The sequence below is a fragment of the Lycium barbarum genome, chromosome 10, assembly GCF_019175385.1.
Source record: "Lycium barbarum isolate Lr01 chromosome 10, ASM1917538v2, whole genome shotgun sequence".
Classification (NCBI taxonomy): Eukaryota; Viridiplantae; Streptophyta; class Magnoliopsida; order Solanales; family Solanaceae; genus Lycium; species Lycium barbarum.
Window position 1 is genome coordinate 113,189,728 of NC_083346.1, and position 72,089 is coordinate 113,261,816.

The 72,089-nt window shown below is 36.2% G+C and overlaps 3 protein-coding genes, 1 long non-coding RNA gene and 1 pseudogene across 4 annotated transcripts in view; 1 reads left to right on the top strand and 4 right to left on the bottom strand.

Annotated features, from left to right (window-relative positions):
• The window catches only part of LOC132616148 (uncharacterized), a 4,084-nt gene extending 940 nt beyond the window's left edge, over positions 1-3,144 (bottom strand). The window contains exons 1-3 of the long non-coding RNA XR_009573024.1: positions 2,952-3,144; positions 1,939-2,028; positions 810-905 (exon numbers count right to left, since the gene is read on the bottom strand). This is a non-coding gene — a long non-coding RNA (uncharacterized LOC132616148). The remainder of the gene's footprint in view (positions 1-809; positions 906-1,938; positions 2,029-2,951) is intronic.
• Positions 3,145-19,294: 16,150 nt separating this feature from the next.
• LOC132614745 (monothiol glutaredoxin-S1-like) lies at positions 19,295-19,779 on the bottom strand. Its single transcript, XM_060329270.1, has one exon. The coding sequence runs from the start codon at positions 19,670-19,672 to the stop codon at positions 19,364-19,366; it is 309 nt and encodes a 102-aa protein (XP_060185253.1). The 5' UTR covers positions 19,673-19,779; the 3' UTR covers positions 19,295-19,363.
• A 14,611-nt stretch (positions 19,780-34,390) lies between these two features.
• LOC132613332 (uncharacterized) lies at positions 34,391-41,778 on the bottom strand. The gene is made up of 5 exons (XM_060327349.1): positions 41,648-41,778; positions 41,366-41,560; positions 40,732-40,975; positions 35,537-35,592; positions 34,391-34,460 (listed from the first exon to the last, which is right to left on the bottom strand). Exons 1-5 carry the CDS (start codon positions 41,776-41,778, stop codon positions 34,391-34,393), a joined length of 696 nt encoding a protein of 231 aa, XP_060183332.1.
• A 2,503-nt stretch (positions 41,779-44,281) lies between these two features.
• LOC132614489 (uncharacterized) lies at positions 44,282-52,872 on the bottom strand (annotated as a pseudogene).
• Positions 52,873-66,975: 14,103 nt separating this feature from the next.
• Positions 66,976-68,592, top strand: LOC132613333 (monothiol glutaredoxin-S1-like). The gene is made up of 2 exons (XM_060327350.1): positions 66,976-67,278; positions 68,506-68,592. Exons 1-2 carry the CDS (start codon positions 66,976-66,978, stop codon positions 68,590-68,592), a joined length of 390 nt encoding a protein of 129 aa, XP_060183333.1.
• Positions 68,593-72,089: the final 3,497 nt, after the last annotated feature.

The window sequence follows — 72,089 nt, forward strand, 5'->3', positions numbered from 1 at the left end:
TTCAGCATTTTAGTACAGTATTTTTAGCATTTTTGCACTGCATTTCAGCATTTCTGCACAATTTTTCCAGCATTTCTGCAGTGTTTTTTTTTGCACAGCATTTCAGCAAAGTTTTTTTTTTTAAAACTTTATCACCATGTTCTCCTCCAGATGGACTTGAACATGATGATAATGCTTCCTTTTCAGTTCATCACCAACAAACTTCCTCTGTGAACTCAGGTATAGCACCCGTTCCAACCGTTTATATGCAGTAACAGAAATACAAATTCCAGCAAAAGCACACCAGTAACAACATAGAACATCAACAGCAATGCAGGTTTATATCCCATTTGTAACAAAAGCATACATATATCTGAGCAGTAACAAAAGCATACATATATCCCATTTGTAAAAATATAAAGCAGATTAAAGGAAACATATGAAAATATAGTTGCTAAAGAAAATCACCTCCAATGCATAAATATGACTGTAGTGCAGACCAGTAGTTGCCTAAATCAGGCTAGAAAAAGCATATCAAAATGTGAAATAAGGACTTTATTGGGTTGCATTCATTTCAATTCTAGGTGGTCATCAGCATATAAAATTAAGATTTCATTTGAAAATTTCAGTTATGTAATTATGTTGATAAATCGACCAATTCAAACATATCTAAAAGCTCACTGTTAACAAAATAGGAGCAGACATCTTAACAAAACTTATCCGGACAAGACATGTAAACAAAATACTAAACTCATCAGGGAAATAACCAAATTGCCAAAACTATTATCTAACAAGCAATGTCCACGGAATTTCAAGTAATGAAAGCTTACTCTTTGACGCGCGAACTAGATAGAGAAAGCCAAGTATCCAAGCTCAAGACAGATTCTCAAATCACGAAACAACTTGATTTCTCCAGACAACAACCTCTTGAGTAGCATCTCGCAAAAGAAAAAAAAGCTGTGAGTAAAAAGGTACGCCACCTAGAGGTGTGCCGTTACCACACTTGTTAATCACATAAAGTTCATTTTTCAGTAAGTAAAATATAAGCACGTGGCAAGTAAAACAGATAGAGAAAATAAATCAAATGAGGGGTAGTGAATAGCACAAACAAGCACGCTAACAACATATTAAAAATTTGTGTACGAGACAGGCGTATTTTTTGCTTTTTCACCTAATATATCTTAAACTAGATATTTCTTAATCTCGCTTAGCACGGGCCCAACAACTAAAATGGAGATAAATTTTTTGCTCATTCTTTTTTTAGCTAGGACCTTTTCTGTTCCAGTCATTTGTGCTATTTGTGTCTTATCAGTAAATAAAAAGGACAGTCTGTAATATATATGAAATAATTTATTTAATTTAGGATGTGAAAGCTTGGACTTCTATTCTTGTTGTAGGTCTTTCTTTGGTACATTGATATAGGTTTCTTTGTCGTCTCTCAGAAGAGTCTTAAATTTTTTAAAACTCTTATCCATTGCAAAGAAGAGAATTCTTTCTGAAGATTAACATTAAAACACTAATTACATCTGATAGGAACAAATAATTGATAAGAATTTGAGGAAATTACCTGCACAGTTGGTGGATTGTATCTTGATATTTTGATCCATTCTAACATTACAGACACTTGTCTACTTCAAAGAAAAATTGACCTTTCGATACCTCAGAACCTAAAATAGATACTAAAACACTTATATAGAATAGATTATAAAAAAGTAACATAGCCAATTGCATAGAGAATATTAATATCATGTATCCAACAATTGACTTATCGTTAATTTTCTTTATAGAAAGTATCAAGTTTAAGGAGGAATTGGTGTTGGCAGCTTTAAGCTCGTATTGATAATCAAGAGCTATAAAAGCAAATTCTTCCTTTCTCTTTATGTCACGGATAATTTTCATGTCTGCAGCAGAACTGACCAGGTGAAAAAAAAAGGATAAATGAGAAGGAAGCAAGTGCACCTGAAGCCAATGTGAAATCCAGATCCTTCTTTCTCCCTGCATTCTGGTATTTCTCTGATGTATAAAGGTCAATTTAGAGATATACTCCACCTATGCAGAAGAGAAGTACCAACAAATCTCAATTAAAAATGCACATATTAGAGAATATAAGTTGAAGGGCACCAACCAAGAAGCAACCTAATCACCTATAACATAGCCAAATAGTTGTCATTTTCATTCTATATGGCTATAACATACCCAAATAGTTGTCATTTTCATTTGCTAACACCATAATTAATTCTTTAGAACACTACTGATTGCATGACAAAAGCATTAGCAATATGTGTTTAATACAGTAAAACACCTCTATATTGTAATTTACTTATTGACAAGTACGTGCAAAGCTATTTTACTGTAAAACAAGTAGTCCTAGAGACATTTTCACAAATAGGTTAGTCGCAAATCAAACTTAAAAAACTATCTTTTAAGCTCTTGGTTGCTAAAGAAACAACGGGAATTAAAAGTTTCTGATACCAAGGCTTGAGGCTAACAAATTTTCAAAGATATGTACTCGAGGTCACAAGCTTTATATGTTCTTTTCTGTTCTCTCAAATTAATCAAAAAAATTGGACAACAATCATCTAATAAGAGTTTCTAGTTAACAAGATGAAAATTATACATTGTATTTAAGTCTAGACATATGAATGTAAACAATAAACACAAATTAAGAAAGAAATATCATTAAACCAATTGAGCAGACACATTTTAAGAGTGAATATGAGCAAATCCAAGTGAAACAAAACGTCAAACACCTACAAGGTAGTTAGTAACCAAATGGTACTACTTGGAATACTCCAAACTGATCTATACTTACTGGCTTCATCTAGCAATTATAGCATACCATGACTTAAAAGAAACATGAATTTAACATACAAGTGGAAGGTTCCTCCACCAATATGACACCCCAAAAAGCAAAACAAAGAAAAAAAAAACAGTAAACAGTATATATTGCGCATTTGGGATTCAAAACTTACAAAAAGTGCTAAAACGGAAAACACCTCATCAAAATTCTGAAAAAACTCATAGGTGCGCCTGTATCTCTCTTCAACAATACATATCCAGATAGCTCTCCCATTCAAAATCATCAAGATATATATGAGAGAAGGAGAGATATGAGTTATTTTCCCTGGGATGATGGTGAGACAGAGAAGAGATAGAGCAGCCAAGGTAACAGCGGCGTTGAGATCTGAAATGAAATAAATGTTTACCCTAGCATATATCTTCTTTTTTAACGCTTAGCGACGGATTAGCGACGGATTTTTTATTCCGTCGCTAAATAATACATTTAAAGATTAATATTGCGACAAATTTTTCCGTTGCGGCAAATATATATTTTTTTCGAGAAATATTAAAAGGCCTAGCGACGGAGTTTTCGTTGCTGAATCCGTCGCTACATCAAAATAAAATTTGTCGCGCCTCTTCTGTTGCTAAATCTGTAGTGAAATTTAAGGTGCCAAAATTTCGCGCTAATCATTAGTGACGGAACTTAGTTTTCGTTGCTAATCCGTCGCTATATAATGAAAAAAAAAATTAGTTGCTTTTCTCGCAACAAAATGAGCAATCCGTAGCTAATCCGTCGTTAATTAGCGACAGAATATGGGCCGTCGCTAATATTCCGTCACTAAACGCTGGTTTTTTAGTAGTGACTCTTCTTGGATGTTGCCTTTGGGCTGCTATTTTGTTCCAACTACTACATTCTTGTATTGCATTTTGGTTGTTGCTTGTTGTTGGCTGCTGTAACAGGTTATTACTATGATTGCAATATTGCTACATTTTGGGGTTGCTACTTTGATACTGACCTGCTGGTCATCTGCATCTGATTAGGAAGCAACTCATTGCTATTGTTTAGTCACACTTGCTTGGCTATGCTTGTTGCCATTGCCAATATCATTTGTTGCTACAGTTGCTGATCTGTGGCCTTAAGCTGTTTATGGCACCTTGATCTCTGTCACACTGGGAACAGTTTCAATGCTTTTAATATGTTGTATTTGCCTGTTTCACTGATGCCATTACTGCTCAGATTCTGAGTATGTTTGTTACCAAACTTGAATGCATATGCCCTCTGGTTTTGGCTTCTTTTCCTAGGATGAACCATTGCATCCTCAGCCATGCCACACCTCTCTTAGAGAATGTTTTACTGTTGTGAACACTGGCCACATTTTCTGCATCTTGGCTAAATTTTTGCTGATATTATCTCTTGAGTTGCCACTGCTGCAGATTATGCCTTCTTGAAATGAGCAGAGTACTACATTTTGGGATACGCTACTTTGAAAGTATTGCATTCTGAAAGTTATATTGCATCCCTTGGGATGACATTTTTGAACAGATCACTACACTTAAGTGTAAAATATATGAATATATATATATATATATATATATATATATATATATATATATATATATATATATATATATATATATATATATATCATTTTACTAATTATTCTCATTTCTAATCTTGCAAGGTACAAATAAACAAGTTTGGGAAGTACTACAAGGACGAATATTGCACAATTGGAGCATACGCATGGAATCTAACAAATGGAAGGACAAAAGGAGAAGTATCAAAAGATGAGGAGAAGACTTGGGCATTTGGAGGTTTCAGGCGTAGAATAAAGGAAGAACGGAATTACAACTAACGTTCCAAGAAGGCGAGGAGATAGGCTTATCCGATTAACCTTTCTCCACCTTCACGCTCTACCTTCCGTCCTCCTTAAACTAGGCTTTCTTGCATAGTAGCCTACCTTTGGTCTCAGGTTCGCTACTTGCTAGCCTAGAGTTGACCCTGGCTGTGATCAAGAAGTCTGCAGCAAACCTTTGACTTTGACTGTGAAAAGCTCCAAATAGGCACACAGTAGTTTAGAGTAGAAGGAGTGAAAGCCACTTGACTGGTTGGATTCTCTCCCTCCCTTTAGTTATTTTGAAAATATTCTGTTTACTTGTTTTATTTAAGTATCGTTGGAACCCTTATAGATTAGAACTTAAGATTAATTCTAAATTTAGAGTTGCCAAAACAGATTTTTTAAAGCCTTATGTAAAACAGATATGAAATAGGAATTATTCTTAATGAAAGTTTGTTTATTCATAATTTGACTCTAAAATAAGGTTGATGCATTAACTTTAGGAGTTTTGAACATAAATGACTTAGATTTAAGAATTAAATTGAATTTAAGGAAGAATAAGGGATTAAAATAGAATAAGGTAAATTGACGGGATTTATAGCAATATGCCTTAATAAAAGGAGACCTTTACTTAAAAAAATAAGAGATTGTCCAAAATACTTTTAAAGGGTGGGCTTATGTGGTGTTCTACTTAAGTTAAGTGCCTTCGGGTCTTAACTTAGGTGTCCAAGTCCGAAACCCGACATGTGATATTTTTACATGAATGATGACTAACCTTATTGCGGAAATCTAGACGTAAGCAATTTTTATCTAAAAAAAACTTATAATCATAAGGCACACTATTAGAACCCGTAGGTAAACTGCAATTGAGCGGATCCTTAATATCGGGGTGCCTAACACCTTCCCCGGGGGATCATCAAAACCCTTACCTAGACTTTGGTAGATTAGGTTTCATTTAAATAATAGTTTTAAATGAACCTTTTGCGAATCGGTTTCCTAATTTCCTAAAAATTGGGTGGCGACTCTAAAATGTATCCTTTAGAGCACCATTAAGTAGTTGGTGGGTTTTTGTCACGACCCAGCCCCGTGGGCCGCGACTGGTGCCCTATTTGGACACCCAAACAGATTTACATACCAGATCGACATATCAAAAGTTCATTCAAACTGAGCACACGTTACTTTAAGCAAATACTGAAAATAAATATCATCTTAAGCGGTCGCCCGTACCGAAACCATCATATCAAAACCAGTAGGCTGGCGGAATAGACATCGCCCAGACATACACACATATATAACAAAGGGGCCGTTTTGGCCATAATAGTAAACGGGGCCGCATTAAGACGCAGATCATTATCACAACCGAACAAACATGACCCACGACCCACATATATGACTACAGGCCTATACAAAACATAACAGAAGCATATGACGGGACAGGGCCCCGCCGTACCCCATATAGTCAAATATACAGAAATATGTACAACAAAAGATATGTACCAAAAATATGAGCTCCGGATCAAAAGAAGTAATCCAAGTGGCAGAATATGTATCCTATACTGGAGGATCACCAAAACGAACGTTCGTACCTGCGGGCATGAAACGCAGCCCCCGAAGAAAGGGGGTTAGTACGAAATATGTACTGAGTATGTAAAGCATGAAATACAGAAATCCGAATCATAACTGAAGTGAGGAGTACAGAAGATGGATACAGAATGGGTATATCAAAATCTGTACAGAAAGTATATGTATATATCATGCAAATAAAAATCATGCATAAGGCTCAGGAACGTGGCCGCCACTCCGACGCTGGTGCCACAACACATCATACTCCAGAAGGTTTCATATCTCCGTACAATCCCCGAACATATCGTATCATCGTAACATATCACAACACCAGAATATATCATATGCCATATCACATCATAACGCCGTATATAAGCGGTACCCGGCCCTATGGCGAGGTCTCGGGAACCGTCACACATCATACTGCCGAATATCACATACTGCGCACGATCACAAAACCGGCTCGGGATCCGGCGAACGATAACATAGCAGTAGGCACGAGCGGAGTAGTGCGGAAACCATATGCACATATATATATATATTTAAATGAATTCCAAGACTCGACGAATAAATACATATGCATACTGATATTAGAAGGCTCAAGGTAAACATCGAGTCCATCGGAAGTAGTATACAAAAGTTGGGAACTTTCAAATTACAAAACTTTCGAAAAACACATCATAGGTCATTTTCTGAAAATTTAGTATCATTCATATTGAGGAACTTTCAAATAGCATCATAGGGTACTTCAAACGGAGCCTTAGAATCATATGCACATATTCGAAATATACATATCCAAACTTAGGCCATATCAAATGTTTTTCAAACCATATCCGGAAACGTATCGACTAATACTTCAAACATCATAGGCATGTGACGAGTTATATGGAATAGTTCATGGAAATCAAAGACATAGGTCATCCTAGTGGCTCTAGGAGTAGAATTTTCTTTAGAGCATACATATATGTCATTCATTTATTTCATAAAGGTCATGCCAAGAAGGAAGAAAGGTAAGCTTTACATACCTCGATCGCTCACTACCAAATCTCGATCACTCGCCAAACAAATCCCGACTCAAGTCTCGGGCTCTCCAATATCTACAATAATATTATCAATTACCCAAAAATTAGCTACAAGTACTTAGGAGTTTAATTCTAATTAGTACTTGTCTACAGAAATTTCGGCAGCACCTCCCCTGTAAATTCAACATCCCCGAGAATTAAACTCGGCCAAATTCATCCACAACCATACCAACAATACCAACAACCAAACCAATAACATCAAAAACCAATTTAAAATGCATTCCAACACTAGTAACCTTCCTTTCAACATAATTCATCGACATTCAATTCAACTACGATTTTTTCAAGCCAATATCGACACTTACACATTCATTACCAATTCAAGACCATTCATGTGCAATTCAAAGCATTTCATACCATTCTACAAAATATGCAAAAATCCCTCCAAAACTATAATTTACCCGAAACCTCCAACCTTCGACACAACATTCACAACCCAATTTTTCATCTTCCAATTTTTTCAACAACAACCACAATTTGCACCTTAACAAATCCATTTCCATAATTACACGAATCTACAATAAAATCACAAAATTTCCTACAACAACTTAACAACAATTTTCATGCCAACTTGAACTAGAATTCTTCCATTTACATAAAAAGGCCATTACAACACCATTAACATAATAAATAAAATTTTGATTATACCTCTCCATCAACACCCATTTTCGGCCACACACACACATACCCATGACACAAATTTTTCATACTCTACATTCATTCCCACATACTACAACATATATATAAAATTCTTCCAAGACAAAAAGAGTAGAATTCTTACCTTTTCCAAATTCTCCACTTGGTAAAAAAGAAGTACTTTCTTGCCTCAAAGTTTATACCACGTTGAATAGGGTTCCGGGCTTAGTAAGAATTCAAAGGAAATAAGTTTTGAACCAAAGATTTGAGCTTCAAGATTTTTTTTTTCTCCAATTCGGCCGAAGGCCCCTTTTGTGGTGCTCTCAATCTTCTTTCTTGAAACTTCCTAATGAAAGTGATGAATGGCCCTTTATTTATTTCATGGTCTCTATTTACATGGGCTTGGGCCCTTTTATTTTCCTCCATGGCCGCCCCCTACTACTTATGGGCCTCTTTATTTTCTCTTTTTTTTTAGCCCAATTGGTTATGGTCCATTTTTTGTAATCCGCGAAACTAATTTCCGAAATTCCAATTTTTGCCCTTAGCCTTCCTCGATATTACTACATCAACATTTCATGGACAACACACATATATTAAATAAAGATCAAACTATGGCCTTATTTCTTACAAGTCAAATTTATTTCGAATTTTCCGAACATGCGAAAATGCGGGATATAACAGTTTTTTTTTACTTTCCCGATACGATTGACAACCGTACTTTCCCGGGACACCTCCCTCCTTTTATGAGGCATGTGCGAGTTGTTAAAACTTTAAAATCCCAACGCCCGCTACAGGTTTCTCAAACCTAGACCTCAAATTGATCTTCTTCGATCGAAATTTAAAGAATTAATCACAGTGAAAGGAAATGTTACAATTGGGGTTTATGACAACTTTAACGTTTTCCTAGCATGTACAAATGAAGAAGATTTCAATAATGTTTGGTATAGAAGGGTAATTGAAATTGAGGGCCAACAGATGTGGCTCCAAAATTGGTCCCCTGCTTTTAAACCAAAAGAAGACTTACCTATTACCCCAGTTTAGGTCTTACTACCAAAACTCCCTTTTCACCTACATACTTGGCACTATCTCAAACAAATTGTGAGCGCAGTGGGTACTCCCTTAGAACTTGATGCTGCCACTAGGGGAAGAACTAGACCCAGTATGGCCAAGATTAGAGTTGAGATTGATCTTCTAAAGACTCAACCTGATTCGATCTATATTGGAATGACTCATGAGAAATCTTCCCAAACTGGCTTTATACAGAAATTGGAATATGAAGGCATCCCAAAGTACTGTAAACATTGCAGGAAACTTGGGCAGATGATGGATACCCGTAGAACCTTAGAAAGGAAAAGATCTGCAAAGGGAGATGCCAAAAAGAAAAAGGATACTAAAAAACCAGAAAACAACAACAATCATAGAGTGCAAGGAAAATCTTTAGAAACTGGGACTGAGGAAAAAGATAGCCCTGGCACTACTATGCACAAAGAAGAAGGTACCTATGCTACTATGGGAGAAAGTCTTAGTAAGAAGAAAAACAAGAAAAAGAAGAAGCCTCCAAAACAAAAGCCTAAAGTTGCCTTTAAACCTACCTTTGCTCAGACCAAGAAGAGCAAAAACAAGAATCAGTACAAACAGAACACTGAGAATAATGAAGTCAAGAAACCTCCAGATAAGGAGGAAACTGACCAGGAACTCACCCTAAAAAGATCTTCTACCAATGATGAGAATGATTAGCAGTCAAAAACCATCCAAATCCAGGAGACCGAGTCTTGTGAACAACCTAAGGCCTTGGAATATGAGGTAAAGGAACCCCACATGATGTTGTTGAAAAAAGCCTTGCTATGGATGTTGAAAAAAATCTCACTTGCGAGGTAGTACAAGAATCAAGCAATATGCAGGATCATGATCTGGACAAAAGACAGCACAACTCTGAGGATTCCTTACCCTCAGTAATAAAAAACCATCCTGGTACAGACTTGGTGATTGACTTGAATATTAGTAGTCATTCTGCTGATGATGCAAAAGATAATCACTGTAATGATGAAGTTATATCTCCTGTAACCAAGATGGCACACCAAGGTAAGAACATGGGTATCAACAGCACAGATCAACAGGTAGAAGCTACTGAAGACCCCATTCAGATTACCAAGGTAAAACCTCATGAAAAGAAAAAGAAAAACAAGGGTAACAAGAACCAGAACCAAACCATAGAGATTTCCTCTCCAGATGGTAAGGTTGTCACAGCCTGGTCTCCTAATCAAGCTCAGGAAGATTCTCTAGGTGACAAGGACAATGATCAAGGATTCTCCACTGTAAAAAAAAAGAAAAACAAAACCAGGAAATCTGCTAACAAAAACAAAGCCAATCCCTCAAAGTCTGGAGGGCAAATAAAACATTCTTAGTATGATTTCATGATCAAAGCAATTGTTTTGGAACATCAAAGGTGTTAAGTCCAAAAAAGCCATTCACAGGCTCAAGAAACTCATCCACATTCACAAAATTGAGTTAGTGGCTATCCTAGAACCTTTTGTGAGCATTAGCAAAATTGATACTTACTTAAGGTACCTTGGATTTCAAAACTGCATATCTAACATCAATGGTAAGATCTGGTTCTTTTGGAGTGGTAACTTCCAGACCTCCACTATTGCTAACACTGATCAACAAATCATTATCAAAATGCTCAATGGAGCCACTGGTAAGGACTTATTTCTTACTTCTATCTATGCTAAATGTACCTCTTAAAAAAGAAAGGACTTATGGCATATCCTTGAGAATGTCCACCCACAAATTCCTAGCCCTTGGTGCATAGGGGTAGACTTCAATGTCATACTAGACCCTGTGGAAAAACTAGGGGTAAACCTCACAAAATGTATAAGAGTCTAGACTTCAGCAGTTGTATTGATAATTGTGAAGTTGCTGATATTGGATTTGTGGGTCCAAATTTCACATGGTGCAACAATAGAAGACATGTGAAGAGGATCTGGAAAAGACTTGATAGAGTCTTTGTCAATAATGCTTGGACTCAACCTTTTCATTCTAACATGGTTAGACACTTGCCTAGGACTGGATCTGACTACAAACCCCTTCTTATTAGTTGTCACAATGCTCACAAGGGTGGTATAAAGTATTTTAAATTATTGGATTTCTGTACTGACCATCCCTCTTTCTATAATTTGGTTGAGGACATTTGGAAAGTCCACATCAATGGCAACCCCATATGGATCCTCCAACAAAAGCTCAAAAATCTCAGTAAGAAGCTTAGCTAGTGGTCCAGAGAAACCATTGGAAATGTCTATGATGAGGTCAACAAGTGGGAAACCAAAATGAAATATTTGGAGGACCTTGACAACATGCACAATTCTGAGCAATCCAGAGAAGAGCTTAATAAAGGGAATGTTGAGTACATCATGTGGCTGGATATGCAGGAGAAACTTTTGAAACAAAAAGCCCACAATAAGTGGAATGATGAAGGAGACAGAAACAACAAATATTTCCACTACTTGATCAGAGATAGAAGAAGGAAACTCCAATTTCACAGAATCAAGAACAGTAATGGAACTTGGGTTCAAGGAGATGATAACATAGCCAAGGCTGCTATTCACCACTTTGACAGTTTGTTCAATCTCAAACATGCCTTTAATGATCATGACATCTTAAATGTGATTTCTCAATGTATCAACCAAGATGACAATCACTCCCTTATTGCCATCCTTGAAATGGAGCAAATCAAAAAGGTTGTCTTCAATATGAGTCCTGATAGTGCTGCAGGACCAGATGGATTTAATGGTACCTTCTTTCACAAGGGTTGGACTATTATCCAGGAAGACATTAAAAACATGGTCCAAGATTTTTTCCATGGAAAAAACCTCACCAAATTTTATTCCCATACTTGCCTAGTCATGATCCCTAAAGTAGAATCACCTTCCAACTTTGGGGAACTTAGACCTATCAGCCTGGGAAATTTCACTGCCAAAATCATTTCTAAGATTCTTTCCATCAGACTCAACCCTCTTTTGGACAAGCTCATATCTGAGAATCAGTCTGGCTTTGTCAAAGGCAGACTTATTACTGAAAATATTCTCTTAGCCCAAGAACTGTGTCAAGGTGTTTCTCAGCCTAATCATGGAGGCAATATGATCATTAAGCTTGACATAGCAAAAGCCTATGACAGGATGTCATATGGTTTTCTGTTAGCTATTATGAGCAAATTTGGTTTCTCTGATCAATGGAATAACATCATTTGGAGAGTTATTTCTGAGATGTGGTACTCTATTATCATTAATGGAGAGAGGTGGGGTTTCTTCACTTCTTCTCAAGGGTTGAAGCAAGGAGACCCCCTTTCTCCTTCCTTGTTCATTACTGTAGCTAAGGTCTACTAAATACTTTTAAATAACCTTCATCAGAATGAGAGGTTCGCCCCATTCAGCATGAACACTAATGGCCTGATTATTAACCGCCTAGCATATAAGCTGATGACATAGTCATCTTCACTGGAGGCAATAACATATCCATTAAGCTCATTTTGAAACAAGTCAAGAAATATGAAAGGGCCTCAGGCTGAAGGATCAACTCTGACAAAAAAAAAAATCTGTACTGCCCCAAACTCCTGTACCAACAGGATCAACAGAATGAGAAGATCTACAGGTTTCATGAACAAGGATTTCCCTTTCAAATATTTGGGATGTCCCATATACTTTGGGAAGAAAAAAAACTCATATTTTGACAATATGCTGGCCAAAATCACTAAAAAGCTCAATGGTTGGCAAGGAAAAATGCTCTCTTTTGGTAGAAGAATTAATCAAAAGTGTTCTACAAGAATTACCTACCTATATTCTCTCAGCTCTGAAACCACCCAAAGGAATTATTAAGCTCATGGAACAACACTTTTGTAATTCTTATGGGGTTCTAAAGAGGGGAAGAATAAATACCATTGGAGCTCTTGGGCTAACCTCTGCCACCCTAAAGATGAAGGAGGAATTGGTATAAAAAAATTGCAAGATATATCTGACACTTTCACTCTCAAAAGGTGGTGGAGGCTAAGGACTCAAACTGTTACACCCCGTACCTTCGAAGAAGCACTTATCAATTTGAAACATAAGTATGTTGAGTTATGGTTAAGTAAAACCACTTCGAAATATAAGGATCAAGCATTATTAAGTATATTTAATGAGTGAAAAGTGTATATAAGGCATACCGGAAGGTTCTATAAGGAATTGAGTGAAAGAAATGGAGTAGTACAACTTTGGAGAAAGGATTGGTAATGTTTTGTGTGAAACTTTTGGTCCAAATTGTGGGACAAATATCTCTTAGCATATGAAGTGTATTGAAGTGAAGCGAAAGCTTAAAATAAAGTTCGTCGAGTCTAGTTTTCAACGCAATAAACCGCTCGTCGATAGGACATCGGAGTAGAGAATTATGGATGTTACAAGTTAGGATGGCGGGCTAGGAAAATATCCTGCGCAAACGCGCCAGGGAGTGGCGCGAACGCGTAGGAGGCTAAGGGCTAACTCAGCGCGAACGCGCCACCACGGGGCGCGAATGCGTTGAGCAAATTTCAGGACCGAGCCAGGGATGAATATTATATGATCTGAGCATGAGAATATATATATATATATATATATATATATATATATATATATATATATATATATATATATATATATATATATATATATATATATATATGACATTTGGGGACCATATGGTGTAAATTAGTTCATACGTTACTTGATGAAAAGCCCTCGTAATCGTAAGCTATGCTGGGGCCCACATGTCGGGGTTTTATAAAGGACATATGAAAACTTATAATAGTAGTACATGGGGAGTTGAGCAAGTCTTAAGAAGGACCCTTAAGCCAAATGTGGGCATAAGCCCTCCAAAAGGATGATTTAAGGTTACGTTTTCGGATGATCTAACTTGGAGAGGCCAAAACGCCATGATAAATTTGTAATTTGGAGTCACACAGAAAATGAAAGTTGTAGATAATTGAATTATCTTTCCAACCGTAGGTCGTGAGCCCTCACAAGATATTGGAAGCAAAGTTTATGGCCCTTTTACTGAACAAACGCGCAGGCAGTGGAATAAGCCTGCGCAAACGCGCCAGGAAGCAGCGCGATCGCGCTGAACACTTTTTTAGTCAGTGTAGGCAGAATCTAAAATGCTATATAAGGGGTATTATCCCCTTATTTTCATACCAAACACCCCTAAATGTTCCCAAAAACTCTGGAGAGTTCTCCCAACCTCCAACTATCAAATTTTAGCCCGGGTCAAGTATAATTTCCGAATTCCAGTCCAGCAATGTATAGTTGTGATTGAAAAATCGTATAACGGCATGTTGTGGCTTAAGATAAAGGTGGAGAAGTGAAGATGTAGCGATATTATCGAGAGAAAGGTATGAGTCTCTTGTTATTAACGTTAATTTTGGTTTATTTACGGAGATGAAGCTGTTAAATAGTTATAAAATAATTCTATGGTGGAAATATGGGAAAAACACCATATGTGATATTTATGAAGTATTTTGATATTGAAAATATTATGGTTAATATTGGTATTGTTGTTGTAGTTGTTGGTTGCTGAGTTGGGATTCTAGGCTAGGCATATAAACAGAGGAGATGCTGCCGAAATTTTAGCAGATTTTTTGGAAGATTTATTTGAAGGCTTAGGATAAGTATATAACAATAGGCCTAATAATAGTACGAATGGCCTTATATGTAGATTTGCGGGCTCAGATGGATAAGCGTAGGTAGTTGGTGGCTGAACAGGTATGTTAAGGCTCGTCTCTTTCTTTCAAAGGCATGATTCCTATGGTATGATTTCATAAATGTTTCTGTAACCTTCTTGTCTTCAAAAGCTAAAATTCCATGGTTCTTAAATCTTCTCATGATGTATATAATAAGAATGATTTTATGATGGTGACAATGATAATGATGATTTTTTTTTTAGTTTATGATTTCAAAGCGAATATGAGAATGTGGAGCTACTTCTAGATTTTCTCAATTTTACTCATTGATGATGACTCTACTTCTAAAGGCTCCAAAGTGTATGTAAGGCTATCCCCTATTTCTTTTTGGCATGAACTACATAAAGTGAGCGAACGACGAACATACATGACTCCAATGAACTCTAATTCTCGGCGGTACTTGACATGATAGTTGTCTTTGATTCTCAAGTGTTGGCTCATTCTGATTATTCTGTTGAGTCTCAGATGATGATTTAGTTTTCATATTGTTGCTCATGATATTTTACTCGTGCATAACGTTAATATATCATTCACCGAGTCCCAGGTCGCGTACGTATTCGTGCACAGTTTCATTGCATTGTTCACCGAGTCCCTCACTAGAGGGCCGGGTACGGTATGTATATGATGATTTCACCGAGTCCCTCACTAGAGGGCCGAGTACGGTATGTGTATGATGATTTCACCGAGTCCCTCACTAGAGGGCCGGGTACGGTATGTATATGATGATTTCACTGAGTCCCTCACTAGAGGGCCGGGTACGGTATGTATATGATGATTTCACCGAGTCCCTCACTAGAGGGTCGGGTACGGTATGTATATAATGATTTCACTGAGTCCCAACATGGGCCGGGTACGGTATATTATATATATGCATGACTCTCATCTCATAAGGCACAGATGCATTGGTATCCTTGATTATCATACTTGTCTCCTGTCATCTTCTACTCAGACATGATCTTCATTATTGTACTTCATGCTTTACATACTCAGTACATTTTATGTACTGACCCCCTTTCTTCGGGGGCTGCGTTTCATGCCCACAGGTACAGACACTCAGTTTGGTGATGCTCCGGCTTAGGACTTTTGCTCAGCTGCTTGGAGAGCTCCATTGTTCCGAAGCTTGAGATATTTTGGGTACAGATCCTTTTGACATAGATTCTGCTATATTCTTAGAGGTATGTAGACATATGTGGGTTGTGTATATATGGTTTGGTCAGCTATATCGATGTAGATCGTCTTGGACGTCCCCGTGTATAGTGACAGCCTTGTCGGCTTGCATATTTGTCATGTTTTGGCTAACTGTGACTTCTCAAGAGACAGGTTCTTGCTGATGTATGATATGATGAGTTCACAGCATGCTTTTACAGAGTGCCATATTGTTTCAGTTTTAGTCTGATTATATCTAGCGGGTCGTATATGGGTGCCCAGCTCGGGCACTAGTCATTGCACATCGGTTTGGGTCGTGACACAAACCATCCTCTGGGGAAACTTTCTTAAAGCCAAATATTGCAAAAGGCCACATCTAGTAGGAAAAGTTGTTGCTTCTGTGGACTCACATGGGTAGAAAAGCATGATGAAGATTAAAGCTCAAGCTGAACCTCAGATGATTAGGAAGATCCAAGCAGGTGAGTCTAGTTTCTGGTGGGATAACTGGACAGGTATGGGTCCTTTAGCCAATCTCTTACCAGGACCAAGTAAATCCTCTAAACTCTGTGTTAAATCCTTTATTATGGATGGAGCTTGGAATATTGATAAACTCCATACAAGCCTTCTCCCCATCTTTTAAAGCATATCATTAATAATATTACTATTGGTAACTGTAACATGCTAGATTTTCCTATTTGGAATCTTACTGATGATGGGCATTTCACTAATTATTCTGCCTGGAATCTGCTAAGAGCTCATAGCATTAAAAATCCTTTTCTAAACAAAGTCTAGCATAATAGTTTGCCCTTTAAGACCTCTTTCATTTCATGGAGGCTCTTAAAGAACAAACTACCTTTCAGTGACACTGTTAGAAATTTGGTTATGATTTAAGATTTGATTGCTCTTGCTGCAGGATTTCAGTGAATGACACTAGTCACCATGCTTTTGTGACTAGTGAAGCAGCCAAGAAAATATGGAATAGCCTAGGCAGACCCCTGGGAATCCAACATTCTAATGGATCTGCCTCTTCTGTGTTCAGGAAATGGTGGGAAACAGCTCCAAAAAACAAAATGCACAAATTGGTTTTGCAGCTCACTTCAACTATCATCTGCTGGGAAATATGGAGACAGAGCTGTACTTGCAGATATGGATCACAAAGGAAGTTTCAGTACACTAGGATGGAGCAACAATGTCTGTGGAAGATCAAACATGCCATACACAAAATGGCCCCAAGTATTGACATCAATAAACAGTGGCCTTTATTGTGTTTATTGTGTCAAATGATTGAAATCCTCAGACCTACTACTATTGTTAAGCAAGTACTTTGGCAAAAACCTTTGCAAGGGACTGTCAAAGTAAACACTGATAAAAGCTACAACCCCACAATTGGTAATGCTGGTATTGGAGGAATAGTAAGGGACTCGAATGGGAACCTCATTATGGCCTTCTCTATTGCTGTACAGTGTAATAGTAACAACATGGCCGAAGCTTTGGCGGCTGAGTTTGGTGGGAAGTGGTGTGCTCTCCAAGGATACACTGACTTCTCAATGGAACTTGACTCTCAAATCATTGCTAACATGATCAGTTCTAGAACTACTAACAATCTCAAGCTGAAGATGATTATTGATAGAATTATCAGAAATCTTGTACATTGCAATTTCACAGTGCTTCACAACTACAGAGAGGGAAATCAAGTTGCTGATTCTCTGGCAAAACTTGCTGCAAGCCAGAACCACAACAAGATTTATTATACTTTTGATCAGTTGCCTCAAATCTCGAAGGGACCTTTCCAGCTTGATAAATGGCAGATGCCAAATCTTAGGACTAGATTCCACAAATCTAATTACAAAGTTAGTTAAATGTATAGAGTTTGTGTTGCTAGCTTGAAGGACTTTGTCTTAGGGAAACCTTCTCCTTTTTGTGGTGATGGAATCACCTGTTGTATCCATATAAAGAGGTAAGGTCCATGCCCCCCTCTTCTTATATCAATACAACTTAGCCCAGCGTGCTGGGTAAGAATTATTAAAAAAAAAAAAATAGAGGACGAGAGAAAAAAAGGATTATTGATGAATGATTACAAGTACTGAAGCAGTGTATTTATACCAGTGTTTTAAAAGGCGGGGGCGTAAGGCGAGGCGTTTTATGTCTGCCTCAGCGAGGCGTAAGCCCCGAGGCACGAGGCGTAAGCCTCATGGGACTTTAATTTTTAGTATTTTATAAAATGATATAATTATAATAAATACTTTTAAATTGGTTAAATAACGTAAAAATTTGAAGAAAACAATAAATAAGTGATATATATATATATATATATATATATATATATATATATATATATATATATATATACATATATATACTCCACCCCCACAAAAAAACTAATTAGAACAATCTATTATACGTACTTACAAGTATAAGTGACTGCTCGTTACTTTTTTGAGATAGTAGAAGACAAGATAAATAATTGGAAAAGAACATATATTAGGCATTCTAGCAATAAAAAAAGGTCTTGACTTTTAAATTTAATGTTTCAGTTCCTTTTTAAAATATTTGAGTAATTACATGTTGACTTTTAAAAATTTGGGCATTATACTAAGGACTTATTTAACAAATTTCGTTTTATTTTGAAGAAGTTTTCTGGACTTACGCCCCAACAAAAAAAAACTCGCCCCAAACGCCTAGGCTTACGCCCCAACAAAAAAAAAACTCGCCCCAAACGCCTGGGCGTACGCCCCAAATTGCTGGGCGTACACCTTTGGGGACTTGCGCCCCGACCCATCGCCCCGAGGCATTTTTGGTACGCCCCGCCCCGGGGCTCGCCCCGAGGCTCGCCTCAAAAACGCCTTTTAAAACACTGATTTATACACACATGAGTCGTGTATATGATCATGTATATCAGATGTATACGACTAGACTCCTAATACAATAAAAGAACTTATAACTTATCACGTTAGCACTAATCATTATTATCATTAACTAATCACTAACTGATCCTATCATGATCGTTATCATGATGATAAGGATCACTAGATTGATCGTTATCTTCAACAGAAAGAAGTGTTGATCTTGAAACCCTTAGTAAACGGAGAATTCTTACATAATTTGGAGATCATTATGTCTAGAATGATTTACTTCAAATAAAGGTGTTAGAGATCATTATTAAGAGCTTGATATTGTTTATTTCATATGATGGACTTAGCTCAATTTCAAAATGTAAAAATAATAAAAACATAACGCAAATAAACACACTTTAGTATTAAAGTATAAGATAATATTGATATAAGATTAAAATGCAATATATATATAAAGATAGTCATTATTATTAACTTCTTTCATGCCATCAGCTGTGAACAAAGCAAAATCGCCACTAGCTATGACCAAAGTATAGCTTGTTTAGGACAACAAGAAGCAAATTAAAATGGGAGAAAAAACAACCCTCCGAAGAAGCTAAAAAAACAACCCTCCGAAGAAGCTAAAAAAAAAAAAAAAAAAAAAAACTCTACAAATGGTTGATTTTTTTTTAAAAAAAGTTAACGCCACTAATGGTTGATCTATTGTCAAAATTCCTAGACTTGCTACCAAGTCATTATTAATTTCTATACCCAAATGGCATTAGCCCTAATGAGCAATTGTTTAAGCTTGCCCCTCACATTAAGGCTCATGATCTCATTAGCACCACCAACTAACTCATTCCCTATAAAAATTGCTGGCACACTTGGCTGACACCCTAGTTCAATCAATGCGTTCTCCATTTGCTTCTCATTTGGATGTGTATCTAACTCGTAAACTGTAGGGTTTGCTCCAAAACTACGGATTAGGATTTCGATGCTATGAGAAATGCAACAACTACTCTTTGTGAATATCACTACTGGGCTACCTGCTCCCAACTTCATCACCATATCCATTATAAAGAAATTCAATTAATAGTGAAGAGCAAATTAAAGAACTTGTGAAGGCTAAAGGTCTGTGAAGTGAATTTTCAGGCTTGATTTGTTGTTGAGAAAATTGAACCTATCTTGAAGCTATTTATAGATTCATTATGGTAGCTATATGAGAAAAAGGGATAAAATTGCTAGAAGAGAATTACAAGTTGGTGGATATGTCTAGATTTTTCTTGATCACTTGCATGCCTTATCTAGATTCTAAAGTAGCATAACATACTCAAGCTGAAAATGAAAAAAAATAAAAATATTATATCACCTTTAAAATATTCCCAGAACATATATATGTCACTAGCTAAAGCTCATCTTATGTCGATTTTTTTTTTCTGTTCTTTTTTAGTTTTTCAATAGAAATCTTACTTTTAATTTGAGGAAAAAATGAAATCTTTTAAGAATATATCCTCATAGACGTGTTGTTGAAATTAGGTCCACATTACGATCCGTATCACAATGAAATTTTGAAGCTTCTCCTAGTATGGTCGGTACATGACAAACTTGGTTCAAATTCCATTTGGCATAAAGTAAAATTATCGATCCTTACTACCTCAATCTTCCTGATCTTATCATTAATTGATCCTTTCTGAGAAAAAAAAAAAGTGCTAAGAAGAAGAAATGGTCCTTTGCTACCTTTGAAAGGATAATCTAAAAAGTACTAAGAGTTAATACATGAACAATGGAACCTGTAAGTAGGGCGGACCCAACATTGCGATTATGGTTTAAGTAGTAGCTTAGGCTTAAATTTTTTATTTATAATGAAAAATTCATTTAATATGTGTATATAATTTATCAAGAACCCAACAAACAAAAATAATTGTGATTCAGAACCCATAAGCTAAAATTTTAGCTCCGCCTATGCCTGTAAGTGAAACCGCCAGCAATTTATTTAGTGCCTTAGCTGACTAAATTTTGCAGATACAAAACCACTTTTAAACAAATATGGATTTCAACAAGGAAACTAATTCTCGTTTAAAACTTAATTTATCTAACATGACATAAGAATGTAAATCTTCTAGCCATCAATAGGAAGGTTTGTCATTTTCCCTTTTTGCAATGGCAGGGGAATGTGTTCCAATTTGCACAAGAGAATTTGTGGGACGCCAGAATTCGGACTTGTTTGACAGTAATTTATTTTATTTGATAAGCGAAGTTAAAAGTTATTGGGTTGTAGTTGATTTCCATAACGATTAAAAGTTAAAATCAATCAAAATCACCGTTGCAAACTTATACTAGCTTTTTATCTTATATGCTTTTTTTGTTTGACTGATCCAAAAATGTGCCACATTATATGCGACCTTTCGAGTTAGCAAAGAGGAGCCCTTTTAAGTGTGATGAAAATATAGAGTTGTACTACGTTCCATTTCTTGATCAATTGACTTACTTTATTCCTAATGTAATTTGTACCAAGTTATATAGTCATGTACCGACCAAACTAGGAGAAGTTTAAATTTCCTTTTGGTACGGATAATAATGTGGACCTGATTTCAACAGCACTTCTATGAGGATATATTCTGAAAAAGGAAAGATTTCATTTCTCTCTATTAGAAAATAAGATTGCAATATCTTTGGTTGTATTGGAAAAGATCAGTCTAGCTGGATAACTTTCTTATTCCTTTAGCAGATACATTGTTTTTAAGTGGAACACAGTATATTATGTTCATTTCCAAAAACTAATTATTAAAGGATACAAAATTGCTACTAATCGAGGAGTTTAACTTCTATGTAGTGACAGTGGAAAAGATTTTTAAACTGCTAAGGTTCTAAATGATAATTACAAGTAAATCAACCATAAAAAAGTAGATGGATTAATTAGTATCTTGAAAGATAAGACTGGTTGTCTGTTAGAACAGGTTAGAATATTTTAATAAAGTAAAAATAAATTATATTGTCAGTATATATAAATTAAATCCTCCTATTCATTAGGTACAAACAGGAAATGCAACATTAATGCGTGAAGCTTTGGTCCCTAAAGGGATTGAGCCCACTAGTGACAGCCAATAAACAGGAACAGAACAATAAGATGTTCATGTTGTGAGCCTGTGACATATGATCTGGGAATATATTAAAGATGATAGATTATATTCTTTCATTTTAAAGATGATAGATTGTACATTATGCCCTTATCATACAAGTGATCAAGAACAATCTAGATATATCCATCAACTTGTAAGTCTTCTAGCAAAAAATTCACTTTTTTTTTCTCTCTTTTAGCCAACATAATGCATCTATATATAGCTTCATGATAGGTTCAATTTCTTAACAGCAAATCAAGCCTGAAATTCACTTTACAAACCTTAATCATTTCTTCTAGGCTTCACATAATTTTCTTGAACTTTCATCCTCTTAACTAAAAGCTTGCATACATATCTTGGCATTTGCCCAAACTCATAATTTCTTCAAGTTGTCTAAAGATGGATATGGTGATGAAGTTGGGAGCAGCAAGCAAGCCCAGTGGTGATTTTCACAAAGAGTAGTTGTTGCATTTCTCATAGCATCGAAACCCTAATCCGTAGTTTTGGAGCAAACCCTGCCATTTACGAGCTCGATACACATCCAAATGGAATGCAAATGTAGACGGCACTGATAGATATAGGGTGTCAGCCTAGTGTACCAGCAATTTTTATAGGGAATGAGTTTGTTGGTGGTGCTAATGAGATCATGAGCCTTAACGTGAGGGGCAAGCTCAAACAATTGCTCATAAGAGCTAATGCCATTTGGGTATAGAAATTAATAATGACTAGGTAGAAAGGCTAGCCAGAAGTTTTTGACAAAAATAAATCAGCCATTGTAGAGAATTTTTAAGCTTCTTCGGAGGGTTGTTATTTCTCCCATTTTAATTTGCTTGTAATTGATGTATATATAGATAAAGTTATACTTAGGTCATAGCTATTCTTTCATTTTTGAAATCAATGTGACTTCCAAGGATTGTATATTAGTTCATGTTATCATATTAGTTCATGTTTCCTTAACCAAAGAAATTTAATAAACGACAGTTTTTATATCTTGAAACCAAATTTATACAAAATAAATAGATTTAGTCGGTTAAGTTTTTACATCTTCAAACGGAGTATAATAACGGAGTACAAAATTCAAAGATTTTAGTTTCCAAAACAAGAAGTAAGACGAGTACATAAATTATTAATGTAAAATTAAATTTAACTCCGAGCCCACATTTTACTTGTGTTTCCTTAAGGAATTTCATTCCCTCACTGTTGTCCAAGGTTTCAGATTAATTCCTAGCTCCTAAGATAAAACAGAATTCTATTTTGTAATAGCGGCAATTCAATTTTCAGAACTTCGTCGAACTCAATAGCCGCAGCAAATTACACGACTCTACTATAATTTTGTTTTGAAAATAAGCAGTGAACAGTTTAGATGGGAAAAAAAATTCAGATTTTGGCGTATAAAATCTGAGGCAAGACCTTTGAATTTATAAATAATGAAAGGGTGAGAAGGAGAAATGCAATCCAAAAAGTGTTTTCTTGGTGCAATTCAAAAGGTGTCTTTTCTCAATTCCCAGTCCCTGGAGAAGGAGACGATCGTTTGCCCGGAGGTCGTGCTTGTTTTGCAAATATTGTTATTCTACGATATATTGTTATAAGTGCTCTATGTAGAAACGCCCCCAGTACTTGTACACGTTCTTTTGCATTTTCAGGCTCATCTTTCACTTGCCCTTGTGCATTTTTATTTGGTTCATCTTTCACCACTTGATGCCCTTTTACTTGTCCTTGTGCATTTCCAGATGATTCATCTATTACTACTAATCGTTGGTCTTCGTCATTTCCTGGTTGATCAAGCAAAACTGAAAGACATTTCTCTAAATGAGTTCACATTTCACAAGCTGCAATAATTAATACAACGCCTCAATTCTAAACAAGCTAGGATGAGCTATATAAATCCTTACTGAAAATTTGTTCATAATAATTTTCATAAGGTTAAAATATGTCGTTGGAACTAGCAATAGCAAAGTTGTCGCTGTGTGACCTTAGAACGCGGATTTGAGCGTGGAAGCAGCCACTAATACTTACATTGGTGTAGGATGTCTACATCAGACCCTTTGGGGTGCGGTCCTTCCCCGAACCTTACTAACGTGGAATGCTTTGTGTACCTGACTGCCCTTTTTTTTTCTTATCGTCCTCTATTTAGACATTTTCAATTGTTCAGGGGTTATATTTATACATTTTCAATTGTTCAGGATCATGGAAAAAATCGTATAATTTGGCTAATGGGTGGAAGTTAAATAGGTGTACGTTTCAGCTTTTTCAGCTGTTCAGAGATATATTGACACATTTTAAGTTATTCAGGAATCATTTATCTTCAAACTATTGTAGAAGATATATTATAATCCAATTTGATAGTTTAGTACAATAAATTTGAACCTTTTACTTTTTTTTTTCCAAAATCCATCACCATCGTAGTGATGAGGGGTTTGGCATGACCCCTACCATGTCCATTGATTCCAAAATACAGGTACATTGGAGGGGGACATGGTACCTTACCTCCTTACACAAGATTACATTCAAAACTATACAAAAGATATACTAATGCATTGAAACTTTAAGTCAGTTAATACATTTCGCCTAAGTCACATCACGGAGGTTCAAAGTGCCAACCTACATTCTTTTTAACTCTCGTCCTAAAGGAAGGAAGTTTGAGTTTATTCATTCTGAGTGGTCCTCTAACTTCCATCGGCAAGTCACCTTCAATCAAAAAAATTCTAGGGATTTGTATTCTTGTTGTGTATTTAGCTAGGGCATCTGCCACCTCATTTCCTTCTCTATAGCAATGTTGTATTGAAATGTTTCTATGAGCCATCTTTGACTTAATGCTTTCTATGATGCCATGTAACCTCCAAGGAGGTTTAATGGAACCCTCAATCATTTGTACGACCATCTTGGAATCCAATTCAACTTCAAGGGCTTCAAAGGGATGATTGACGCACCAAGAACTACCGACTAGAGCTGTATATGCATCACTATAATTGTTAGTGCAGAATTAGGATGGATGTGCAGAGGCCATGACCATATCCCCATTTCTGTTCCTAACAATACCGCCGACTCCTGCTTTGTTTTGATTTTCCATGTAGCTTCCATCCGTGTTGAGCTTCCAAGTGTTACCTGTTGGTTTGCTCCACTTGATCATCTTACTTGTTATCACTGCTTTGAAATTTTTTGCTTGTAAACAAACTTTGCTCCAGTTCTAGGTGTAGTCTATGGATTTGAATTTCTTTCTGATTGCCACCTTGATCTGAAATAAAGATTGAAAACATATATTAGATGCAGTAATATTTTTGAATTCAAATTTCCTAGTGCACCTTGCTCTCCAAATTTCCCAACATACTATCATTGGAATGATAAGTAGGAGGAATTTATGAACAATATTTCTTGGTTTTTGTCTCCACCACTGCCAAAGAACTGTTTGAACTGTTGAGCCAGTAATGCTAATCCCCAGAGGTCTGGTAATGATTTGCCATGTTTGTCTTGCAAGTTCACTTTGTGCAAAAACATGATTACCAATTTCCACATATACAATCCTGCAACAGCAACAACTAGCACCTTTGTCAATGTTAAATCTTGAAAGATTAGCATCCAGAGGGAGATTTTTCTTTAAAAGCTTCCACATGAAGAAAGAAACCTTGAAAGGAATTTCTTTAATCCATATGTAGTTATAGATAGGAGGGGATACTTGTTTATTTCTCAGTAAATCAAAAGCACTGGAACATGTAAAAAGGCCATTGCTATTCAGATTCCAAATACCCTAGTCCTTTTTATCTTCTTTACCAATGTGAATACTTTTGATCAAATTCAAAGTATCCCTTGATAAGAAAAAAGGATTATCATCTAGCTCCTATTGCTGATTCACTAAAAAATATTTAACTTTTACATTACCAGGCTTGACATAGGATTTAGCATCTGATAAAGAGACCCATGTTGAGTCCAGTTATCCCACCAAAAAAGAATGTTACCAGAGTTAATGTTCCAACTGATGTTGGCCTCAATTTTATCTCTGATATGAAGTAAATCTTTCCAAGCAGCCGAGTCCTTTGGAGCAATTATCTTAGAGTTGAGATTGCTTCTCTGGCAATACTTTGCTCTAATAAATTGTGCCCACAAAGAAGGTTCTGTTCTCAATCTCCACCATCTTTTAGCAACAAAAATATGACAGATGTCAAGTAAGCTCATGAGACCCAAGCCCCCTTCTTTGGTGGGATAACTCATGTTATCCCAAGAGGACCAATGATAGCTGTTTTTCCCGTCTTTCTCACCCTAAAAGAAATTAGCAAACTGCATTTCAATCTCATAGATTGATGTAACAGGTGGCATTAAAGCAGCAAATATATGTAAGGCTTGTGATTGTACAACATGCTTAATAATGGTGGCCTTACCTCCAGGGGATAAGAATCTTCCTTGCCAACTTGCAATCTTATTAAGAACCTTTTTGGAAATATCAGAAAAATAAGAGATTCTCTTCCTACCACTGTACATAAGACAACCTAAATAAGTGAAGGGGAAAGAAGATTGTTTGTAACCAGTCCACCTTCTTATCCTCCTGTTATAAATCCTGTTAGTCTTACTATGGGTGATAAAGAAGGTCTTATCATTGTTAATCTCCTGACCAGAAGCATTTTGATACAACCTTAGCAGATTCATAATGAGCTTAATAGAAAATTTATCAGCAGAAGTGAAAAGGACAAGGTCATCAGCATAGCTAAGGTGATTAATTTGGGGCCCTTTTTTATGCATGGAAAAATTAATGAACTTATCATTTTGATTAAGATTATTCAAGGTTCTTGACAGATTTTCAGTAGCAATAATAAAAAGAGCATGAGATAGGGAGTCTCCCTGTTTTAAGCCTCTAGAAGATTTAAAGAAACCATATCTAACTCCATTTATTATGACAAAATACCAGTTGTTAGAAATCAATCTATAAACAATCTAAATAAAAAAAACTCATCAAATCCCATCTTTCTAAGAATGGAAATAAGTAAAAATTCCAAGACAATTTATCATAAGCTTTGGACATATCTAATTTAAAAATAACATTGCAGCTCTCCGGGTTGGGTCTAATACCATGAATGATCTCTTGTGTTAAGAAAATATTCTCGATAATTTGCCTACCTTTCACAAAACCAGATTGATTCTCAGATATAATCTTAGGCAAAATATTGTTAATACTTAAAGCAAGAATTTTAGATAGAATTTTGTTTGAAAAATTACTAAGACTGATAGGTCTGAGCTTAGAGAAACAATAAGGAGAAGTAACCTTAGGAATCAAAGTCAAACAAGAATGAGTATAGAACTTTGTGAGTTCAGAACCATGAAAAATGAAAGAACAAAGGATATTACCTCTCTTTTGATGATGTCCCAGCAGTGCTAAAAAAAATGACCATTAAATCCATCTGGTCCTGCACAACTGTTAGGGTCCATAGAATCTATTACCATCTTAATCTCTTCTGCTGTGGGATATCTTGTTAAAAGGTGGTTGTCCTCAGATCTGACCAGATTATCACATCCTCTAATAAAGTCCAAATTCATATCCCTTGAGTTGCCAGTGAAAATTTCACTGAAATGATCAATTGCAGCTTTGGAGATGTTTGCGTTACCTTCTACCCAATGATCATTTCCATCTTTAATCTTATAAATTTGGGCTTTTCTTCTCCTAGCCTTGATAGTACTATAAAAGTACTTCGTATTGGAATCCCCTTCTTCTGCCTATTTGATTCTAGCTTTTTTCCGTAAAATAGAGTCTTCCATTTTCAACCATTTGATGTATTTAGCTTTAGTCTTATTAAGCAGCATTCTATCAGTATCAGCATCAGAGTTTAGATAAGCGGTTTCTGCATCTGAAACTTCCTTCTCAAATTTCTTGACATTTTCAAACACATCACCAATATTGTTTCTGGACCACTTACTAAGCTCCCTACCCAAAGTTTTCAGCTTTTGTTGTAATCTCCACATAGGGTTTCCATATACTTCTGTTTCCCAGACTGTTTTAGCCAAAAGAAGAAAATCTTTTTGGTCAGTCCAAAAGTTAAGAAATTTGAAGTATTTAATTATCTGTTGGTTGTCATTAGTGTAATTGACAAGGAGTAAATTGTGATCAGAACCAGTCTTAGATACGTGCTCCACATTGATGTTTGGGAATTTAGTACTTCATTCTTCATTGTGTAACAACCTATCTAATCTCATATGAATTCTCTCCGTCCCTCTTCTCCCATTGCACCAAGTGTGAACATTACCTACAAAACCAGCATCTGTCATACCACAATCATCCATACAATTTATAAAATCGAAACAGGTACTTAATCTAAAAGGAACACCCCATTTCTTTTCTTCGGCTTCCATTATAGAGTTAAAATCACCCCCGATGGCCCATGGGCCACCAATGATGGAATTCAAGTCTCTTAACTTCTGCCAAAGATACTTCCTTTTGTTTGCTTTAGATCTGGCATAAACAGTTGTTATCCAGAAATTATCCGTTTTGTCTTGTAAATAAACCTGCAAGGTAACCTGTTGCCTAGTCTTGGAAACTACTAAATAAACAAAGTTAGAATTCCAGAATATCCAAATTTTACTATGAGAGTTGGAGATGGCATGGTCGAACCCCATCCTTCTCCTAAACTTCTCGATTTTGTTGCTAGTATGAAAAGGTTCTTGTAAAGTTATAAAATTAATTTTGTGAAGTCTATCAATCTTAGTAAGTCTATCCAGAGCACCCTTGGAGGTTTTACCTCTAATATTCCAAATTATATACTTAATCATAAAGGAACCTCTGGGGATAAGACAACCTTCTCAGATTGTTCAGGTTTTTCTGAAACATTATTTTTGTTTCCTTTTTTGTTCTTCCTACCTTTCTTGTTTTTGTTACCTCTTGGTGACAACCTTGTTGTAATATTGCTTGTTCTATTTCTTGTGTGATAGGGTCCTTGCTTTCTTTTGGAGCAAAGATTTCATATAAACTGGCAAGGATTTGTGCTTCTTCTTCTTCAGAGACGTCTAAGAAGCTATCAGCAACTTCCTCATCCGAGGATATTTCAGCAATTTGTTCTTCATTGGTATCATAGCAATATTCCTGATCCGAGTTATTGTCTACTAATGTGCCTTGTCTATTTTCAGGAGGAATGAACTCAATGTTTCCCAAATCAATCTCTATCCTGCCTCCTTTTAGCTATAGACACGCAGTATCTGCTGTTGTAGGAGACATATGATACTTTTGTATTCCTCTCGAACTGCTGCCCTGGCTATCAGCTGTGTCATTCACATCTAAACCTTGATTGACTTCCATACTGTTCTGGTGTTGCTCCTATGTTCGCTTATTTCAATCTAAAGATTTATCAGTTTCTTCGAGGATTTCTTGACCATTACCACATCTTAATTTCTGTTTTACCCATAACATGTTCTTGAGAAATCTAGTTGCAGTAACTTTCTTTTTTCTCTTCTTTTGTTTCTTTTTTTGGCCTTTGGCTCCCATTCCTTTGATTTCATGTTACTTGTTTTCTTCTTCAGGATTTTGCGTCCCACCAGGAATTATTTCGTTACCCTGCTTGCTGTTTCCAGTGACTGTTTGGTCGACTTGCAGCTTGCTATTTCCAGTGACTGTTTGGTCGACTGGCAGCTTGCTGTTTCCAGCGGCATCAACTGGAAGCTTATTGTTTCCAGTGGCAGCGACTGGCAGCTTGCTGTTTCCAGTGGCATTGACGGGCAGTTTGGTCGCCTTGCTATTTCCAGTGGCAGTTTGGTCGCCTTGCAGACCAGTCTGTTTTCCACTGGTGTTTATGCATTTAATCCCCTACCCCTCGAACTGAGGATCATCTTGTTGATTAAATTGAATTGTCCTCTGTGTCTGATGATTCTCCTCTGTTTTGTTTTGAGCATCCTTTTTCCCTGTTCCTCTAGCGTGACCATTTCCAATCCGGGTGTTAGTACTCTTTAATACCTTCTTATTCCTCCTCCTGGTAACTTCTACGAAACCATCCTCATCCTGTCCATCATTATTCTCCTGATTCATTTCAGTATTCGATTTTTATTGTTGTATTTCCCCTTTTTCAGACTGATTCTGCCTGGTTTGTCCTTCCGCTTCTAACATCTGATCCCTTTCCTTTTTCTTCTCAACCTTTCTACATTGGATTATTGAGTGCCCCAGCATCTTGCAATGGGTGCAAAATTTGGGGGCATTCTCATATTCAAGCTTCTGATAAAATCCTTTGCGAGGGCAATTTTCATTTTCAATACCAATGAAGATAGAGTTAATTTTAGTCTTGGTGAGATTCACCTCAACTCTCACTTTTGTCATACTTGGCCTGGTCCTATTCTCAGTGGCAGGATCCATCATAAAAGGGGTTCCTATCGGGGCTATTATTTATTTTATATAATTCCACGAATGAAAGTGAAAGGGCAAACCAGGTAATAGAACCCAAACAGGAACTACTGAAGAATCCTCATGCGATTTGAACTCCGGTGTCCACTTTTCTAACCACATAACTTGTTCATCAATTTCAATGGAGCGTCTATACCAAACTGTCTTAAAATCATCCTCATTTGAGAAATCGAGAAAGACTGTACGATAATCATAAACATCAATTGTAACTTTACCTCTAACAGTGATTATCTCTGCAAATCTTGCTCGTAGCTTTTCTATTTGGGGCCTGGATCGAATAAACTTCCCAACCAAAGTAAATTTACATTCATCAGACAGTACACCGTAATATTCCCCGTTGTTTAATAGCGCAGTTGGTATTCCATTATGAGTGGTGTATTTGGTAGTGATTTCTGGGTTACCCATTCGATTTTGTTTCAAGATAGGAGCTTTAGGGTTTTGAATTGCTTTAGCATAGTTGGAATTAGAGGCAAATTGGTCCGTCACTGTAGTCGGAATAGTGTTTACTGTTGCTTGGTCGTTGAGACATGCCGATTCTGGTGTCTCCAGCGTGCCCATGGGGCCGGAGAGTGAGCTTCAGTCGCCTAGAATTGGGGGGAGGTAGCCGTTGTGTAGAGAGAGAAAATATTTGATCGATCCCTTTTGTTGCTTATTTGAACCTTTTACTTGTCTACGTGGCTCTACCTTGACAATTGTCAGAGCTAAGAATAGATCACCATTAGAACATGCAAATATGAGACGAAACTACTACAACTATTAAGAGAGGCAAATATGAGATGAAATTAACAGTGTGGTGCATTCATGGACACAAAGGTAAACATAGAGCAAATATAAGACAAATTAGATACTTCAGAAATAAATTATGCTTCCCTTTTCAAAATAATACTATGTTTCTACTATTAGTTATAAAAAATAAAAATAAAAAAAACTATGAAATCAAGAGAGTAGAACATTGATTTAATTTGTAGAAAAAGATTATAATCTTCAAATACTAAGTGCCTTTTTCTACATGATACAACGGACTCAAAAGAGAACTCTAATCTTGCTCTTCATGTCTCTACAGTGAAATTAATTACGGACTTTCATTTTCCGTGTATTTTGAAGTTTCTTTATATATATACGAGAATATGTGTTGGAACGTGGAAGGTTCATTCATTACTCCCTCCGTCTCAAATTATCTGTGGCTTTTTTATTTTATTTGATTAATTACGTTTATTTATGTCTAAATTGTAATTTTTCTTCATTAGATGTTATTTTATTTATGCGTCGTTTCTATTAATGACAAAGTTTGTTACGGGTAAAATGAGAAACAATTATATTTAGTAACCATGACGGAGGAGAGTACACCTTATGTTAATTAGAGCATAAGAACCATGTGATTTTTGTAAATTATTAGAGTAATTCAGAACCCTAGGATACGTGGCAGCGGGTGAGTACTAAAATAGTCAAATACACGACAGTTGACTAAGATGGACTATTTACTTTGACTGGAAATGGGTTTCGTAATCGATTTTTCTTTGACTATATCATTCTCCAAATTAAGTACTCCATTTAACTGGATCTAATTCACTTTTTTCTTGACATCTCCTCTAGAAGCTTACCTTTTTTTTTTCGAATTTATAACTTTTGAGTTGAAAGTGAAAGATGTTTACTGATCATCTGAGCAACTTTCTCTTATCACGTGCAACATAGATATGTAGAATTGTAGATATTGTTGTCTACCAATTATTCATCAATACTATAAGCTTACTAAGGTACAAAAAAGCTACCAAGAAATAAATGATAGTTTGGACGAAATTAAACCTCTGCAAAAGAGTTGCATAATGTTTTTCTCAAAGAACAAAAAGAGAGATAGAGAGAGATCTCTATCAAGAGGTTTTCTTCCTCCAAATATCTTCCCTTAAAAAAAATTATAAAATCGACGGACTTAGTCGGTTAACTGTGTCGATTTAGATTTCTCCCCTCTGAGTTATCACAAAATAATGCCATATGTTTAATTTAATTATAAGATTGTGTCTATTGGTAATTTTCGGCAATGTCCGTCAGTTATTTTTATCGACGATTATTATCTCAAGCGGAGTGTGATCCGAATATTTTTGGTCGATAATCCCTGATATAAGTCTGTCAAATGTCGGGCCGGATCATAGTTAGTGGGTCGGGTTGGGGGCCAGGTTGGAGGAGGGAAAGGGGTGTCTGGCCCAGCCCCTACCCAGGTAGGGATACATAGTGGGCTAAGTGGGCCGGACCAAGTTGTAGTTAGTGGATCGGGGCAGATTTTAATTATTTTAAAAAAAAATCTAATACTACAATTTATTAAGTTTGATACTTTAAAATCTAGTTGTTGTCAATTTTATTTTAACCATCAAGTTCCTAAATTATACTTTGGCCCTATTTTCAATCTATGAATATCATTCATTCTTCTCCATATTGTCTCACAATTCCCTACTCTCCTCTTTCCCTAAATTTCCTACTCATCTAAATCTCTCTCTCTCTCCCTCTCCCCCCTTCCAACTTCCAAGTTCAAATTTCAAAATTCAAATTTAATGGATAATGATAATCCTCCACCTCATCCTCCAGTTCGAAGACCGGTGTGGTTGCATTTTGAGCGATTAGATGAGGAACATGTTAAATGTCAACATTATGGTCAAATATATCTCCATAAGTCCGAACCGGTTTTTGGGGGTACCGGTCTATTACGTAGGCACTTGGACAAAGGGCACAAAATTGAACTTTGAAGTTTATCTATTCTTTAAATTTCTCCATCGATGTTAGCGTTTTGAACTTTTCATTTGTAATAAGTTAATCGTTCAAGTTTGTATGTTTTGAATTTGCAATGTTATCAATTTAAGTTTGAAGTTTTATTTTAAATTACTTATGTAGCCTTGGATCACATTCTCAACTTTTTATAATTTTTAGCACTTAAATAGCTGTTGGGAGTCTTCATTCCAACAACATATTCAAGATATACACAAATATACCACTTTAATAATATATATTTTAAAAAAAAATTAATTCAAAGTGGGCCGGGCCGGGCCCCCGTATATATATATATATATGGTGAGCCGGGCTACCGGTTAAATGGCATGTCCGGCCCAGCCCCCTAATTTGTTTCACTAGGCCAGCCCACCACCCTTTTACTGGGTTGGGGGCTGGGCCGGTCCCGAGCTGACCCGGCCCAATTGACAGGCTTACCCTGATAACCGATGGTGTTCCTTAGTTTCTTTCCTCGGTAAAACACATTATTTTAGTGGTGATAGTGGAGGAAAACATGGTCCATCGTTTTTTGGTCGGTAATCTCTTGATAATCGACGACCTTCTGTTTGTTTTTTCTTTCGGCAGGCAAGGGTAAGCTTAAGATTTATGTTTTAGTTTTTGTTCATCCAAAAGGGTTGGGCTATTTATATGCTGGGTCTAATATCCTTGTGGATCAATAAATCAATGTTACTTATTTAATTATTAGCCCCACATCTGTTATCTCATAGTTACTTTAGAATTATAAGGATGAGCATTTTAATTCAAAATTAACACTAAATGGAATTAGAGTCTAATAGATAGAAGAAGGGCAAATTCAAACCATTTTCAATGCGTTAGAGTCTTCTTTGCCTTTTTTCTTCTTCCTGTTAGTCCATTTATAATAGTTTCTAATTCGACAATGTTGGATAGTAAGATAAAATTTCTTCAGGAAAGTGTTTTCTACAAGGAAAAAAAAAAACCTCCTTCAGACCGAACACACCCTAAAAGACTGAAAATTATGTAAATAAGAGAGTTTTCAGAACTCTTTACCTTCAGAAGATTTTCCACATGAAAAAAGGCATTCCAACAGATCTTGAATCTTGTTCTTGATATCTTCGATGAACTTGACCATCTTTTGTTCTGGGTATTTTTTCCACAAGTGTCAAATGAACTTAATTTATAAGAAATTAAGTGTTGGTAGTTCATTACTCATGTCCAAAAAAAGGTAGTTCATTACTTCTTTATTTAAAATCAAGTTGATAACTTAAATTATTATTATTAGTAGTATTTTATACAAACGGGCCTATTGTATTATCAATTATGTATATGTTGTCACGCCCCGAACCATGGCCTGGACGTAACACGGCACTCGGTGCCTGACTACATGTGACCGAGCGAACCACATGACTTGCTGAATCATCATGATGCATAACATAAGCGGAACATAACGTGAATGCATGATGAGCCTTTATAGAACGTAATAAATCATAATACTTAATAAAGTACTTGTTTAAACATGAGTGAGCCAAAATGGCTATGCGACTCCGATTGTCTGACATGACTTAACTGTCTGTTCTAGTCTATGAAACCTCTACCATGGGCCTGACTGAAAAACATACTAACTGGGAAAAGGCCCCCAGCATACCTTTAAATGCAAAACTAAGGAAAGAAATACATTGTCTAAACCCCGAATGAGATGGGGCTCACCAATAAGCTGGTACGAGCGAATCCTAATAATCAGAAGCGTTGTCCTGTAAATCCGTACCTGCATCGTGAAATACAGGCCCCCGGGCAATAAAAAGGGGACGTCAGCACATTGAATGTACTGGTATGTAAAGCAACCGGAAGAAACAACATGGGACATAGAATAACATGATAACAACTGAAACTGAAAACTTGGACATGAACATGAGCATAAGTACATATATTTATATAACATGAGTAAAACATGATAAGTAGGGAGAGCATTTCATAAACCGACACATGATATCACCACGTGGATACGTGGAGTCTGGTACCTCGCCGGACCAGCAGAGCCCCTATACCTTGCCAGGGTATAAGGTAATAACGTACCTGATGGAACCATTCAGTGTGAAATTAAGGTATCGTCCTAACTGGCGGAGCGATCCTTGACCTATGGTGGCTACATAGTTTCAGGCTATCTGAGCCTTCTCGGTAATTCGTGCAACTCCCAAAAACATGAACATAATATAGTTGGCTAAGAAGCCCATGGCTTTTGTGAATTTACTTGTACTTGTCTTGAAATCATGATTTCACGAAATAACTTGTAAACATGGTTTCATGAAATAGCTTGTAAACATCGTTTTATGAAATAGCTTGTAAATATGGTTTCATGAAATAGCTTGTAAACATGTTCTTGATTTATGAGTAATACAATAGTTCATAATCATATATCTGTAGTTGACTTGAAAACATGTTTATAACTTGCAAAATAACTCATGCAGTTTCATATGAACATAATGAGAACACATGAGGAAGAATTCATGATTCATGGATTAAGCTAGGATTTCTAATGTCCGTAATGGAAGGTTAGGAATACAATAACGAACATATATACGGGATTCATGTACATACATACATAATTACGGGCTACCAATATGTTGGGTTTAATGCCCAAGGATTTGAACTTCATAGATTTTACGAAATGGATCATGGGGAAGAACGTAGAGGTTCCCACATGTGGATGGAAGTTCTACATACCTTAACTTCCCGCCTTTGAGCGTATCCCAATGTTCTTCAACCCCTTCAACTTCAATCTATAGCAATACAAGTCATAGGGATTCTATATTAGCAACAATATCCATGTTTTGTTCATCTAAGCATTTTATCAAACACTTAGTGGGCATGAAGCTCTATAACCCTCATTAATGGTGTTTTCTTCACCAAATCCCCATTCTTTTACTTCTAGCTAATACTACAATCTCAATTAGATGTAATTAACATCATTCTTCATCATCCATATGAATACAACAATCCCAAATCAACAATCCAACAACTCTAGCATAATTCATATAATTCTCATCAACAAACCCAATTATTATTCACCCAAGAATTCATCAATTCACAACTATAAATGATTAGGGAGTAGAAACATTACCTTTTTGGGTAGTCACCACGAAATCAACACCCCCAAGTCCGATTTTTAGCTTAAAATGACGGCAACAACTTGTACTACACTTTATCCTTCACGAGCTTTGAGATTTGGGGCCTTAAACTTGGTTGATTTTCTACTTTCTCTCTCTAGCTCTCCTCTCTCTCACTTATTCTCTCTAAAAATCTGAAATTTGAGGGAAAAGGAGGCTGCTAGGGTTTTCATTTTCCTTAAATACTAAGGGGGAAATGGGTTGACCCAACTTGAAAACGGGTTGGGACCTTTCTGTCTTAAAACGTCCATATCTCCCTATCCCGATGTCGTCTGTGAACCCACAACCTATGGTTCGAAAGGTATTTCAATTATCTACAACTTTAGTTCTTTGAGGTTTCCCAAATTCACAATTTATGATAGGGTTATGGCCTCCCGAAATCAGGTGAACCGAAACGTACTTACGGACCAAGATACGGTCACTGTTAAGGTCCCGTAACACAAAGGACGGACCGTAACTTGGTACCGTAACTTGGTGAAAATTTCCAGTGAGGTTCTGGAAATTTTCGGTGTGTTACGGTCCACTGTTACGTCCCGTAACACGAAGTACGGCCCGTAACGTCACCGTTACGCTGGCAGAATTTCCAGCGAGCAGGCTTCAGTAAAATGGGCATAACTCTTTGCACAGATGTCCGTTCGACCCCCGTAAGATACCGTTGGAAATCTATTTCAAAGGGATACAACTTTTATCAAGGAAGTTGTCTCAAATTCCCAACATATTTGCACTAAATTCGACTGGAAGGCAGATGTATCGAAAACTTAGCCGATTCTATAGGATTTCAAGTGCCTTACTATTAGCCATATTGAAACGATCATATCTCCTTGCTCCGATCTCTGATTGGCTTGGTCCTTATATCGTTAGAAAGGTATTTCTACATACTACAACTTCATTGATAGTACCTTCCCAAATTCCAAACCGATCAAGGAGTTATCGCTGCCCGAAATAGGCCTATCAACCATTTTCGCAAAACGTTCAAACCTTCAATGTTTCCACTAGAACTCTAATGATATGAGCTTTGACTCAGTTTCAAGATGCGGGGTGTTACAATATCTCCCCCTTGGGATCATTCATCCTCGAATGATGGGTCATGGTTAAGAATATGGTTGGACATGGCTTGACTACATGAACGTGAAGGAAACATGGCATGAAACATGGAGACTGAACTAACATGACATGGTTATCTGGATAGCTGACATGAGCGTGGAACATGAGACATAACATGACATGGGGTATGGAAACTAACATGACATATTTTCATGAAAACATCAGTGCCTAAATATGAGACATGAATAGCGAATACATGAACTTGAACGTGAAATGTGAGGCATGAATACATAAGGGACATGACATGATACTAAAGGTATTTACCTTGAAGTCTATCTGCTTGCTCTTCAAACAAGTGAGGATATCTAGATTTCATGTCTTCTTCGGCTTCCCACGTAGCCTCTTCAACCTTCTGGCTCCTCCACGAGACCTTTACTGAGGCTACTTCCTTAGTTCTCAACTTGCGAACTTGACGATCAAGAATGGCTACAGGGATCTCCTCATAAGTCAACCCATCCTTAACTGTGATAGTATCAGTAGGAACAACCAACGATGGGTCTCCTACACACTTTCTCAACATGGACACATGAAACACGGGATGTACAGCAGCCAAGTCTTGTGGCAACTCAAGTTCATAAGCCACTAGACCGACCTTTCGTAGAATTCTGTAAGGTCTAATATATCTGGGACTTAGCTTCTGTTTCTTGCCAAATCTCATAACACCCTTCATGGGTGAGACTTTAAGGAACACCCAATCATCAACTGAAAATTCTAAATCCCTTCGTCTCACATCTGTATAAGACTTTTGGCGACTCTGAGCTGTTTTCAAACGCTCCTGTATTAACTTGACTTTCTCCATAGCTTGATAAACCAAATCTGGTCCTAACAACTCTGCTTCACCTACTTCAAACCAACCAATTGGTGATCTGCATCTTCGCCCATACAGAGCTTCAAATAGGGCCATCCCAATACTAGCATGATAACTGTTATTATATGAAAAATCAATGAGTGGTAAGTGATCATCCCAATTACCTTTGAAATCCAAGACACATGCTCTCAACATATCCTCCAGAGTCTGAATAGTACGCTCTGTCTGACCATCTGTTTGTGGATGAAAAGCTGTGCTGAGGTTCACCTTGGTACCTAATCATTTCTGAAAGGATTTCCAGAAGTTCGCTGTAAACTGAGCACCACGATCTGAAATAATGGACACTGGTGTCCCATGCAATCTGATAATCTCATTAACGTACAGCTTGGCATAATCTTCAGCTGAATATGTGGTCTTGATTGGCAAAAAGTGTGCTGACTTAGTAAGCCGGTCAACGATCACCCAAATAGTGTCATGTCTCCTAGCTGAACGAGGTAAACCTGATACGAAATCCATATTGATCATTTCCCATTTCTAGACAGGAATATCAATATTCTGGGCCAAGCCACCTGGCCTCTGGTGTTCGGCTTTCACCTGCTGACAGTTCAGGCACTTAGCCACAAAATCTGCCACTTCCTTCTTCATATCGTTCCACCAGTAAATCTCCTTGAGGTCATGATACATCTTAGTGGAACCTGGGTGAATGGAATACCTGGAATTGTGAGCTTCTGACATGATTCGCTCTCTGAGCCCATCTACATCTGGGACACATAATTTGCCTTGGTACCTCAAGGTACCATCATCTCCCCCTTATTCAAAAGTTGTTGTCTTATGTTTGTGAATCCCTTCCTTCAGCTGCAATAAATAGGGATCACTAAATTGTTTCTCCTTGACTTCAACGACTAAAGAGGAAAGAGCATTATTCTGAACAACCACACCACCATCCTCGGATTCCAAAAGTCGAACTCCAAGATTGGCCAAACGGTGAACTTCCTTTGTCATGACTCTCTTATCCACATCCACGTGGGCTAAACTCCCCATGGAATGCCGACTATGAGCATTAGCTACAACATTCGCTTTTCCCGGATGATAAAGAATATCCACATCATAATCCTTAAGCAATTCGAGCCATCTCCTCTGTCTAAGATTTAGCTCCCTTTGCTTGAAGATATTCTGCAGGCTTTTATGATCCGTGAAGATATCAACGTGCACTTCATACAAATAATGTCACCATATCTTAAGTGCAAAAACTACAGCTGCTAACTCTAAGTCATGAGTCGGGTAATTCCTTTCGTGAACCTTGAGCTGACGGGATGCATAAGCTACAACCTTACCATGCTGCATTAAGACACATCCGAGACCAATTCCCGAAGCATCACAGTAAACCACGAATCTTTCAGTTCCCTCTGGCAGAGTCAAAACTGGAGCAGAAGTCAATCTCTTCTTCAACTCTTCAAAGCTTCGCTCACAAGCATCTGACCATTGGAACTTAACTTTCTTTCGAGTCAGCTTAGTCAATGGGGCAGAGATAGAGGAAAACCCTTCTACGAAGCGTCTATAATAGCCTGCCAAACCCAAGAAACTTCTTATATCAGAAACTGAGGTGGGTCTGGGCCAACTCTTTACGGCGTCAATCTTTTGAGAATCAACTTTAACGCCTTCACCCGAGATCACATGGCCTAAGAATGCTACTGATTTAAGCCAAAACTCACACTTTGAGAATTTTGCAAAAAGTTCACGATCCTTAAGAGTCTGCAACACTATTCTGAGATGTTCTGCATGTTCGGCCTCATTACGGGAATACACCAAAATATCATCAATGAAGACAATGACGAATAAATCGAGATAAGGTTTGAATACCCTATTCATAAGATCCATGAAAGCAGCTGGCGCATTTGTCAACCCAAATGACATAACAAGAAATTCAAAATGGCCATAACGAGTCCTGAAAGTTGTCTTCGGAATATCAACTTCCTTAACCTTCAACTGATGATAGCCTGTTCTGAGGTGAATCTTGGAATAACATTGGGCGCCTTGCAGCTGATCAAATAAGTCATCGATTCTAGGAAGAGGGTACCTATTCTTAATGGTGACCTTGTTCAGCTGACGGTAATCTATACACATACGTAAAGAACCATCCTTCTTTCGGACAAATAGGACTAGTGCACCCCAAGGCGAAACACTAGGCCTAATAAACCCCTTATCAAGAAGATCTTTCAATTGGGATTTTAACTCTTTTAACTCTGCTGGGGCCATCCTGTATGGCGGAATAGATATCGGCTGAGTATCGGGAAGTAGATCAATTCCAAATTCAATCTCCCTGTCAGGAGGGACTCCTGGAGATCTTCTGGGAAGACTTCCGGAAATTCATTTACAACTGGAACAGATTGGAAAGTGGGAGTCTGAGCATCTGAATCTTTGACTCGAACTAGGTGGTAGATATAACCTTTGGAAATTATTTTTCTGGCCTTTAAGTAAGAAATGAATCTACCCCTGGGTACTACCGAAGTTCCCTTCCATTTTATGACTGGCTCATTTGGAAACTCGAATCTTACCACCTTAGTTCTACAACATACTGTGGTATAACGTGAAGCTAACCAATCCATACCCATGATCACATCGAAGTCTACCATTTCTAATTCTGCTAAATCAGCTATGGTTCTGCGATGGTAGACTAAAACTGGGCAACCCCTATACATATGTCTAACTGTGAGCGATTCCCCAACGGGGGTGGACACCTCAAAGGGTTCATACAATTTTTCAGGTTCAATACCAAATTTCTTAGCAACAAAAGGGGTTACATAAGATAGAGTGGATCCTGGGTCAATAAGGGCATATACATCGAAAGTGAAAACTGTTAGGGTATCTGTAACAACATCCGCTCGAGCTTCTGTATCCTGACGGCCTGTCAATGCATACATGCGGTTTCGCCCCCCGCTTGTGTTTCCAGACCTAACTGCATTGTTCCCCTGCTGGGCCTGATTATTACGAGGGACTGCTGAATTTATGGATGGCGTCATATTACCTCCAGTACCCTGCCTGGCTGATGGACAGTCTCTCAGAAAATGGCCCTTCTGACCACATCTAAAACAGGCATCAGTACCCACACGACAATTACCTAAGTGTCTCTTATTACACTTGCCGCACATCGGATAAGTATAAGTCAACTGACCCCCACTAGCTTGAGAGTACGAGCTTGATGGCCTGAAATTCGGCTTCTTATCATTGCGGAACTTAGGAAGTGGGGCACTTGCTGTGGACGGAGCAGGTACTGCTGACCTGTTCTTAAAGAAGTTCCTGTTTCGGTTCCCGCTGAATTGTCCGGTAGACTTGACCCTCTTGTTGAACTCCTTGTCTTTCTCTTTTTGTAAGGTTTCTTCCTCCTTTAGCCTTGTCTCCTTGCCCTGTACAAAAGCAACCATCTTGGAAATAGTCATTGTCCCATTCTGTGCAGCAATATTGGCTCCATCATACAAATGGGAATCAAGACCCCCAACGAATCTTCTCACTCTTGCTCTTATATCAGGTACCATGTGTGGGGCATGCTTTGCCAGGCTAACGAACTCCAAATAGTATTCTTGAACTGGCCTGCCATTTTGTTTGAGCTTCAGGAACTGTTCAGCCTTAGCCTCTCTGAGCTCTACTGGCATAAAATGGTCTAGGAATGCGCTAGCAAATTCATCCCATGTGGCGTCAGGAGCATTCTCACCTCGGGACAATTCCCAAGATTCATACCACGTGTTAGCAATACTCTACACCTGATGAGCTCCAAAAGTAGCTGCTTCGGTTTCGATAACGGCCATAATCCTGAAGATCTTTTGGAGAGCATCAATGTAGTCCTGAGGATCTTCATCCTTTTTCGTCCCCGTGAATACTGAGGGATTCATTCTGAGAAAGTCCTTCGCCTTAGAAGATTCTCCATTACCTCCTGAACTTGACCCAGATTCCTGACGTTGGGCCTGAGCTGCTACCAGCTGGGTGAGCATATTGATAGCACTCCTAATATCCCTGTCTGAAGCACTAGGAGGTGTAACGGTAGAGGCGGTTGGAGCTGTTGCCTAAGTCGGAACAGTATCTTCGTGAGCTACTTCGGCGGCAGCCCTTTGGCTGGTGGCTGTGTTTTTCTTCTTGTAAGTTCTTTTGTACGACATTTTCTGAAAACACGTACACACACGAATTAGGAAGCCATCCTAAAAATATTGCTCTAACTGCACGATCTAGAATATGAAAGAAATGAGACAATCCTGAATGTCTTGGTGGTCAAATGTTTATATGTGTGGGGCCCTCACACATATAAAAGAGACCCCACTGGACACGGTTTCATAGACTCCCTAAAGATCCTTGAACCTAGGCTCTGATACCAAGCTTTGTCACGCCCCGAACCATGGCCTAGACGTAACACGGCACTCGGTGTCTGACTACATGTGACCGAGCGAACCACATGACTTGCTGAATCATCATGATGCATAACATAAGTGGAATATAACGTGAATGCATGATGAGCCTTTATAGAACGTAATAAATCATAATACGTAATAAAGTACTTGTTTAAACATGAGTGAGCCAAAATGGCTATGCGACTCCGATTGTCTGACATGACATAACTGTCTGTTCTAATCTATGAAACCTCTACCATGGGCCTGACTGAAAAACATACTAACTGGGACAAGGCCCCCAGCATACCTTTAAATGCAAAACTAAGGAAAGAAATACATTGTCTAAACCCCGAATGAGATGGGGCTCACCAATAAGCTGGTACGAGCGAATCCTAATGATCAGAAGCGTCGTCCTATAAATTCGTACCTGCATCGTGAAATACAGGCCCCCGGGCAATAAAAAAGGGACGTCAGCACATTGAATGTACGGGTATGTAAAGCAACCGGAAGAAACAACATGGGACATAGAATAACATGATAACAACTGAAACTGAAAACTTGGACATGAACATGAGCATAAGTACATATATTTATATAACATGAGTAAAACATGATAAGTAGGGAGAGCATTTCATAAACCGACACATGATATCACCACGTGGATACGTGGAGTCTGGTACCTCGCCGGACCAGCAGAGCCCCTATACCTTGCCAGGGTATAAGGTAATAACGTACCTGATGGAACCATTCAGTGTGAAATTAAGGTATCGTCCTAACTGGCGGAGCGATCCTTGTCTTATGGTGGCTACATAGTTTCAGGCTATCTGAGCCTTCTCGGTAATTCGTGCAACTCCTAAAAACATGAACATAATATAGTTGGCTAAGAAGCCCATGACTTTCGTGAATTTACTTGTACTTGTCTTGAAATCATGATTTCACGAAATAACCTGTAAACATGGTTTCATGAAATAGCTTGTAAACATGGTTTCATGAAATAGCTTGTAAACATGTTCTTGATTTATGAGTAATACAATAGTTCATAATCATATATTTGTAGTTGACTTGAAAACATGTTTATAACTTGCAAAATAACTCATGCAGTTTCATATGAACATAATGAGAACACATGAGGAAGAATTCATGATTCATGGATTAAGCTAGGATTCCTAATGTCCATAATGGAAGGTTAGGAATACAATAACGAACATATATATGGGATTCATGTACATACATACATACATAATTACGGGCTACCAATATGTTGGGTTTAATGCCCTAGGATTTGAACTTCATAGATTTTACGAAACGGATCATGGGGAAGAACGTAGAGGTTCCCACATGTGGATGGAAGTTCTACATACCTTAACTTCCCGCCTTTGAGCGTATCCCAATGTTCTTCAACCCCTTCAACTTCAATCTATAGCAATACAAGTCATAGGGATTCTATATTAGCAACAATATCCATGTTTTGTTCATCTAAGCATTTTATCAAACACTTAGTGGGCATGAAGCTCTATAACCCTCACTGCAAAAAAAAAAAAAATGAGTTTAGCGACGGACAAAATCCGTCGGTACACAGCATATATCCGTTGCTAAACCAATATAGCGACGGAATAATGACGAAATTCAGTCCGTCGGTAAAATCCTCGTAGCTAACCATTTACCGACAAAAAAAACTAATCCGTCACAGGATTAACGACAGATTGGCGACAGATTTCATCCGTTGCCAACATTAGCGACAAATGAAATCTATCACGATGTTAGTAATTTCCGTCGCTAAATCTATGAGTTATTTTGTCGTTTCATTTGATTGGCGATCAATAATTTCCATCGCTAATTCCGTCGCCAATTCTTTTAATAAAAATTTCTGCATTCCTTTTGGTGACAAAAATAATTTGTCGCAAAATTTGATTTTGTATTAGTTATAGCTACAGAAAATCCATCGCAATTTTTTTTAGTTTTTATATAATATTTTAAATACACTTGTCCAAGCATATATTAGATACTCATAAAATAACTTAATTCATAGAAACTAATATTCTACAAGGTCCAAAATACATAGCAGAATGCAATCGAGTTCAAAGCATCCAAAACGATAATATCCAAAACAAGAAAATCCAAAATCATATGCAACAACAATAAAGTTCAAACAACAAAACTAACTAATGAGAGACTGGAGAGCTACGGTCATCATCAGAAACTGATGCAAGAACCTCATCAATAGCTGCAACTGGAACTATAGGTGCCATAGATAATGGATGGTCAGTAGGAGTGTGAGTGTCTAGCTGAGAAGAGGATGAAGAAACCAATCCACGTACCCACTCAACAATTACAGGAAGCATGCGATCTGTTAGTGCAGGAATCAATCGCATCACTAACTCATCCAAATTTCCCGTAGCTGCTGATTGAGTATTCACAAGTGGTATTGAGGATGTAGCATCAGATCCAGAAGAGGGACGAATATTCGGCCCATAATATAATTGTGCTAGAGATCCAAGACCGTATATTCTTCTTTTCTTTACTCCTCCCACGGCTTCGTAATAGGCTTGACATTGATCAACTTCAGATTGGGTCAGTGTCTGGCGTTGTAATATTTCTTGATATTTTTCCTGTAAAAGAGTGATAATTAGTGAAATTGTGAAATTCATTTCAATAACAGTTCGTATTTGACCCTTTTCCGATAAATGAATCATTAAGCATATGGTCACAAGATGATATCTAATAGTAATGCGAATGTTTAGCTAAACTAGAATTTATATTTCTAAGATCAAAATAAATACTTATGAAACATCAGATGATAGTTAAACCAACCATTTAATACACAACAACCAACATACCAAGTTTTTTTCTTTTTTAATCTTCACAAAGGAAAAATTAACCCAAAAAAAAAAAAGGCAAGTGCACTCATACTGTGCAACTAAAATAGTACTAGGAATAAACAAGGGATAGAGTCAGAGTAGTAGTAAGTACTAGTATATAATGAATATGGCAGATACTGGTCAGGTAGATCACATGCTAAGTGTCTTATAACTAAAGAAAATATAGCTATATTATGTTGGTGCTCATTATAAATGCCATTTCAGTAGTACATATATATCTACTATTTCTTACTTATTTCTTCGGTGTTGGTAAATTCCCATAAAAATCCAACAACTTGTTAAACATGTGAATATCTTTGATAAGCAGATCCCAAGTTTAAACATTTTAAGGGCGCTTGGTAAAAGTAAAGCACGAGCTATTATAAATAACCAACAAAGCCTAAGAGGGGTTCAAATTGGCTTAACTGCACCATTAAGGGTTCAAAGGCAGCAAGCTTTGGGCCGGGTGTAACAGATCGACTAGAAAACTGTGACTAGCACTATGTTTATAGCCTATTGAGTGAGTCTAACCGATCAATGAAAATTTCAGCAGAGTTCACTTAAACCTAGATAAATTCCATCCTAATATACAGCTGAATCAATGCAACCTAGCAATCATCACGAACAAGAGGCAATAAACATCATTGTAGTAGTACCAGACAAAGAAGATATGTTCATGAGCAACCGCAACACTTGAGTAATTCTAGCCTATATAATAGATAAATGTTTTGTTCAAATAATCCACATATTCTCCAAATGACTACAAATCAATAGCAATTTTGAAATTCTCAAACAACACAAATATAACATAAATAACTCTTAAGTGCATCATTTTACCCCCAAAAAAAAAAGTCAATAAGATTATAGAATGTTGGACTCACATGCACGATTCGGGCTCATTCACCAATAAAAGATTTCTCATCATGACCATGTGTATGGATGTGCAAATGTACCTCACTTGGTGTTGGATCTCGACCCTTTTTAATAGCCTATACAAAAAAAAATCACCACATAGTTTAGTAACTTTTAGAACTAACAAAAACAGCAACCAATGTCACAACAGACATGTTGCAGCTAACATAGCAGTCATTTTTCCAACAAAGCCATTTTACTATGGAGTGTGTTGGTGCTCAAGAGAAAACTGAAGCTCACTCACTGGAAAGTGCTTATAAGAAGCAACTCAGATTCTGATTTATCTGCTGGTACAGATAAAGATACAAAATGGTAAAAAGGTGAACAATTATATCATTAATTTTCAGCATTTTCAACCTGCAACTAATGAGGCAGTCTAAATTTCCAAAAACAACAAATAGGCAACAGATATCAAGGCTAGTTCCTGGAGACTAGAGAGACTATTTCTTATTCATTGTGACAAGCGTGAGAAAGTCCCAAAAAAACTTGCCAACATAAATAATATGCAACTAATGTTGCATTCACCTTCATGTTGACAATTTGGTTAGGCAAAGGCCAAAGCCACAGAATCAACTTAGAAGTCTCTTGTGATGCTCTCCAATGGTAATAGAGCCACCCGTGTGAGTCCCACTAGCAACTGCATTCTCACCGCCACAACGATTCTTTGAAGCTATTTTGTTTTTTCAACAACCTTAGGATCTTTCCAATATTTCATCCAACTTTCCCATGTTTCTATCGGAACATAATCTGGCCGAAATCCTTCAGTTTTTATTGTGCTAATGAAATCACTGTACTTTATCGTTACCTTTTTACGCCATTGCTTCCTCACTTCACTATCAATCGAAGAATCCCAATAGAATGCCTTCTGAAATAATTTTACAAAGTAGAGTATAACAATAACTCATCATTTCAGCAGACAAAAGTTATAAAACATGAGTTATAAGACAAACACCATCAGTCACCCAATAAACGGGAAAGAAAAGAACTGCAAATAAAACGAGGCTTATCAACAATATAAGACCAATAGAAATAGCAGAGGTAATAGATATCCTGCTTTTTAAGTTTTTTTCACGCCTGATGCTATATTGAACTTAAATCGTTAAGAGTGAGCTAATTCATTTGAATTCTATTGATTCATCAGTAGGAGAAAAGAGGAAGAAGATATTATTTATTTAAACAGTTACTCTTCTTTATATTTGTCTTTAACTATTAACAAGATCTCTAATAATTCTTGTCTTCTCTAGTTTTGTTGACAGTGTAACACAATAAATGACCCAATACTGCTATTTTGGTACTCATTATTTGATTCCATAAATTTGCTTTTTCTATTTGTCACTAAGTGTAACTAGTGACAAATGTTTCAGTTATTATACCTCAAATTCTCCCAGATAAAAATCTTTTGTCTCTTCTGAGACACTTTTCCAATTAACTCCCTTAGGCTCAAGTTCATTCTTGAAAGACGCAGTTATCTTCTCTGAGCATAATCTCAATGGTTCCAACCTGGAAAAATTGGAAGACATTATATGAAGCCTATCATAAAGCAACTACAGTATATAAATAATAATGGTGCAAGCAGAAACTAACCCTGAAGGAGAAAGAAAAACAAGTGTCCGCTCCCTGTTACTGTGGCTCTCACCTTCACCTATTGTGTCACTCTGAGCAGATGTACCTTCACCTGTTACGTTTCTCTGAGTAGACGCACCCTCGCCTATTACGTTGCTCTCATTAGGTATTATAGGAGATGGTTCAGAAATGGATGGGGTGCTACCATGACCCGATGTTTGAACGGGTGGCGTAGTAGTAGGACATGTTTGAACCTGGTCTTGCCCACCTGAAGAACTGGTACCACCCTGTTGAGAACTAATTATGGGAACGGGAACAGTAGGCATTAAACCTCGACTAGAGCTACCTCGACCTCTAATTGAGGTCTTGCTTACACGGCCCGTGCTACCTCGACCTCTGCCTCGAGTCATATCTACAAGAAAATAATAGAGGTAATCATCTTTTAGATAATCAACAAGAGAGAGGTTCAACCAGAATATATTAAGATGCTAAAATTTACAGCAAGGACCTTCACAAAGCAAAAAAAAAAAAAAAGAAATTTCAATCCAAACCAATAGAACTACCTCGTATGCTTTAGCTTATTCCATGGACGGAGATGAAACTCAATGTCGGCTTCGTCTAATTGAGCAAACAACGATTCTTTTTCAATTGAAATAAAAAATAATCTCTAAAGATTAAAAATCTATTAAATATCTTCCACCTAATATTGACACAAACTGTTTTCCGACAAATATTAGTCATTGTTCTAGTCCAACTCCAAAACAAGCATGTACAGATACTATAATCACACTAAACCAGACAACTTGACTAAAATGCGCCATCAACCACAAATAATTTCAGCACAAGGCTAATCAAACAAAGGTATACTTCACACAATGGCAATTTCCCCCCCCCCCCCCCCCCCCCCCCCTAAAATTTAGGTTCTATAACAACACCTAAATAGATAATTTAAAGTTTGAAGAATATGTTTAGATGTGTTTAACATTTTTTTTTGGTGTCCAAACACATATTTCAAATACTTATTTCAACCAAATTATGTCTGATGCACAACAGCCAAATCAGACGAAGCGCCCATGGCATAAAATCTTTGCTCTAAATACCAACAACTTGGAAGCCAAATAGACAAACACTTAAAGAGTTGGATTTTCCACGTCAAATGGCCAAATCAAACCCAAACAGAATCAACTCAACTCTTAAACAATCAAATAACTCCCATCCTCTCAACAACCACCACCACAAAAACACCACCAGTCCAAACATAAATATTAAACAGAATAGAAAACGAAATAAAAAAACACATACCCAAACCCTCAATTTTTTATCAACCAAATGCTTGTGAATTATTTTTAACTAAATTAAAAAAAAAAAAAAAAAAAAAAAGGTAAAGAAACAACATCCTTATACTGTCAAAGAATAAATGTTAGTGTTTCCAGAAAACATCTCAGGGGGAGAAAGAGATACCTCTTTCAAAATGTTATTTCCTCTTCAATGCTAAAAAAAACTATAATCTTCTAAAAATAAGACGATATGACAAGCTAAATACGGCTAAATATAACATAGAATCCATGTATACCAGGACAATCCAGTTAAAACAACACCCTCATTTTGCATAGACAACTCTTAAACCAAGAAACCCTAGATTATTCAATGAAGCAAGTGACAGATATTCACAAATACAAATACAAAACCAAAGACTACTACCCCCGCAAAACCGAAGAAAGCTGAATTAACTTCACAGACAACAATAAGCTCCTCAGAGATATTTTTAACCCCTTCTTATGAGTATAAGTGTATAACAATAAAAATAGCAGAAAGCTCATAAAATAAACTGTCTAGTAGAACCTTACATAAAGGTATCCAAGGTACGTACAAACAAGCAGAAAAATCAAAATAATTTGTGTACAAAGGCAAGAACAAATTCTTACATCAACTGAAATATTTTCAAAAATAAGCTTTCTTTCTGCAAAGAGGGCAGCAAGGTGAGGAGAGAGTGATGATTTAGGAAGACCCACCGGCCATTGCCGGAGAGAATAGCCGGAGAGAGCTAGTGGGTTTAGAGTTTTGTGGGTTTGAAGAGAGAGTTGATAAAGTTCTAGTGGGTCTGAAAATTTAGGGGGTTTATTAGAGGGGAAAGGATTCAGTCCAGTACCTAATGGTCCAGTAAATATCAATAGTGCCATGGATAAATGTCACCTGGTTGCTTATAGTTTTAATGGTTCGGATCAATGTTTTTTTTTTTAAAGAAAAATAAACTAACAGATTTATACATTAACGTTGTTTCTGAAAACAAATCTGTGCATTTATTTTGAGTGAACCTAAAAAGACTAAACAACAAAAAATGTATTAGTAATATAGAAATTCTAGTTTTTTGGTTCACATGTTAGAAAGAAAAAAAAATCGGTAACACAACTATTAGAAGAAAAAATACATACTCCACTTTTCTGATTTCAAGACTGTTCCAATCATATGTTATATTTATTTATCTTTTGTCATTGAAATAAATGAGTAAAATAACGTACCAACTATGCAGTCCTCGGTCTGCTCATATTTATTTTGTGAAAGAACTGAAATGTTGTTTTTATATAAAAAAAAAAAAATCAAATGCATCTAAGCCATTTAAACTCTAAGCTACCAGGTGTGTTTTATCCATGACACCATTGAGATTTACTGGACCATTAAATACTGGACAGGATTCTTTCCCTTATTAGAGGGGTCTATTTTGTTTTATTTCTTTGATAAAAATAAAAATTTAATTTTTTGTACCAACGGTTTTACTAACGGACAGGTTCCGTCGCTAATAATAACATGAAATTTTGACATTTTAGAAGTTAACGACGGAAATATCCGTAGCAACTGATATTAAAGCAGGGCGATACATACATATTATCTAACGACGGATGTAATCCGTCGCTAATCTGCAATAATTTTTGCCGCCCACAATTTGTCGTAAATTTTGTAGCTAAAATAAACGGGCTTAATGTTCGCGCCAAAATATAGCGACGAATTTTCAAATCCGTCGCTATTCCGTCGTTAGTTTAGATATCATTTCTTTTTCCTTCTTTTTGGCGACAGAAATGCAATTTCGTAGGTAATCCGTCGTTACCTAGCGACGGAAAAAATTGTGTAGCTAAAATCCGTCACTAAAACCAGTTTTTTTTGTAGTGCCTCATTAATGGTGTTTTCTTCACCAAATCCCCATTCTTTTACTTCTAGCTAATACTACAATCTCAATTAGATGTAATTAACATCATTCTTCATCATCCATATGAATACAACAATCCCAAATCAACAATCCAACAACTCTAGCATAGTTCATATAATTCTCATCAACAAACCCAATTATTATTCTCCCAAGAATTCATCAATTCACAACTATAAATGATTAGGGAGTATAAACATTACCTTTTGGGTAGTCACCATGAAATCAACACCCCCAAGTCCGATTTTTAGATTAAAATGACGGCAACAACTTGTACTACACTTTATCCTTCACGAGCTTCGGGATTTGGGGCCTTAAACTTGGTTGATTTTCTACTTTCTCTCTCTATCTCTCCTCTCTCTCACTTCCTCTCTCTAAAAATCTGAAATTTGAGGGAAATGGAGGCTGCTAGGGTTTTCATTTTCCTTAAATACTAAGGGGGAAATGGGTTGACCCAACTTGAAAACGGGTTGGGACCTTTCTGTCTTAAAACGTCCATATCTTCCTATCCCGATGTCGCCTGTGAACCCACAACCTATGGTTGGAAAGGTATTTCAATTATCGACAACTTTAGGTCTTTGAGGTTTCCCAAATTCCCAATTTATGATAGGGTTATGGCCTCCCGAAATCAGGTGACCCGAAACGTACATACGGACCAAGATACGGTCACTGTTACGGTCCCGTAACACAAAGGACGGACCGTAACTTGGTACCGTAACTTGGTGAAAATTTCCAGTGAGGTTCTGGAAATTTTCGGTGTGTTACGGTCCACTGTTACGTCCCGTAACACGAAGTACGGCCCGTAACGTCACCGTTACGCTGGCAGAATTTCCAGTGAGCAGGCTTCAGTAAAATGGGCATAACTCTTTGCAAAGATGTCCGTTCGACCCCCGTAAGATACCGTTGGAAAGCTATTTCAAAGGGATACAACTTTCATCAAGGAAGTTTTCTCAAATTCCCAACAGATTTGCACGAAATTCGACTGGAAGGCAGATGTATCGAAAACTTAGCCGATTCTATAGGATTTCAAGTGTCTTACTATTAGCCATATTGAAACGATCATATCTCCTTGCTCCGATCTCTGATTGGCTTGGTCCTTATATCGTTAGAAAGGTATTTCTACATACTACAACTTCATTGATAGTACCTTCCCAAATTCCAAACCGATCAAGGAGTTATCGCTGCCCGAAATAGGCCTATCAACCATTTTCGCAAAACGTTCAAACCTTCAATGTTTCCACTAGAACTCTAATGATATGAGCTTTGGCTCAGTTTCAAGATGCGGGGTGTTACATATGTATAAGTTCACAGGATTCCATCGGGTATTTTAATTGTATATTATTTAGGGAAAAGGGCCTGATATACCTCTCATTATACTATCAGCACAAATTTGCTTCTACCGTTACATAACTTGCAATATTTGCCCCTATTTCTAACTATGCTCCAGCATGGATATTAGAATTCCACATGGCCGAACATTTAGATGAAGTGGGCGCCACATGACATGCCACTTCACCACCCTTTTCCTCTTCATTTCTTTCTTCCACCTCCAACCAAAGCCACCTTAAACCACCATTGAAGTTGTAAGCCCTTTTCTTATTGATGTTAAGATCTGTTTCTTTGTAATTTTGTTTTCGAGAGGAAATGTCAAGAAAAATTTAGTCTTAAATTACCACCACCACAAAAATCTCAAATCTCTCCCCACAAAAACTCCATCAAGAAATTATCAAAAAAAAAAAAAAAAAAATCACCATGACTTCTTCTAGTCCAGCTTTCTTATCATCATCACAATTCTTAACATACCCAAATCCAAGAACATCTTAACTCCTAACTCATTTACCCAAATCAAGATTAATAAATCAAGAACCCCTAAAAAAGGAAGTGGGTATTTCATTTCAAGTCCATTACGGTTGATAACCCTTTAGGTGAAGGAGTTGATGAAAAAGATGTTGTGGCAATTGGGAAAGTTGTTTCTAAGGTTAAAGTTACAGTTCCATTGAAAGTGTATCATCTACCAAAATTCAAGAATTGAATTTAGATGGAAAAATTGGGACTTTAAAACAGTATGTGGCTATTCATAAAGGCAAACCAATATCAGCTAATTTTCCTTATAAGGTGGAGTTGGTGGTTAATGATTTGGAAGGCCGAAATGGTACAGTTAAGTTCACCATTGAAGTTATGTAACGGTAGGGAGGTTGATTTGGTTGGAGGTGGAAAAAAGAAATGAAGAGGGAGAGGGTGGTGAGGTGGCATGCCATGTGGCGCCCACCTCATCCAAATGTTAGGCCACGTGGAATTCTAATAGCCATAGAGCACAGTTAAAAATAGGGGTAACTATTGCAAGTTAGGTAATGATAGGAGCAAATTTGTACTGATAGTATAACGGGGGTAAATATAGACTATTTCCAATAGTAAAGGGGTAAATCAGGCCCTTTTCCTATTATTTATGAACTTATATGTTGTTAACTACCTAATGCAATTTTGTCTAATTTATGTAGTCCTGTGTACATGTATAGTACTTTATTCTCTACCCCTGACCACCCATAATAATATTATCCAATTACAAATGCAATGCATCTGATGTGGTTTTATCTATACTTTCTTAAAAAAATGATATATCTAAATTTAAAAATAATTTATCTTAAAACTTCTCCTTTTACTCTTAATAAAATGATTTACATAACACTAGTATCTATGGTTTGCTTTCGATCACAAGTTCAAAAATTTTCATTTATTTTTTTAAATAGTCAAACTATATCATAGAAATTGAAACAGAGGAAGTACATGTTTATAGGTAAAAGCAATTTTAAAATTTTCATTAATTCATTTAAACCCCACCTCGAGATCAATCTACAATAAATACCATTTTAGTGGATTGTGATCAGGGTCGGATTTAGAGGGAGGGGAAGGTGTTCACCCGAACACACTCGCCAAAAAGTTACGTTGTATATATATATATATGAAAGATTTTCTGTATTTATGTACATATATTAACTTTTGAATACCCTGAACAAACGCAAAAGATTAGGTCAAGCAATCTAGGGTGTTCAAAATTATCTCTAAAGTCTTAGGTTTGAAATAAAGACTTTCGAAGGAGGAAACAAACGTAATAAGTCCCTCTACTCAGGGAGATATTCCAAGGAGCTAGGCCACACCCGCGTGTTATTGGCTCTCAAAAAAGGTGTTCCATCCAACTCATAACAGGTTTAACAACCACCTTAGAATGCAAACTGCAGTGCCCCTAGAGTTATTGTAACTTATACTAATTATGTACTTTTTAAATATATATTTTATTTCAAACAACTTGAAAATTCTATATCCAAATTATTTTTAATGTAATTATCAAAGGGTAACCTAGATGGCGTTGAATTAATTCCAATGGAGGGGGATGGCTTAATACCCAGATGGACCTTTAAACTTGACATGTTTTGTAAGATAGGCATATAAACTTATAAGGTGACCAGATAGACACTTAAACTTACTCAAAGTGTATTTTTCAAGTTTTTCAGTTATTTTGAAAACAAAAACTATATTTTTCAAACACTCACAATTTTCATGGCCAAACAAGCCCTAAATCTATCACAAAATATTTTTTTTAAAATGCAAAAATAAGGCAAACGCATATACATGAGACTATAAATGTGCACTTAAACCAATAAAAATCCTTAAAAAAAGAAATTTCAAATTAAGAAATTTCTTTTTTTTAAGGATTTTCTTCTCGGCTTTACAGTTTTCTTAATTTGAAATTTCTTTTACACTTGAAATACTGAACTTAGAAATTTCTTAATTTGAAATTTCTTTTTTTAAGGATTTTTATTGGTTAAAGTTATTGTTTTTTAATTATTCAAGTGTAAAACAAAATCCGAGTTAATTGAAAGCTGCAAAATTGCGATTAGCGAGTATTTATTGGTTTAAGTGCACATTTATAGTCTCATGTATATGCATTTGCCTTATTTTTGCATTTTTAAAAAAATATTTTGTGATATATTTAGGGCTTGTTTGGCCATGAAAATTGTGAGTGTTTGAAAAATATAGTTTTTGTTTTCAAAACAACTGAAAAACTTGAAAAATACACTTTGAGTAAGTTTAAGTGTCTATCTGGTCACCTTATAAGTTTATATGCCTATCTTACAAAACATGTCAAGTTTAAGGGTCCATCTAGGTATTAAGCCGAGGGGGATATAACTTTACCTCCTAAGTACAGCAAATTGGTTTCGCAGCAACCTTGCAAAATCAGAGCGAGAGATTGTATGGACAAAAATCTACAATTGATTTTCCCTCCTCCTCTTCTATCTATACAATTTAACTAACAAAGAAATTGGATTTATTTTACGGAAAAGGCTCAAGTATGGCCATCGAATTATTGAAAATGATTCATTTATGTCATCGTCGTTACCAAAATGGCTCATCTATGTCATTTTTCATTAATGTCGGCTTTACAATACCCTCCAATTAGAGGTCTACGTCGTTTAATTAAACCAGCCTAATTTTAAATCCCAATTAATAAATAGTCTGACCCATACGCCCGATCCACCTATATTCCTTTTAACCCGGAACCATAATCTTATTTCCCTCTCCCTCATTCATTATACGATTAAAAAAAAAAAAAAAACCTCCCTCCTCAAAAACAATTGTACAAACTTGACTTACAAACTGATTTTATGGTCTCTGCCATTCTTCAAGTTACAAAAGAATTTTATGATCTCATGAACATATTCGACTGATATTACTTGGAACAAGACGGGACACAAGTCTAGGTGTTAATACCATAGACTAAGTTGCACCTAAGGACTTTTTGAACACTTCATATCAAAATTTTAATGAAGCATTGCCAAACTGTATCATTTAAGTCCTATCTTTCGCTGGAAAAAGAAGAGGAGAGGAGATGGGTGAGATTAGTTTTTTCTTTTTCTTTTTCTTTTAATCTATAATGAATGAGGGAGATGTAAATAAGATTATGGTTGTGGGCTAAAAGGAATTTAGGTGGGTCAGGTGTATGGGTCAGATTTTTTATTACTTTTCGATTTAAAATTAGGTTGGTTTAAATAAATGATGTGGACCTCTAATTGGAGGCCACATGTCATATATGATATTGTAAAATCGGTATTAATAAAAAATGACATGAATAAGCCATTTTGGTAATGTCGATGACATAAATGAACTAAACTATTGACGAGCCGCATAAATGAGTCATTTCTGATAATTCGACGGCATATTTGAGTCTTTTCCGTTTATTGTATCTAATTCTTATGTTTGGCAATTGACATCTATCCAACAAATTAAAAAAAAGGGGCCTTTTACATTGGAAGCAAGCTGTTGCTAGGAAAAATAGATCTTGTCTTCATGTTGAGTTGTAGCCAATTTAGCTAGCCAGCAAGTCGACAACCTGATTTACTTCTCTTAGGCAGTGTGATACAGTAACATTGGCAAGTCTCAAGAAAAAAACAGTCCTCAAATTCACATCGACAATTAGATAGTTTGATCCTCATACTCTAAATCATCTCACTTAAAGTGGGACGGAAGGAGTAATAGTTAAAACACTTAACTCATAAACAAACCTTGAATTTTCCCGACGCAAAATTTAGTTCAAGTAATTAATAACATCTTTCATCTACTACCATACTTATAAACCCATAACTTCCTATCATTACAAAGAAAAAGCATAAATAAAAAGGAGAAGAACAAATAAAAGAACCAATAAAACAGCTAGGTAATATCTTTAAATGATCACAACTTTGGAATTTCCCAAAGCTTGTATTAATTATTTCAACCTGTTTTAGGGAGCTGATCTTTTGCCTGAAGGCCTTGAAATATTTGCTCTATTCTTGATTTATATGGAAGAGGTCCAAAATCATTTCTCTTCTCTTGATTTTTTTTTCTTGTGCATTTCCTATATATACAACAACCTAATTTTCTCCGGAACCAAATTTTCATGTTATATTTTACTTCTCTATAACAACATTCTACCTATTACAGCAATAACATTTATAGCGGTGCACTCTTTGTAAAATTACCTCTCTATAACAGCCATATACAAATATTGAGTAATTATGTTTTGTAAGAAATGTATTATAAAATATTTATGGTATTCATCATTAATGTCATGGACATAGTAGAAGGGTTAATTGTTAAGCCCTTAGATAGCCTTCAAGGAAAGCTATTAAATTCTGTTTTGCTAAAGTTTGGACAAAACTTTTCATTAATTCAAGCGTTATATTATCACTAAGAGACTGGAATTTGCGGAATAACCTCAAATTGAAGGAGTCTTACGTCAAACTTGAAAATTTTAAATTCTCAATTAATTTTAAATGCATATGTTCCTTATATTCAAATTCTTTATCAGTATGATACAACTAATTATGAATTTATTAGTCTTTTCAATTTTTAATTAATGGGATTTTAAAATTAACAAGTATATTATTTTCGTTTATAACATACAAAGTTTAGAAAAATAATTATTTGTGTACTTTTGTTTATAACAACTAAATGGAGATCTAAACATCAAATGTTAGTATACATATATAACAGCACCTCACTATAGCAGCCATAAAATATTCGGACAAACGCTGCCATTGTAGAGAGGTTTGACCGAATTAGTTTGTTGGGTTATTTGGGCCTTTCCCTTCCAATGTGGATGAAAGCTCCGTCCTTAGTCTCACCAAATGAGAATTGAAAGGGGTTTGAAAAGGCCATGACAAGTATAATAAAGAACTTCTTAGAAATAGAAATGGAGACATAACCATGGCCTTTTCATACCCTTTCCATTTTTACACTAATAACTTTTGTGAAACCCGTAATCTAAAACTGTTCTGATACCATATGTAACAGCTCAGTCCATTAGTGATATTGTTTGCTTTGGGCTTAGATCCACATGACTCTAAAACGCGTCACTAGAGTGTAAGACCTGCTTATTTAGAGATCTAACATCTTTTCTGTGTTTGTCGATTTGGGATCGACTCTTCTCCTAAGGTAGGGTGTCACAGACTAGGTGCAAAGTTTAATAATAAAAGGAAGACCTTTAAAACTTGTAGTGTAAAACAAGTCATAGATATTTATTTGACACTATAATAACAAGAACACACCCAGTATAATTCCACAAGTGAGGACCGAGGAGGATATAGGATGTACGTTGACCTTATTCCTACCTTTGTGGGGGTATAGAGAGGTAGTTTCTAATAGATCCTCAGGAAGATATTTCTTGACACGTTAGTTTAAAGTTTACTTATATTGTCGATGTAATTATAATATTTAATTGAATTATAATTTTAGGATTCATGCTTGACAAGGACTGTTGTTTATTGCATTATTGGTCTAATAATGTCGAGTTCTGGCATCCAACCCATTTCCTTAATCTCTTGTAATATGCCTTCTGTAAATTCGATGACATTCCCCTACCATTGCAAAAACAGAAAGTGATGCATGACTAGAAGATCTATGCCTTCCGCAAATTCGATGACATTCCCCTGCCATTGCAAAAACAGAAAGTGATGCATGGCTACAAGATCTACTTACATTCATTCCAAAAAAAACAAAAAAACTTGCATTTATTCGTATATATGTCAGCTCAAAACTTTTGTAGATAGGAATATTAGTTGCAAATATGCCATAAATGGGTCTCCTGTTAGAACAAGTTGTGTGCATATATAAGAGAATGGCACCATTCTAAGAAATCTTTAAGTTTCAAATCAAATTTAGGAAAAAAAAACTATATTTCGATTCATGTTAAAGAAAACGAAATCTAACTAACATCTTGAAATTTGTTCTTTGGACCTTTCATTATTATTATTTCTTAAAGACTTTAAAGTAGTCACAAAAATAATATAGGTTCCAGATTCTGATGAAGAAATAAAACTTCTAGCTCAAACATTTGGAGGTAGACACTAGGAGATAGAGGAATTCCAAGATGCACAAGAAGAGAATATTGAGAAACAGGAAGTGCCTCAGAAGATTCTCTCAAGAATTAAGTCTCCTATTGCAAGAAATCCTCACAAAACTCTCTTAACAAGCCTGTTTAATGATTAGACTCCTGAATTGGAATATTAGGGGCATGAAGTCCCAAGCAGCTACTGAGAGACTTTCCTACATGGAGAAACAATACAACATCACTTTTGTTGCTATACAAGGACCTTTCTTACAAGACACCTGTATTGATACCTATAACAGCATCTTAGGAATACAGGATTGTTTAAGTAACTTGAGCAATAAGATATGGATTTTTTGGAGCGCTGAACTAGTCTATAATGTATATGCTAATCATGCCCAAATTATCACTTGTAAACTCATCACCAAAGACTCTAACAAGGTTTACTTTGTTTCCACTGTCTATGTTTAAGACTAGAAAGGCAGGAAGGGAAGAACAGTGGAATGAAATGAGAACATTCTCTAGTACCATTTCTTCCCCTTGGGCTGTAATATGAGATTTCAACAACATTTTGAATGTTGATGAGACGAAGGGTGGTATCCCACACAGACTGACCAAGAGCCTACCTTTCATGAAATATTTGTTTGATTGTGTACTATCTGATATAGGTTACTTTGGTCATCCTTTCACGTGTTGAAAAGGCACTGATATAATATGAAAAAGATTGGATAGATTGGTTGTTAATGATGCATGGATCTCATGCTTTACCGGAAAAACTATCAACACCTTAAGAGGGTCAGTTCTGACCATTGTCCTTTACTCATGATTACTGAAGAAGAAGAAGAAGAAGAAGAAGAAGAAGAAGAAGAAGAAGAAGAAGAAGAAGAAGAAGAAGAAGACATCAAATATTTCAAATTCTTGAATTTTTGGGTTGATCAAGAAGATTTTTTTGGATATTGTGAAATAACACCGGGATGAGGAGATTGCAGGTAATATTTTTTGGAGAGTTCACCAAAAAATGAAAAGAACCAGTAGGGCCTTAGTGAATGGTCTAGAACAAAGATTGGTGACATTTTTGAAAACACTACCACACTGGAAACCAAGGTGGACCATCTTGAAACTCTTTACATGGACACTTTAGATCAAGATGATAGAATGCATCTCAATCATGCAAAAGCTTATCTAGTTCTTCATCAAAAAATGATGGATGCCTTTTGGAAGAAAAAGCCAATTTAAAATGGCTTTTGGAGGGTGATGAGAATACCAGTTACTTCAACAACATGGTTAGGGGCATAAGGAAATTCCTCAACATTCATAAAATCTTTGCTGATGATCAATGAATAGAAGGGAATGAAAACATTGCTGGTGCTACTGTGAAATTCTATCAGGAGTTGTTTTCCAAAGAGAACATCTCCATGGATACCAATACCCTTAACTGTTTACCTTGACTTATTACTGATAATGATATTGCTATGCTGCTTGATATATCATCTATGGAAGAAGTTAGAACTGCTCTTTTTGATATTAATCACAATAGTTCTGCTCGCCCTGATGGCTTTAACAATATATTTTTTCAAAAATCTTAGGATATCATTGATAATAATATCTTGGAAATGGTCAGGGATATTTTTAATGGTGAACAAATGCCTAAGTTCTTTACTTTTACTTGTTTAGTAGTCATTCCTAAAATTAAAGCACTTCAATCTTTTTCAGATTTCAGGCCAATTAGCTTAGCAATGTTCCCAAAAATTGGTTTCTAAGGTTTTAAATGATAGATTATCTAGGATCCTTCCTAAATTAATTTCTGAAAACCAAAGTGGATTCATTAAAAGCAAAACTATTGGTGAAAATGTTTTGCTTGCTCAGGAAATTATCCATGATATCAAAAAACCCAACAATGGTAGCAATGTTGTGATTAAATTGGATATGCATAAGGCTTCTGACAGATTATCTTGGTCCTTTCTGAGTCCAGTGATGAGGAAAATTGGCTTTGCAGAACAATGGATAGTAATCATATAGAACCTGATTTCCAACAATTGGTATACTATCATTGTAAATGGTAGGAGACATGGTTTCTTCAAATCTGGGAGAGAAATCAAACAAGGGGACCCCATATCTCCTTCCCTTTTTGTGATAGCTGCTGAAGTCTTCTCAAGGCTTCTAAATAATATTTATGAGAATCCTAATTTTATAGGTTTTAGCATGCGTGATAGTTGTCCAAAAATCAATCATTTGTCTTATGCTGATGATATCATTATCTTTTGCTCTGGTAAATATGCAATATTGAATCTTATCAAGAAGACACTGATTGATTATGAAAAAAATTATGGCCAACTAATCAACATCAGCATAAGTTGCTTTCTGATGGACGAGAATGCTCCAATAAAAAGGAGAAAAATTGTCTCTAAAATTCTCAATTACCAACAGAAAGAATTTCCTATCACTTATCTTTGATGTCCTTTGTTCTATGGGAGGAAGAGAGTTAATTATTTCACTGATATGGTCACTACGATCATCCAAATAATGGGATCATGGAATTGGCAACATCTTATCTCCGGGAGGAAAAAGAATCTTGATTAACCCTGCTATGCCTTTGCACATGCTAGCAATATGCCAACCACCCAAAACCTTTATAACCCAAATTGAAAAGGTTCTAGGAAACTTCTTTAGACTTAAATAGAAGCGCCACCAGACCAAATGGGAGAACTTATGCAGACCAACCCTGGAGGGTGGCATAGGAATTAGTAAACTCCAGGATATTATAGATGCTTTATCTTGCAAACTGTGATGGCACTTCAGGACTAAGGATTTTTTGTAGACAAAATTCATGAAAGCTAAATATTCTCAAAGAATCCACTCCATCGCCAGAAAATGGAACTACGCTCATTCACACACTTGGAGGAGGGTCATGACGATTAGATTCAAAGTGGACCATCCAATTCAATGGAAGATCAACATAGGTAACTATAACTTTTGGTGGGACAACTAGTCAGGTATGGGTAGACTGTCTCTTTATATTCAAGCTTCTACCCCCTCCGCTCACTTTTACTTGTCCACTTTTAACTTTTCACGCTGTTTAAGAAATAATAAATAAAGTGTATATTTTACCATGATGCCCATATTAATTGGTATATAATGGTATTGGTTTTGAAAAATGATTTGGAATGAGTAATTAATGTTAAGGGTAAAACAGGAAAAAAGAATTTGTCTTATCTTGATATGTGAAAAATGACAAGTAAAAATAAAAACTATTTTAGGAATAGTGGACATGTAAAAGTGAACAGAGGAAGTACATCAATTAAACCAAAAGTTTCTGATTATATCACCAATGGACAGTGGGACCTTGGTAAGCTTTCTAATCATTTGCCCCCTGTTATGGTTCATAATATTCAGGAAATTACTATTCACTCTCACTATTCACTCTCCTCATAATCTAGATAACCAACCTATTTGAACTGCCAATATATATATATATATATATATATATATATATATATATATATATATATATATGCTTGGAATATTGTTAGGGAAAAGTACTTTCCCCTCCTTAATAACCTGATTTGGCACAAAAAACTTCCTTTCAAAATCCTTTTCTTTATTTGGAAAGTGCTAAGATGTAAAATTGCAGTAGATTCTAGCAAAGGCAAATTTAACTTATGTTTAGTCCCTAAATGTGATTGTTGCATTATTCCTGCCCTGGAAGATGAAGAACACTTATTCATGAACAGTCTAATTGGTATTAATCTTTGGAAATATTTCAACCAACTTTTTGGCATTAGAATGGAACAAAGAAGTATTAGACAAAATTTGATTACCTGGTGGATGGTTAAGGATCATAATCTTTCCCATAAGCTAACCCTACAAATTTTACCAGAAATCATTCTCTAGAAGATTTGGAAAGATAGATGTAATGCAAGTTTGAAGGTTTAAGGATGTGTTGGAACAGATCATCTTAAAGGCTATTAAACAACTCACTCACAAAAAATTCCCCAAGATCCCTCCTTACAGGAAGTGGATACACTTTTTTGAACTCATGGAGAAGGCCAAGATTAGTATCACTACTATAGCAGTAAGTTGGATGGCTCCTAAAGCTGGATGGTTGAAGCTGAACACAGATGGATGCTCCAAAGGCAACCCAAGACAATGTGGAGGTGGAGGAATCATCAAAAGCAATTGTGGCAATCTAGTAACTGCCTATGCTATACCTTTGGGAATTGAAACCAACACTTTGCAGAAACTGGTGCTTTGAAAATAGGTGTGGAATGGTGCATGACAAATAGTGTAAGGAATCTTGAAATTCAATGTATTTCTATGCTACTGATAAACTAGATTCTGAAGAACTCTTCCACACCTTGGAAACTCCAAGATGACATCAACAACATAAGGGAAATGCTTGAAACTTTTGACAATATAAAGGTGCAACACTGCTTCAGAGAAGGCAACAAAGCTGCAGAAAAACTTGCCAACCATGGACTGAATTACAACCAGCTCACTTGGTTTTACTGATTTCTAGCAACTACCTAGAGAAGTTAGAGGTGAATCAACGTGGACAAACTGAATTATCCCTCATTCAGACAGAAACAAGATAGGAACAGGATTATCTTGGACACACAAATCCTCAGAAACTATTCTTTTGATGTTCCTTAAAACTCTTATGTATAGGGAGATTCTTGTACGGAATCACTTACTCCCAGCCAATTTTTGAGAGCTGAAATTATTATCCTACTCTGTAATGCTTGGAGTCTGTTCCAAACATGGAGGTTCTGGATATTGGGATGCCAATATTCATCTTTTGTAAAGCTTCTTGATGATGAAATAAATGAACATCAAATCTCAATGAGATGAATGACCTTACTAAAAAAAAAACAGTTGAGGATCGTCAAGTGGCTAAAGCTTATTTGTGGCAATTTAAAGATCATTTCGATGGACCTTGCTCAATCTTAAAATGTAAAAATGATTAGTAGTAAAACTTAAGGCATGCATTCACACATGTAGTACTGTACGTAGTTTAAGATATTCTTATTACGTTGGATTAAAACATAAATATGCTCATTGTAATTAACTTCTTTCATGTCATCAGCTGTGAACAAAGCAAAAAACTACCTATTTATGACCAAAGTATAAGTTTTGTAGAACATCAAGAAGCAAATGCAAGTGGGAGAAAATTAAAACACAACCCCATGAAGAAGTTAAAAATCTCTCTACAAGTTGTTGATTTATTGTCAAAACTCCTAAAGTTGTTTCCAAGAATCTAAGGCATTATTAATTTCTATACGCAAATGGCATTAGCCCTTATGAGCGACTGTTTAACCTTTCCCCTCGCATTAAGGCTCATAATCTCAGTAATTAGCACCACCAACTAACTCTTTCCCTATAAAAATTGCTGGCACACATGGCTGACACCCTAGTTCAATTAGTGCCTTCTCCATTTGCATCCCACTTGGATGTATATCGAGTTCGTAAACTACAGGATTTGCTCCAAAACTACGGATTAGGTTTTCAATGCTATGAGAAATGCAACAACTACTCTTGGTCAATATCACCACTGAGCTTGCTGCTCCCAACTTCATCACCATATCCATTTTCAAACAACTTCAAGAAATAAGAGTAGTTTGGCCAAAATGCCAAGATTTAAACTTTTAGTGAAGAGTAAATTAGAAGTTGTGAAGGATACAAGAAATTTTGAAGGTTGGTCAATTTAAGGCTTGATTTTGTTGTTGAAAAAATTGAGCCTATCATGAAGCTATGTATAGAGGCATTATGTTAGCTAAAAGGCAAAAAAAGGGAGAAAATTAAATTGCTAGAAAAATTACAAGCTGGTGGAGATATCTACACTTTTCTTGATCACTTGTATGCCTTATCTGGATTCTAAAGAAGCATAACATAATGAAAAAAATATAATATATCACCTTTAAAATATTCCCGGAACATATAAATGTCACTAGCTAAAGCTCATGTTATGTCGATCTTTGTTTTTTTCTGTTTCTGTTTTAGTTTTTCAATAGAGTCTTACTCTAATTTGAGAAAAAAAATGAAATCTTTTCAGAATATATCCTCATAGACGTGTTGTTGAAATCAGGTCCACATTACGATCCGTACCACAATGAAATTTTTAAACTTCTCCTAGTTGGTTGACACTTGACAGCCTTGGTTCAAATTCGTTTGGTATAAAGTAAAAATTATTGATCCTTACCACCTCGAAAGGCCACATATATTATCATTTTAGTTTCTAAAAGATGTGGCACTTTTTTGGATTCGAGGATAAAATAATATCTTCAAATGATCTCATACAAGAACAAGAAGAAATAAAAGAATTTGGCACCTTTTTACTTTGATCATGACTAACTTGGCTGAAATCTCTTCTCAAACATTCGAAACAGTACGTAGATCACATGATCAATCTTCCTCTTATCATTAATTGATTCTTTCTGAGAAAAAAAAAGTGCTAAGAAGAATAAATGGTCCTTTGTTACAATAAATGGTCCTTTGTTACCTTTGAAAGGATGCTAAGAGTTATACAAGAACAACGGAACCTGTAAAAAGAGGCAGAGCCAGCACTACGGTTATGATTTTGTCCGAATTTAGTAACTTAGAATTAAATTCTGTATTTGTATTGAAAATTTCATTTAGTATGTGTATTTAATCATTCGTTATGATTCAGAACTCATAAACTAAAAATTCTGGTTTCGCCTCTGTCTGTAAATGAAACCGTCAGCTATTTTGTGCCTTAGCTGACTAAATTTTGTAGAAACAATTAAACCACTTTTAAACAAATATTGTATCATCTAAAAGGAAATTAGTTCTCGTTTAAAAATTTAGTTTTTTAACATGACATAAGAATGTAAATCTTCTAGCCATGAATAGGAAGATTTGTCATTTCCCCTTTTTAGCAATGGCAGGGCCGGGAATGTGTTGCAATTTGCACAACGCATAATATAGTAGGAGAACAAGGGAATGTGTGGAATACTGGAATTCCAAAACTCGGACCTGTTTAACAGCAATTTATTTTATTTGATAATCGGAATTAAAAGTAATTACTTATAAGATTGTAGTTAATTTCCATAAGGATTACAAGTTAAAATCAATCAAAAGTCATAGCTGCAAAATTATAGCTTTTTAATTATCTAATATGCTTTTTTTTTTTTGTGCGATTGGTCCAAAAATGTGCTACATCTTTTAGAAACTAACATGACAATATATGCGACCTTTCGAGCTAGCAAGGGAGCTTTTCTAAGTGTGAGAATATAGAGTTGTGCTACATACCCTTTCTTGATCAATTGATCTACTTTATTCCAAATGTAATTTGTACCAAGTTATATAGTCATGCATGTACTTTGTACGGATAATAATGCGTACTTTATTTCAAACAGCACTTCTATGGGATATATTCTGAAAAAGGAAAGATTTCATTTTTCTCTATTAGAAATGAGATTGCAATATCTTTGGCTGTATTGGAAAAGATCACTCTAGCTGGATAACTTTCTTTTTCCTTTAGCAGATACATTGTTCTCAAATGGAACATACAGTATATTATGTTCATTCCGGAAACTAATTAATAAAGGATAAAAAATGCTAATAATCGATGAGTTTAACTTCTTATGTAGTGATACTAGCGGAAAAGACTTTTAAACTGCCGAGGTTCTAAATGATAATTATAGATAATCATCCATAAAAATTAGATGGATTTATTGTTAACTTGAAAGATAAGACTGACGGTCTGTTTGCTACCACAAGTTAAAATACATTAATAAATTAAAAAATAAATTATATTGTTAGTGTATATAAGTTAAATCCTCCTATTGATTCGGTACAAACAGGAAATGCAACATTAATGCGTGAAGCTTTGGTCCCTAAAGGGATTGAGCCCACCAGTGACAGCCGATCAAAAAGAGGTCCACAAACAGGAGCAGAACAATAAGATATTCATGCTGTAAGCCTGTGACCTATGATCTGGGAATATATTAAAGATGATAGATTATATTCGTTCATTTTAAAGGTGATAGATTGTACAATATGCCGTTATCATACATGTGATCAAGAACAATCTAGATATATCCACCAACTTGTAAATCTTCTAGAAATTTTCACCTTTTTTTTCTTCTCTCTTTTAGCTAACATAATGCATCTATATATAGCTTCATGATAGGTTCAATTTCTCAACAGCAAATCAAGCCTGATATTCACTTTACAAACCTTCATCGTTTCTTGTAGCCTTCACATACATTTCTTGAACTTTGATCCTCTTAACTAACAGCTTAACATACATATCTTGGCATTTGCCCAAACTCATAATTTCGTCAAGTTGTTTCAAAATGGATATGGTGATGAATTTGGGAGCAGCAAGCCCAGTGGTGATCTTCACTAAGAGTAGTTGTTGCATTTCTCATAGCATCGAAACCCTAATCCGTAGTTTTGGAGCAAACCCTACAATATACGAGCTCGATAGACATTCAAATGGGATGAAATTGGAGAAGGCACTGATGGAACTAGGGTGTCAGCCAAGTGTGCCTGCAATTTTTATAGGGAATGAGTTAGTTGGTGGTGCAAATGAGATTATGAGCCTTAATGTGAGGGGCAAGCTTAAACAATTGCTCATAAGAGCTACTGCCATTTGGGTATAGAATGAGTGGTTTTCATAATAAAGTTACCACTTATAGAGAGTCCTCTAGCTTCGGATGGTTGTTTTTGTCCCATATTTTTAATTTACTTCATGATGTATTCAGAAAGTTATACTTTGGTCATAGCTAGTGCCGGTTTTGCTCTGTTCACAGCTGATGACATGAAAGAAGTTTATAATATATATAAGCATGCATCTTTTATGATGAACTGCATTTTAACCTAAAGTGTTACTAATAACTCATAGTACTTTGTATGGCTACATGAGTGCGTTATACTTATCTTTTTCACATTTTGAGATTGAACAAGGTATATCATATATATGAAATAAACAATACCAGTATATCATATATATGAAATAAACAATACCAAACTCTTTTTTTCTTTCTATTAGACCATTGACCAAGGCTTTCACCTCCCGTGGTGATGGGGATTTGATTTTCCTTCTCATCATTTAAATCTGAGAATATTATCTGTAATATGACTTTCTCAATATATTTATTACTTATGTTACCTTTTCAGCATTACTTCACTATGCAACTTATGATATCTCTGACATTCGGAGAAAATGAAATTTTATATAGGTGGCAATCAACAAAGTTCATGATGTTACTAAACAATCAAAATATAGTTGTTCTGAATCTTGAAACTTAATAACTTTCTCTTATCCAAACAACTTGTTCTAACGGGAGACCACATGGCACACATATTGCACCACAAAAAATTTGACTTTTGAGGTGACATAAGAATGAAATCTTCTGGCCATCAATAGTAAGATTTGTCATTTTCCCTTTTTCGCAATGGGAGGGTATTGTGTTCCAGTTTCTCTAAGGCATACTACAGGAGAACAAGTGAATGGTGTGACGCCAGAACTCAAACTTGTTAATCAATTATTAATGTCGCCAAAAGAAGTCTTAATTCTTGTAATAAAGGTGCAATGAACAAATTTCAAGACCTTAGGTAGATTTCAAGATATATATCGAAAACAACCTCTCTACCTTCCCAAAATAGGAGGAATAAGGTCTACGTATACTCTTTCCACTCTAGACCCCACTTTGTGAAATTTCACAGGTTATGTTGCTGTAAAGGTGCAATGAACAAATTTCAAAATGTTAGGTAGATATTGTTTTTCTTTAACATGAATTGAAACGTAGTTGTTATGAATATAAATCTTCTCGCCATGCATCAATTGGACAATTTGTCATTTTCTCCTTTTGCAATGGCAGGGGAATGTCTTCCAATTTGCAAAAGGCATATTATTGAAGTACATGGGAATGTGCGAGACGCTAGGACTCGAACTTGTGAACCAATAATGCAATAAAGAATTGTTCTTGTCAAGCATGCATCATAAAATCAAAATTCAATTAAATTTATACATTGGCAAGTAAAACATGTAGGAATATATGAACTTCACGAGAGCGCGCGCACGCACACACACATACTTATATATATAGTATATGATTTCTAAAGGCTTGAAGTTATATGGGCCTATTAGACACCTTGTAAAGTATGGGGCTTTATGTGTGGATACCCGGTTGTAATTCTAATTTAATGATGGCCAAAACTAGAATTACATAATTATATTCAATTATGATTAGGGTATGGTCGCCAAATCAGATGTATTTTCTTATATCCCATCATTGGAAAAGTTGAGCCGCCTACGTCTTGGCGTGGAAGATCGATAAATGCAAGATGGAGAATTGCTATGGCACTCATGGATTCAGGGTACGCTTCCGCATTTAGTTTTACATTCTCGATATTTTTTATATGATAGTTCTTGGGCAAGATGAAAAATTTCATCTTAAAGTGATTTGGCTCTAACAAATTAAAACAAACTTTAAACTATCAATGGTTTCAAAGGTTATTTAACCTGTCCTATTTTTAAAGTTGTCATATCACTCTATTGTTGCACGGTAATAGGTGACATTTCGAGCTAGTAAGGGCATGAGAATAGATCAGCTCAGCTTGTGCTACATTCCCTTTCTTGATTGAGTAATCTACATTAAGAGAATAATTTTAACCAAGTTTGTCATGTATCAACCGAACTAGGACAAGTTTCAAAATTTCTTTGTGGGACGGATCGTATAATGTGGACATGATTTCAACAGCACGTCTATGAGGATATATTCTGACAAAGATTTCATATTTCCTCAAATTAAAAGTAATATTCTATTGGAAAACTAAGGCTTTTTTTCTCAAACAAGAAAGCAAAAACTAGAAAAGAAAAAAGAAAAAAAAAGAGTCAATCAAGATGAGCTTTAGCAAATGACATATGTTCTGGGAATGTTTTAAAGGTGATAGATTATATTCTTTTCATTTCAGCTTGAGTATGTTATGCTACTTTAGAATCCAGGCTAGACAGATAAGGCTCACAAGTGATCAAGAACGAACTTGTAACTCTTCCAGCAATTTCATCCCTTTCTATTTTTTTTCCTTTTAGCTAACATCATGCCTTTAGCTTCATGGAGGGTCCAAATTTCTCAACAACAAATCAAGCCTAAAATTCACTTCACAAACCTTCATGATTTCCTGGACCCGTCACACACATTTCTTGAACTTTCATCCTCTTAACTAAAAGCTTACATACATATCTTGGCATTTGCCCAAACTCATTTTCTCTTGAAGAAGTTTAAAAATGGGTATGGTCATGAAGTTGGGAGCAGCAAGCCCAGTGGTGATTTTCACTAAGAGTAGTTGTTGCATTTTTCGTTGCATCGAAACCTTATTCGTAGTTCTGGAGCAAACCCTATAGTTTATGAGCTCGATAGACATCCAAATGGGAAGCAAATGGAGAGGGCACTGATTGAATTAGGGTGGCAGCCAAGTGTGCCAGCAATTTTAATAGCGAAGAAGTTAGTTGGTGGTGCAAATGAGCTTATGAGCCTTAATGTGAGGGGCAAGCTCAAACAATTGCTCATAAGGGCTAATGCCATTTGGGCATAGAAATTAATAATGACTTGGTAGCAATTCTAGATGTTTTGACAATAAATCAGCCATTGTAGAGAAATTTGTAAGCTTCTTCGGAGGGTTGTTATTACTCCCATTTTAATTTGCTTGTAATTGATGTATAAATGAAGTATACTTTGGTCATAGCTAGTCTTTTCTTTTGGCAATGTAGTGTCGATTTTGATCCACAGCTGATGACATGCAAGAAGTTAACAACAATGAGCATTTTCATGCACTACATACATTTTTATCCAAGGAGTTAAGAATATCTTATACTAGAGTGCATTTGTGGATACATGCATGCGTTAAGTTCTACTACGTATCATTTTTAGATTTGGCGATTGAGCAAAGTCTATCAATTTGAAACATAATTGTAATATTTAATTTGATGTTACCTGAATATTCAACATTACTTCAATTTTCAACATCAATAGTAGTCTTTTATGACGACTAATTGGTAATCTATCGGCTGCGACCTGGTCGCCACTAAGTCCCTGCCGGAACACATTAGCTGGTTTTTTCTATGGCAATATTATCTTAGGAAATGGATCATGGGTTCTCAATCCCAAAAGTTAGCTCATGAGGGAAGGATTGTTCAAGACCATATATCTCTTTTTCATCCGATGTTGGACTCTTCAACACCCCAACTCACGCCTGGACATTTGGAGCGTGGCCAATTTAATATGGAGCCCTAACATCAATAAAAAAGAATTGGTACGGGCTTTGCTCTGATAACACGTAAATAAATGGATCTTGAGCCGAGCTCAACCTCAAAAGCTAGCTCATGTGGGGAGGATCCATATAATGAGATCATCCATCCCCTAAGCCTGTCAAGTGAGTCAGGCCGGGCCGGGCCGGACCATATAAATGTTGGTCACATAGGGCCGAGCCGGGCCATAGTTAGTGGGCCAGGTTGGGGGCCGGTTTGGACGAGGGAAAGGGGTGTCCGGCCCAGCCCCCTACCCGGGTAGGGGTACATAGTGGGCTAAGTGGGCCGGACCGGGTTTTAGTTAGTGGGCCGGGCCGGATTTTAATTATTTTTTTAAAAAATTCTAATACTAAAATTTATTAATTTTGATACTTTAAAATCTAATTGTTGTGAACTTTATTTTAATCATCAAGTTCCTTAAATTATACTTTGGCCCTATTTGCAATCTATAAATACCATTCATTCTTCTCCATAGTATCTCGCAATTCCCTACTCTCCTCTTTCCTTAAATTTCCTACTCATCTAAATCTCTCTCTCTCTCTCTCTCTCTCTCTCTCTCTCTCTCTCTCTCTCTCTCTCTCTTCCAACTTCCAAGTTCAAATTTCAAAATTTAAATTTAATGGATAATAATAATCCTCCACCTCCTCCTCTAGTCCGAAGATCAATTTCAAGTCCGTTGTGCTTGCATTTTGAGCGAGTAGACGAGGAACATGTTAAATGTCAATATTGTGGTCAAATATATCTTCATAAGTCCAAACCGGTTTTTGGGGGTACCGGTCCGTTAGGTAGGCACTTGGACAAAAGGCACAAAATTGAACTTTGAACTTTATCTCTTCTTTAAATTTCTCCATCGATGCTAGCGTTTTGAACTTTTCATTTGTAATAAGTTAACCGTTCAAGTTTGTATGTTTTGAATTTTCAATGTTATCAATTTAAGTTTGAAGTTTTATTTTAAATTACTTATTTAGTCTTCTATCACATTCTCAACTTTTTATAATTTTTATCACTTAAATAGCCGTTGGGAGTCTTCATTCCAACAAGATATTCAAGATATACACAAATATACTAGTAACATATACAAGATATACATAAATTAGAAACTTTTTTTTTGCTATAAATAAGCTAATCTTTTTAACCCAAAAAAAAAGTTTGAAA

Coding starts and splice junctions, on each gene's coding strand:
- LOC132614745 (XM_060329270.1), bottom strand. CDS start 19,672: ATGGATATGGTGATGAAGTTGGGAGCAGGTAGCCCAGTAGTGATATTC.
- LOC132613332 (XM_060327349.1), bottom strand. CDS start 41,778: ATGAATCCCTCAGTATTCACGGGGACGAAAAAGGATGAAGATCCTCAG. Junction 41,561..41,647: donor ACTTTTGGAGCTCATCAGGT/GTAGAGTATTGC, acceptor TGAATTTGCTAG/CGCATTCCTAGACCATTTTA. Junction 40,976..41,365: donor GGGGGTCTTGATTCCCATTT/GTATGATGGAGC, acceptor TGCCTGTTTTAG/ATGTGGTCAGAAGGGCCATT.
- LOC132613333 (XM_060327350.1), top strand. CDS start 66,976: ATGGATATGGTGATGAATTTGGGAGCAGCAAGCCCAGTGGTGATCTTC. Junction 67,279..68,505: donor TAAGAGCTACTGCCATTTGG/GTATAGAATGAG, acceptor TTGCAATGGCAG/GGGAATGTCTTCCAATTTGC.